Genomic DNA, 72089 nt, shown 5'->3' on the forward strand with positions numbered 1-72089 from the left:
ATCCCAAACCTCGTCATTATATTCTGCCAAATGAATCTCTTGACTTGGTGGGCTTTAATTTGAACTGTCGGTTCTGCTTCTATCCACTTTGTGAAATAATCTATGCCCACTATTAAGAACTTCCTTCCCCCGTTGCTTTTGTAAATGGCCCCAGGATATCCATCCCCCACTGCGCAAACGGGATGGGGCAAAATATGGGCTGCAAATCATTGGCTGGCCTGTTGATGACGGGAGCAAATCTTTGACATTTATCACATTTTTTGACATAGCTCTGAGCATCCGCCAGCATGGTTGGCCAGTAGAACCCTGCCCTTAGCGCCTTTAACGCTAAAGCTTTTCCTCCGATGTGATTGCCGCAAACGCCCTCGTGTATTTCCTCCAGTATCTTTTTCGCTTCCCATGCCGTTGCGCATTTTAGTAGAGGCAGGCTAAATGACTTTCTGTATAGCTCGTCATTGTATATGATGTACCAGTTTGCCTGTCGTCTTAACTTCTTCGCGGCGAAGGGATTGCTTGGGAGCGACCCATTCAGTTTGTACGCCACCAACTCACTGAACCATTCCCCCTGCTGATTTACCATGTTGACGGTCACAATCTCTTCTAAAATGCTCTTGTCTTTTTGCATGTCTATGGTGACCGTCCTTTCAACGTTGAATGAATTGGAGCTGGCTAGCTTAGAAAGAGCATCTGCTTTTGCGTTCTCTGCTCGCGGTATTGCCTGCACTTCAAAACGTCGAAGTTGAGCTATCAACTCCTTTGCTTTCTGCACATACTTCACCATGTTTACCCCTCTAACTTCAAAATCCCCTTTTAGCTGGCCGCTAACCAATTGGGAATCAGTCTTTAGTAGTACTTGCTGGGCGCCAGCCGCCAAGCACATTCTTCAGCCGCTATGGCTGCTTCATATCCGCTTCATTGTTTGATGCTGGGAAACCGAATCTGATAGCGTACTGGAAAGTGTTACCTTCCGGGCTTGTCATTACTATACCGGCTCCCGAGCCGCTATCAGCAGCGGATCCATCTACCTCCAACAGCCAACTTTCTTTCTGCTCTATTCTCTTCTTCTTCTATACGAGGCCTCCACCATGAAATCCGCCAAGGCCTGAGCTTTAATGGCGGTTCTGGGCTTGTATTGAATATCATACTCGGATAGCTCTACGGCCCATTTCAACAGACGACCGGAGCTATCCATCTTCTGGAGAGCTTTTTCCAGTGGTTGATTTGTGAGCACCTGGATGGGATGGCAATCGAAGTATGGCCTGAGTTTCCTGGCTGCTATGATGACCGCCAAGGCCATCTTTTCTACCAACTGGTAACGGCTTTCGGGCCGTTAAGGATATGGCTTATAAAGTATATGGGGCACTGTCGTTTCTCCTTCTCCACCAATAGTACGGCCGCGACCGTCTTTGGTAACGCTGAAACATATAACTGCAGTACGTCCCCTGTTTCCGGTCTTGTGATTGTAGGTAATTTTTTCAAGTGCTCTTTCACAGCCGCGAAAGCTTTGCTCTGGTTTTCCCCCCACTCGAACTTTTTGTTTCCCCTTAACAAAGCGAAGAAAGGCAAGGCCTTGTCGGCTGACTTGGAGATAAATCGAGTAAGTGATGCTCTTCCTGTTAACCTCTGGATGTCTTTCACCCCCTTAGGTTCTGGCAAGGTCATGATTGCCTGAATCTTTTCCGGATTCGCATCTATTCCTCTTTTGCTGACAAGGAAACCAAGAAACTTCCCAGCCTTTACTCCGAACACACATTTTTTAGGATTAAGCTTCATCTGGTACCTTCTCAGCGTTCTAAATGTTTCAGCCAAATCCTCTAGGTGCTCGCGGTCAGATTTACTTTTGACAATGGAGTCGTCAACATAAGCTTCTATGTTTCTGCCTCTCTGATCCGCAAATACCTTATCGACCAACTTCTGGTAAGTGGCTCCGGCATTACGAAGCCCAAAAGGCATCGCCTTGTAGTTGTAAACTCCACAATCTGTTATAAATGCCGTCTTCTTTCTATCTGCTTCAAGTAGACTGATTTGATGATATCCTGAGAATGCATCCATAAAGCTGAGCAGAGCATGGCCGCTAGTAGAATCTACTAGCTGGTCTATCCTAGGCAAAGGATAGCAGTCTTTTGGGCAGGCCCTATTGAGATCCGTGAAGTCCACACACATTCTCCCATTGGCCGTTGCTTTCTTTACCATAACGACGTTAGCCAACCATTCTGGGTAGTCACATGGCTCGATAAACCCTGCCGCTAACAATTTATCTACCTCCTCTTTTATGGCTTTATTCTTGTCTGCCGAAAAATTTCTTTTCTTCTGCTTGACTGGGCGGACGGCACCATCCACATTTAAGCGATGGACAATTACAGAGGGATCTATCCCTGGCATCTCATCAGCGGAGAACGCGAAGACGTCTGCATTCTCTCTTAAGAGTGCTACCAAATTGACCCTCACCTCCGGATCTATATCCGTCCCTACAGCCACCGTCCTCGCCGGATCCTCTGCTAGCATTTCTTGTTGAGTTTCCCCATCAGGCTTCGGCCTTGGCGTATCCTCTGGCCTGGCCTCTAACTCCTCCATTGATATTTCCATCATTTCCTCCTTATCTTTTTCTGACCCTTTCTCTCCTTGTTCATTCATCGCGGCCCTTCTTTGAGCCCTTCTTTGCTTTCTCCCGGGTGGATTTGCTTCTTCCACTGGCATCCTCCTAGCTGGCTTTGCTCAAGGTTGTCAAATAGCATGACTTTGCTGCCTCCTGGTTCCCCCTAGCTTAGCTGTCATCCCTTCATTAGTGACATACAGCATTGTCAGATGATAAGTGGAAACGACACCTTGGACATCATGTATCAGAGGGCGTCCCACTATGGCGTTGTAGGCCCGGGACGTCTACCACCAGAAATTCAGTCATGATATCCCGGACTTCATTGCCGTCTCCTATCCGGACCGGGAGGCTCACCAAACCCTCTGGAGTTACAGACGCCCCGGTGAATCCAATCACAGGATACGGACTGGCTTCAAGTATTCTCGTCCTATCATCAATTTTTCGAACGTTGAGAGATACAGGATGTTAGCTGAGCTTCCACCGTCTACCAGGATCCTATGGACCAAACAATTCGAAATTCTTAGAGTGACCACCAAGGGTCATCATGAGGGAAGACCACATGCTCTGCGTCTTTCAGCGTGAAAGTCATTGCCGGCATGGCTGGCGGATGCCTCCACTTCATGCTCTCATTGAAATTGACTTGGTGCCTGAATTCCTTCAGGCTGGCTTTGGCTCCATTCACACTACCTCCATGAATAGGCCCGCCACTGATGACGTGAATTTCACTTATCCTTGATTGAACGTTTTTGTTGACTGGTTTCACCAGATCTCCTTCTTTCGTCTGTGCTTTATATTGGCTGAAATAGCCCCTTCTCAACAAATCTTCTAGATTGTCTTTCAAGTGACGACAATCTTCCGTGACATGGCCGTGATCCCCATGGAAATCACACCATTTGCTTTTATCACGATTTTTGTGGAACATAGGTTTAGGACGCTGCCATTTGTCGCTATCCTTGTTCTTCAAAAAGATCTGACTTCTTGAGGTAGTCAGCTGGGTGTACGCGTCAAATCTGTCTCTGCGCTCACCTCCTTCCCGAACATTCCTCTCACGATCCCTACGATCGCGGTCATATCTTTCGCCATCCCTTTCTCGTTCATCTCCTCTTTTTACCATATGCGACTCTTGTCGTCTATCGTCTCGGGCGCGATCAGATTCACGGCCCTTATCTTTCTTTTGCTTGTCCTCTTTCTTCTCAGATTCACGGTTACCCACAGCTTTGTCAAACTCTTCCCCTCTGATATAATCATTTGCTTTACCCAGGACGGGACCCAGAGTGGTGTAAGATTTACGACCCAGATAATTTCGAAATGGTGACCCCTCCTTGAGGCCAGTCATCAAGGCTAGCACCGCTACATCTTGCTGTAAGCGTGGAATTGAAACGGCTTCAACATTAAAGCGACCGATATAGTCCCTTAAACTTTCATTTGCCCCCTGTTTGACAGACAATAATTCTCCCGTAGTACGCTCGCGGCGCCTATTACTGACAAAGTGAGTACTGAATGTGGACGACAACTGGGAGAAGCTAGAGATGCTACCTGGCTTTAAACTTTTGAACCAAGTCTGGGCTATGCCTGTCAATGTGGACGGGAAGACCTTGCACCATATGGCGTCTACATCAGTGTAAAGGAACATGTGACTTCGTAAGCAGCCACGTGGTCATCTGGATCCGAAGTGCCATCATACTTGGAGGTTGGCATCTTGATTCTCGTCATTGGATGGTTCAAAATATCCATAGTGAAGGGGGGAGCTTAGGCTTAATGAGTAGGTGACCCCCATCGAATAGTTACTAGCGCCTGAGGCACTGTACTCACGACGGGAGCCACCCTGGGCCTCTTCCTCTGAATGATACAATTCTTCTGTCTCCAGAATGTCTTCTTCATAGTCTGACTGATCGATCCTTTTTTCCATCTCTCGCCCGCTAGGGTTCAAAGATCGCATTTTCCGGAGGGGGTGCCGTCCGCGTTCCTACCGGCCGTGACCAGTGGTCGCTTACGTGCACCGCCAGCAGGTTGATTGGGTGTGCTTTGTTGGGGGTTGGCAGTCAACATTTGAATGAAAGAAGCCAGGGTTTGCAGCTGTTCAGGTGAGAATTGACTGAGCTGAGCTAAATTGAGAGGTACATTACTATTTGGTGTCTGTCCCTCGGGAGATTGGTAGTTGAATTGTGGGTTTCCTATCGCCCCTGATGACTGGCTGCGACGAGGTCTGGCCGACATCCTTATCCTTGGATCCTTGATTTGTGTTGTTTACGTCACCCATGAGTGCTTTCTTCGCTAAGGTTGGGAGGCCCCTCCTTCTAGCGCCAAATTGTTTCGGTTCGAAACGGTTAGCGTCCTCGCAAGAGTCCGCCAAGTCTTGAGAGCTCACGTCCTTGCTGGAAAGCTGCACAGGATGCAAACGTAAACTACCCTCGGGGTGGTTTTGAGGAAACCCCCTCCGACGCTCAAGTCAGATATTTGGACCAATAGGATGTAGAGAGAGAAATAAGAGAGAGAGAGATAAGCTATTTTTAGTGTGTAAGAGAATGTACCTGCAGAATAGTACTATTGGGGTATTTATAGAAGTACTATTCCTCTGACAGGACGTATGATCCTTTGACACGTGTAGGGCTATGACGCATTTGACAGGTGGGAAGATTCCCTCTATTTTGTCTTGTTAGGCGTCCGCCAACACTGCCGGTCCCAGGTGATGAACTGGCTCGAACGATCCCTTTAATGGTTTTATCATACTCGCGTCCATAAGTAAATTCGCGGTCACTAGTTAGAAGGCCGTTAATGAACTTGGGTTATACCCATACACTATAATTAGTTTCATATAGGACTTTGTCCTATATTTTTATCACTAGCAAATGAAATATATTCTTTTATATCAAGACAAAATTCTCAATCAAAGAAAGATACAAAGTTACAATGTTTTGGTGTAGAAGCAAACTCAAAGTAATGTACCTTATCCATCTCAAACGATGATACTTATCTGACTTGTTTCAAATAAATTTAAGACACATGTAATATAAATATTAGGGGAATGTAGCTCGTTAAGGGAGCAAGTTTTTCCAGCAAATTTTGAGAGAACAAATTTTTTTCATAACAAGTTTTTAGTGAATAATTAATTTCATATAGGTATTTGTCCTATATTTTTTATAAATGCTCCTTCAATCTCTAAAAAGTGACACAAAAGTAATCAACACATTATTCACTTCACTAACTTACTACTGCCACTATGCCTCATAGCTCCAATTCCTATTAAAGTTTCAGAATTATTGTGGCAATGCAAGATTGGCTACTAACATAGTAACATGTGAAAAAACTTTAATAAAGTTGTGTACTTAGTGCGAAGAGAAAAACCACATCATGGAAAAAACTGAAAGAAAAAAGAAAGTGTATGTAGATGGAAAAAAAATTGACATGTTATATTATTTTGTTGGGTAGAGCAGCCATAGAAGATTGTGTCCTTTATGGGGGAAATTTTTTAGTGAAAGACAAAGAAAGATCTTTGAAGCATTTCATCTGGAGGTAAGGAAAAAGTTGATAAACTGTCAATGAAGCTTCAAGCATAAAGGGACCACATCAACTTTACTAGTTACTACTACCCATTATAAACTCCTCAATATATACTACAATCCTTACACTAAGTTGTCTAAGGCCTAAAAACAACAATGAACTAATTACTCTCCTTTTCTTAACCTTCTTTCATCTTCATACTCAGCTTAATTCTACCTATTTCCTTAGCTTCCTCATCCATAGTTCTTAGCTTGTTTGTTCTCATGGCAACGACAATATTCTCACCCTACCGCGCCAACGATACCGGCCTAAACTATCCTAGAGATGCATCATTCTCTTCATACCTTGATACAACTGAGAGAGACTTTGTTAAAAGCCTAGCTGAATCTATCAATAGTCCGTCTTCGATTCGAGAAATTTCCACCCCGCGAAGAAGCATGGGGAGGAACATTTCTCGAGTTCAAAGAAGTGGTGGATCAGATGTTTTTGGGGCTGAGAGATACTTTAATGAGAAGATTGATGATAAAAAGGGTAGTAGTAATCTTGTTTCAAGTAAGGATGGAGTTAGTGGAAACAACAAACATAGGTGTAGAAGAGAGAAAAGAGATGATTTATTTGAAAGGAAATCATCAACTAGTAAAATTAGTACTAGTAGTAGTTTTAAGTCACCAACTCCTAGTCTTAAATCAGAAGGAAGTTTCAATAATAGCCAAATAGGGTTTTTACTACAAAAGAAAGGAAGTGTTGGGCATAAAATCTTCTCTGGTTTTCAATGTAAAGGTTCTTGTTTTAACAAGAAATCTGTTTATACTACCAACACACACCAAACAATACAATCTTCTCCAAAATCATACCAAGGGAATAATAATGTGAATAATAATGGATATAGGAAAAGTAGGCTTCCACATCATCAAGAACATTTTGCATTTCCTATCATAGATACCGCCTCTTTTCACCTAGATCATCCTAGGAAATCAATGGAGGTTTTTGGCCTTCATTCACTAGGAAAGCAAGAAATAATTTCACATAATAACCTCGAAAAGAAGCTTTCGATCCTAGCATGGGACGCGATCCCAAACACTCCAAGCTCACCATTCACAATCTCATTGAAAAAGAAAAGTAGTACTACTAGTAGTCCTACTATTATTGTAAGGACTGATCAAGATGAAGATGTATGTAGCGTTGCAAGCTCCGATCTTTTCGAGATCGAAAATCTTTCAGGAGCTCCTTGTAGTCAAGCATCAACTCCTTACTATGCACCAAGCGAGGCTAGCATCGAGTGGAGTGTGGTAACAGCAAGTGCAGCTGATAATTTTTCTGCCTTTTCTGATTATGATGATGAGAAAATTGCCATACCTCGACAACGAAGTAAGAACATAACCATGGAAAACAAAAAAGTGCAAAGAAGCTCTAATTCTGGTGGGATGTTCTTAGGTTGTACGAGTCACAAAGCTGTGGATGTTGTACAGAATTATAACCTACCATAAAAGATAGATCATGCAATTTTATTGTTTTATGCTTATTTCATAAAAATGGGTACATTTGTACTACGTTTTTGGGTGTGTATGGCATATTGGCAATGTTATGATTTAGTTTAATATCTTTTTTAGTGTATGATAAGATAATATTTTTGTTAATATTGAACTATGGCCATGAAATCATGTATTAGTCCTACCAAAGTAATCGAAGTATGATGTATAATTATACATTTCTAATATCTCTATGACAATCATGAACATGAGCTTTATTCTTTGCTTTCTTGTCAGCCAAAGTTACAGCATTTCATGGGACACAAAATGGGAATCCGGGTATTTTTTTTCCCTTGTTTTTAAACCTGTGGATGGACCTATTCTAGTTGCACATTTGCCTAACCATGTTGGTCCATTGAAAAAATTGTTTCTTGGCTTTTCTTTTTCGACTTCTTTTGCTTGTGTTGCATTTGTCTACTGTCTTTACTCATTTCTGCCAGGTTTTAGAAATGTTTACATATGGTTTGATTTACCTGAATTTTGTTGTAAACTAGCAATGTAGCAACGCTTAAATTGTGTTCATGACCGTATGGTTGAGGTCACTGAGAAAGAAGGGGTGGATGAGATTCGAACCCGTGACCTTTTTATCACGCTGGCTCTTGATATCATGTCAAAGGACCAACTCAACCAAAAGCTTAAGCTTATGGTTGAGGTTCCAGGAATAGATTTATACTCTATCAACAACTATGACCGTTCCACTTAAAATAATCTCGAACTGTTCTGTCAATTTTTAAGTATATATGCTTTCGGTTAATGTTCTTTTCATTGTACCAATATTATTCTGTTTTATCATACTAGTATGTTCTTTTACCAGTTCTTTTATAAATGAAGATCAATTACATACATTCTTTTATTTAGAATAGTATATTCTTTTACTTTGAAATGTATATGCTTTCGAGATCATAATAACCCACATCGTGCTCTCATAGTCCATGTGTAGCTAGAACCCCATATATCATTTACAAATGTAGTCGCAACTCATATAAAGACACGATTTTTAAGCAAATCCAGTCCTTAGAAGAAATTTAGTAATCAAGAAAATGGATAATATTTCCCAACATCCTATAGATAAGTATGATAGTATTTTAGACTATCAGCTCCGGAAAGAGACAATATTTCATGCTACACTCAAGCTCTTGACAGAACCAAATATAAACATGTATTTTATCATCTTAATTTTGAAATCATGGTTATTTTTGGTATTAGAACTCCTTCATCTATATAAACATGTATTTCATGATCTTGATTTTCACATCTTAATTCGGTTATGTATAGCAATTATCTAAAACATTACACTTTCTCCTCTTTAAATTTCAGTGGGGATAAATATTATCGAGTAAAAGTTGTAGAAGAGCCTTAATTACAAAGGAAGAGGGATGGGGGGCTACTATTAAAGTATACTAGTCATAATAGCTGCTAAAGAATGTCGCAAAAACGACCCACTACGCTACACCAGCCAGATATACTTAAAAATTCTTTATTTTTTCTATGTGATATCTACATCTTTTTATTCTTATGAAGTGGATTGGGTTCTTCTGGGTGTGCCTTGTCCCTTGCATTGAAAGCTATGATGGCAACTAAAATGTAGCATTTGTGGACTCTTCTCACTCATTGAAATCGGAACAGGCAGGTCCATACAAAACTCCTTAATTAGTTATACTTATTACAAAAACTAAAACACTGTTTTTTTAATCCATATGAGCCACGAATGCAGTTTAACGAAAACATAATAAGTGTATTTGTAAAATCTATTTAGGTTAAAGTTGTATTGCCTTCTCATCAATGAGTCAATCAATATATAGTTACAAGAAACCTATCTCCACAAGGAAACCTTTCTTAAATGACATATAGGAAACAATATATACTTATCAAGAGCCTAATACATAATATTCCCTAACACCCCCCTCAAGTTGGAGCATAGGAAGGATCAAGAATACTCAACTTGGACAAGAGAATCTCAAGTTGTGCCTTGTCAAGAGCCTTGGTGAAAATATTTGCAAGTTGTGCCTTTATGGAGACATAGGAAGGAGCTATAAGACCATCAATGATAGCATCACAAACAAAGTAACAATCAACCTCAATATGCTTTGTTCGTTCATGGCAAACTGGATTATTTGCAATATGCAATGCATGCTGGCTATGACAAAACAAAGGTATAACTTTCGGATGATTGACGTCTATGCTTAATAACAAAGCTTTCAACCATTAAAATTTACAAGTTACAGCAGCCATAGATATGTATTCTACCTCTGCAAAAAAAACGAGATATTATAGGTTGTTTTTATTTTTGTTTCCAAGAGACTAGAGGATTCCCAAGAACACTATCTAATCTGTCCAGGAACGCCTAGTGAAAGGACATGCAGCCCAATCTGAATCACACCATTTTTCTATAGGGAGAGTTCACCGTCAGAACGAAGAAGAATACCCTAATCGGGAGTGTGTGCCTTTTAAATAACGAAAAACACGAAGAGCAACATCCAAATATTCTTGTTGTGGGGCCTGCATAAACTGAGAGAGCACATGAACAAAATAGTTTAAGTCGGGGCGTGTGAAGGCCGGATAAATCAGTCGGTCAACAAGACAACAATAGGTAGCCGCATCCGGCAAAAGATCAACAGTAGCATGGGCCAAACGGTGATTTTGTTCAATTGGAAATGTGCTAGGCTTGGAGCCAAGTAAACCCCCTTTAGAGATGATGTCAAGAGTATACTTGCGCTGACAGAGAAACAAACTCATAGCACTCTTAACAACTTCAATATCCAAAAAATACTTCAGAGAACAAGATCTTTTATCTTGAAATAAGCACTCAAATATGACTTGAAGACATGTAAGGAGCAGAATCATTACCGGAAATTATAAGATCATTAACATACACAAAAACGTTTATCTGGACTTTTCCCTGGGTATAGGTGAAAAGAGAGTAATCAGAGTAAGATTGTAGACAACCATACTGTTTCAAGGCAGTGACTAGCTTGGGAAACCAACAATGAGGTGTTTGTTTAAGACCATACAAAGACTTTCGTAATCTGTAGACAAGATTGGGATTTGAACCCTCAAAGCTAGGTGGAAGCTTCATATAAACCTTCCTCAAGATCACCATGAAGGAATGTATTATAAGCATCTATCTAATGAAACTCCCAGTTTTTGGAAGCAACTATCGCAAGGAAAGCACGCATAGTAGTCATTTTAGCAACAGGAGCAAAAGCTTCATAATAATCAATATCTGCTTCCTGATGATTGCATAAAACAACCAACACTACAAAAAAAAGCTTATATAGCGACGGATTTTTGAAGACGGATATATATCCGTTTCTAATTTAGAGACGGAATATTGATAATCCGTCTCTAAATTTATTTAGAGACGGATTTTTTAAATCCGTCTCTAAATTAGAGACGGATTTTTAAATCCGTCTCTAATTTAGGGACGGATTTTAAAAATCCGTCCCTAAATTAGAGACGGATTTTAAAAATCCGTCTCGAAATAAATTTAGAGACGGATTTTGAAAATCCGTCTCTAACTTAGGGACGGATTATCAATATCCGTCCCTAAAGTTAGAGACGGATTTTTAAATCCGTCTCTAAAGTTAGAGACGGATTTAAAAATCCGTCTCTAAAGTTAGAGATGGATTTAAAAAATCCGTCTCTAAATTTACATATGAATATTTTATTGCACGTATTTAATTTAGAGACGGATTTTCAAAATCCGTCTCTAAATTTAGAGACGGATTCTAAAAATCCGTCTCTAAATTCAAATATGAATATTTTATTGCGCTTCTTTAATTTAGGGACGGATTTTAAAAATCCGTCTCTAAGTTAGAGACGGATTTTAAGATCCGCTCTAATTTAGAGACGGATTTTAAAATCCGTCTCTAATTTAGGACGGATTTAAAATCCGTCTCTAAATTAGGACGGATTTTTGAATCCGTCTCTAATATTTCTTCTACATATTACCAAATATGTAGAAATATACAAGTTGTATTTGGTGTAGTTGGTTGGAGCTTCTTCTCGTTTCTTTGAGGTTACAAGTTCGATTCCTACGAACAGCGATTCTTGCGACTGTGGAGTCTTCTTATCCTTTCCCTTGTAGAGCTGAACCGGGTTTACTTAAGGGATATTCCTAAATGGTAATGAGATCAACTTGAACTAGGTAGGTAATAATAGGTGATTAAATATAATTCATGATAATATTAGGAACTTCGTGTTGTTAATTTCGTTTATATATTTTTTATATTTTCAGCGAACTTAGAGACGAATTTCCAAAATCCGTCTCTAAACTTTAGAGACGGATTTTTAAAATCCGTCTCTAACTCGAATTAGCGACAAGGGTTTTAGAGAGGGATAATGTCCGTCTCTAAATCCGTCTCTAAGCCCATATAGCGACGGATTTGACCTTTTTAGGGACGGATTTTGTCCGTCTCTAAATGGACTTTTTTTTGTAGTGCAAACGAGATTTGAAGCGTTCAACCTCGCCATTAGCAAGATACTTTATACGATAAACCCTTTGACTCCTCAAAGCACGCTTACCGGGAGGTAAAGCCTCCAAAGTCCAAGTATCATTATCCTCCAAAGCATTTATCTCATCCTGCATAGAGGCCTTCCACCTATTATCTCGCATAGCCTCCTTAAAGGACTTTGGTTTTGTATTAGTCACAACAGCAGCAAGAAACTTTCAATAATTCACAGAATAATTTGCACAATATATATAGTGAGATATTGGATAAGGAGTTCTTAAAGTAGCCGATGAGGAAGGAGAAGTGCGTAGATAAGGATGGACTGGCCACTTTAACATTGTTGGTTACAAAGTCTTAAAGTAACAGTGAGGGATATTTCTCCCTTAAAACACAACCCAAAGGGGCTGAATCCAAGTCTAAAAAGGTGTTGGGTGAGGAATTGGGCTACAATCCTAGAATAAAGAGGGGTAGATATAGTAGCAGGGATCGGATGTGAGCTGGAGTGTGGATTAAGGTCCAGTGGAGGGAAGAGGGGAATTAGGGCCTAAGAGGCCGGAGTTGTCTAGGAGTAAAGGTGGCATGTTTTGTGGACTGGGCGCAGGAGATAAAAGGAGGTGCTGGAGTGTGGATTAAGGTCCAGTGGAGGGAAGAGGGGAATTAGGGCCCAAGAGGCCGGAGTTATCTAGGAGTAATGGTGGCATGTTTTGTGGAGTAGGCGCAGGAGATAAAAGGAGGTGTTGGGCCTGAGAGGTAATTGAGTTGTGGGTAGAAGTGTTGGGCTTAGGAGAGTGAGGTAGAAAATTTTTTGTGGTGTAGCGGGCCCAGTAGGACAGGTAGTGTATTTGTGTAATTCCCCGTGATTTTATAAATTTTATAAATGCATTTTAAGGTATATTATATATGTTTTAATATTTGAATGATTTATTTCTGAAAAGGCTGACTATTTGAAAGTCAAAAAAATTATTTAATAATTTTAAGTAAATCAAATATTTCATCTAATCATACTTTGAAAATAATTTAAATAGCTCAAAACATCTTTGGGTTTAGTAAAAAGGATTTTAAATTGGGTTGGAAGAACCCAACTATGCAAAACACCACCATTAAAGCCCACCACAATTTTCTAAGCCCAAAAAAGAATAACTATATAAACTCAAAAGCCCAATCTTTTCCCCACTTTATTTTCTCTTTCTTCCTTCTCCCCCTTTTCTTTTTTGTGGCCATCCTATTCCTCTCTTTTCTTTCTTTTTCTTCGGCCTTCTCCTCTCGGCCGCCGCTGGATCACCGTCGGAAGCCAGCCGCCATAGCAGCTAGCAGTCTGACGCCGACTTTTCTCGCCCCTTGGCTGCCGGTTTTCTCGCTCTTCTTCTTGTGGTTATTTCTTACTCCTCTAGTTTTATCTAATGTTAAAGTTCATATAAAGGATTATTTTAATATTTTTATGATTAAAGTTTATAGTTCGATGATTTAAATATAAATTTCAGATTATGTAATTTATATAATAAAGTAACTAAATTTCAAATTTATTCATTATGTTTAAATTAAGGTTTTAAGTATCAAAGCATAGATGTTTAGGGTTTTGTGAGTTTGAAATTATAGTAGTATATGAAGTAGTTTGTGAAATTGAGTACTCTTATGATTTTGATTATGTTTTTAAAGGGTTTTAAATACATTATAAGTTGTTGGAATTTTTAAATAGTATGCTTATGATGGAGTTTAAATTATCAAATTATGAGTTTTTAAGAGTTTTAGTGACTAGTATGGTAGTACTATACTAGGGAGTATTAATAATTGAATTTTTAATGATGGAAAAGGATTTTAAATATTTTTAAAGAGGGTTTAAAGTATTTTAATATTGTTGAAAAATTTATAGAGTATTGATTTGTATGGCTATGTTGATTATTGGTAGGCGGAAAATTCCCTTTAGGCGACTTTTAAGCTTGTTAAGATTGCCTCGAATTTGTCTATACAAGGTACGTACATAACCATGTTTGGGTTGGATTAGTATCATGTCCTAAGGATGGGATTTATGTCGTATTATGTATAGGAAACTATTTATAGTTCACATGTGATTAATATTCAATTGAAATTGCATGCTTTATGCGGCTGTGTGAAGCATGTTGATTATGATGATTATATTATGTTTGTATTGATGATTGATGCAAGCATATGAGATTATGAACTTTATTTTATTAATTCACATGAGAGATTAATAATTATGTTGGTATTGGATCATGTTGTTCCCTTTGAATTATTTTAATGACTTTATGAGAATCAAAGGCCTTATTTGGGAAGTTGATTATTCACCTATGAAAGATTGGTTGGTTGTTGACTTGGATCAACAAATAAATAACGGTGTTGGAATTTAATATTGGAATTATTCTTGAGTTTTTAAGTTGATGATCACCTTATCTAATCCTAGTCTAGCCTCCCTCTCTCTTTTTTTTCTCTCTCTAAAACTCTAACCTCCTCTAGCCCTTCTTCATCAGTAGGGGTGCCATGGATGTTTTCATCCATGGTAAGCCCCCTTCCCCTTTTATTTTCAATTTTAGTTCTTTTTCTTGTTTTATTGAATAAATCAGTATCTCTTTATAGGATTCTTTTAGTCTTTGTTGTGGATATTTCCTTCTCTCCTGTGGAAGTTGTGAGTATGGTTTTTTTAGGTATGATGAATTTTTCTCATTGGTTGAAGTTCGAGACTCAACGTGAAGGTATTGGAATCTCGGATGCGGTAAACATGGCTCGATCAAGAACGTTCTTCCCAAACTATGTCATAATGGTAGACTTCCTCATCAATAGCTGCTTGATTTAGCAAATACAAGGGGGTTTGCGTTGTATTGCTCGATCTGGCTCATTGTAGTTTCTTTGAAGACGAATTTGATTTAACCTTGTTTGATTGTATCTTGTTTTTCTTTAATATCTATTGTAGATGTCGTTTGGCCTTCAATTAATGAAATTTCTCCTTCAAAAAAAATTTAATCCTAAGATAAAAATGGAAGTTTATGTATCTTTGATAATTGTACCATTTGCCTTACTTCGTGAGTCATAACAAGTAATAATTAATTTATTAATCACTTAAAATGGAAAGTGAATAGCAATAGCTTTAGACTTATGCACGTCTGAAGTGTTGGACTAGTATGAGTTGGAATAAATGGTGGTAGCCCCATGGCTTTTATTGGGATCGGATTGATCACCGTGTCCTATTTTTATTTAAAAGGTTACTCGATATCGTAGGTCAGGGGGTACAGAGTCACACCCGTATTTCGTCTTCTAAATTGAAGACTGGTTTGGTTTGGACAACTCTTTCCATTGTCTATTCCATCTAAATTAATTAACTTATTATTTGTGGAGTCTAGTTCAGTAAAAGTAGTCTGCTATGTTTATTAACTTATTGTTTATTATTAGAATCATGTTAGGTTTTATATTCATTTACTATGTAGTACGTACTCAGTTTTGCTGATTATGTGTTTTGTGTGTATGTGTTGATTATGGCTATGCCTTATTGATTCTGTGATGATCCATTTGGTGAGCAGTCTTTCGGATAGAGCATTGTCCATTTTAGGTTTGAAGATGATGCATCATGGGTTTGGGAAGTCATAGAGAGCCTGTGTTGACTATATTATTATAGTTGACTTTTACATTTGTGGTTGACTTTTGACTTTGTGTTGGTTTGACTTTGGTTTGAATTTTGATCGGAGTTAACTTTTGGTTGACTAAGTTTTATTTTCAAAGGTATTTATTATTATTATTTTCTTTGAAAATTTCTGAATAAGTCGATACGTTATTAGGAAAATGAGATGGGCTTGGAGGAGTGTTGGGCTCATGAGAAGGGGAAGGCAGATCATTTGTGATGGTTGGCTCAGAAGGAGTGGGACCATCCATAAAGTCCTAAAGAGCAAAATCTTCATGAGTAAGGTCAATTGATGGAGGAAATAAAGTAATGGGATTAGTATTGACATCTTTAGGAGTAAGAAAAAGGAAGCCTTCCTCAAAAGATTTAGCATCAAGAGACACAAAAAAATTCTTTAGTGTCAAAATCATAAACTTTCTAACCTTTTTTGCCAAAGGGTACCCCACAAAAATACACTTCCTACTCCGACTAGCAAATTTATCACCCTTGGTTTTGTGATTATGAGCAAAGCAAAGACAACCAAAAATATGAATAGCTTGATCAGCAGGAGAAAATCCTTTAAGAACATCAAAGGGGATTGATTATCTAATAATGGTGTGGGAATAAGGTGAGCAGCAGTATGGACACCCCCCCCCCCCCCCAAGAAAAAATAGATAGGAAGATTGGCTTAAAAAAGGATGGCTTGACTATGCTTACATTCCACACGACTATTTTGTTGAGGAGTAGAAACACATGAAGTTTGGGAAATAATCCCCATGACACTAAAATAATCATGCAAGCAATTAAATTACGTCCCACTATCACTCTGAACTACTTTAATGGTGGTAGAAAATTAGCGAAACAAAATTCATGAACATTTGAAAGACTTCACTTTTATCAACCATCAAATAAATCCAAACAGCTAGAGTAATCATCAACCATAGTAAAAAAAATAACGAGCTACACAAGAGGAGATATGCCTATAAGAGCCCCACAAATCACATTGTATCTTTTCAAAAATTCTAGCAGCTTTATTATTACTAATAGGGAATTTGTCTCCTGGATGCTTTGCACGAAAATAAATCTCGCAATGACTATGTAAACTACCCTTATGACCACATAAGGGGGGAAGTAACTTCACCACTTTTTCTGAAGGATGACCTAACTGGCGATGCTACAATTCAAACTCTGAAATAACTCCATGCCACTACAACAAATAGCTTCAAGGAGGGCAATTAAAATAGCCCTCTTTGATACAAAATTGGCCTTCATAGGTTACGAGGGCAATTTTAAAATTGCCCTTCCGTTGCCCTTGTATTCCCGTTGTATTAGGTTTAAAGGGCAAATCTCATATTTTTGCCCTCTTTGATCCAATAATAAAAGGGCAAAAAATTTTGCCCTCTTTGATTCATCAACTAAGGCAAATAAAGTTGCCCTCTATGATCATCAGAAAGGGCAATACTTTTGCCCTCTTTGCTCAAAAACAAGGAAGACAAACACAATTGTCTTATTTGGTCTACAACAAACAAGGCAAAAATAAGATATTGCCCTGTTTGTACTTCATCAAGCGGGGCAAAGATTAGATATTGCCTTCTTTGTACTTTATCAAACAGGGCAAAAATAAGATATTGCCCTCTTTTTACTTTGTCAAGCCCTGCTAGTCATCCATTAACATGATAGAAGTTGGGAAAATTTGCAATTGCTAAAAGTGATGAACCATGATAATGAAGAGACATGTGATTGGCAGAGCTTGATATCTGGTAGTAGTGATTTATTCATTTTTGATTCACCTAATATAGCAACTTCAAAAGAGTTGGTGCAAAAATCAGAAGAAAAAGAAACAAATGTTTTTATATCTTTTTATCACGCTTTCCACATGATGCGGCATTTGCTATGCAAACTACACTTCATGATGGCTCCAGTAACTGTAATGAAGCATATGAAAGTATAGAAAATTCAACTCAACCCACAGAGGCTCCTGAATTGAAGCACATGGAGCAGCCGCCAGAGACTCTGGAAATTTCCTAACATGTATCAATGCCCAACATGAGTATATGAGCCTGCGTATCAATCCATTGGACTTCAAAAACCATCTGCAGATAAAATACTTGTCAGAAATAAAAATGTATTTAAAATTTGTTCATACTCTTGGCTTTGCACTACTCATTCTTTTTCTCCTGAATATTCAATCATTTGCTAAACCAAACAAAGAAGAAGAAGATCACTTTAAACTGTCATCTACCATAACTTTTAAATTCGTGTAACGTTTTAAATTCGTTGAACTTTGCTTCACCCTCTTCATCAAAACTAACATCTTTATGCCTTCGGTAATCCATCAAAAAATTCATGATGATAGTAAAAATGTGGACTATTTGAAATATAAAGATGATGATAGAACAGAACAGAACATGTCTACTGATCACAGAACATTACAGAACAAGTCATTTATATTAGTCATATTTTTGTTTATAAGAATCTGCAACTGTCAAAGAAACAACTGCAGCCTATTCTTCTAAAATTGCATAACATCCTCAGGAGACAATAGAGCACGAGAAAACTGGCCTCTAAGTGCTAACTCAAACTGAATTCACTATTTAACAAGTTTTAAACCACCAAAAATACATACATGCAAATATGCATTTATATCAGCAATCTGCAATTCACCAATTTATGACAGAAATTCTTTTATCAATCATACTTCCCTTCCCATGCATAACCCCTTTACTTCCCTGAAGCTGAAAACTTGATTTAATACGTCTAGGGAACTCAAAAAACCAACTGCACAGTGCACAGTAACTAAGTAGTTTTAAAATCATCTGTTCTAGGTGAGATATATATCCCATGGAGAAAAAAATCGTTGAATCCCACCAGTATAATGAAACAGGCTAGCAAAAATGGAAAAAGTAACCACTAATTGAGAGTTCGCATATACTTATTGAGATTTTCTCAAGGCATTTCACAAAACATGGTCATGAGCAAATTCATGTCAATAGTACTATATGAAAGTATGAAACCCGCAAAACACATAGTAGTTCCAACACTGCCAGAGTCCAGAGACTTTTCTTAAGCCACGTACTCTCCTAATCAAATATCTGCTAACTTTGCTAAACTGAAAAATCTTACTACATCAATTTCCACCAAAGCCAAGAATGATGCGTTAGTTGTTTACCAATTAGAATTCAATGAATCAAACCAACATGAATTGCAATGCTTCAAGTCAACTGTCATATCAGCTTCTCCAAAAAGATGATAAATTCATGCAACTTGAAGCAATATCCAACCAATAGTTTATAGTAGTATCCATAAACCTTGCTAAATTGCTAAATTCTTCTAATAATTTTGCCAATAAAGTAATAGCTTTAGGACATTTCATTTCTTATAGGAGGAAGGGAAGCCCAGATTCAATCAAGCATGCTAAAATTGACATATCATTTGCTCAATAGGACATGAATTATGCTGAAAGTGACATATCATTTGCTCAAATGATACTGGTTTCCTTTATTGAGTAAAACCTATGGTGATAATCAATATCAGTACACAAATGAGAGCCCAGAAAATAATGTATATGCTATGGAAAGTGCATTATTAGTGAGGCTTCAATCATTTTAGCAGCCACCCACCTCTTGTAGGAGGGTAAGTGCATTACTAGTCTATAGTTATTCGGCCTTCCTAATCTCAAAGTTTGGTATCATGAGTTGATCTGGTTATAAACTTATATAATTCATTTCATATATGGTTAACTTGACCTGATCAATTAATCGCATGGGTCATTTCAATTCAGGTCATTTTAGGCCAATTCAGTCGGATTTCTTTCTCGTGCATTCCTCCATTCTTAGTTGGAAACTTTTCCATTATCAGAGTATTCCGCCTGTATAATAGTACTGGAACAATTTTTTACAACTGCATTTTGGATCCTTTGTTTACAACTTTGCATACACCAGTTACACCACCAATAGATGAATTGACTGATCGACCCTATAAAAAGAACAACACCTCTATTTCTTTTAGGTAAGGAGGAAAAACGTTAGGAGATCCTCCTCACAAACAGAATGTAAACAAAATCTCTTAATATATGCCCAATCCTTTGTTTACCAAATGGAACTGTTATTGTTGGAGATAACATAACTAGTTAGTGTTAGTTAACAAGAGTTGCTTTAGTTTGTTATTAGTTTGGTTTAGTTTGTTAGATTATACTAATATGATAATTAGTATAAATAGGAGGTACTTGTAATACTTCTTTACTTTTCATCAAATAATAAAATGTAGTTCTCTATTCTCTCTCTTTCCTCCATCTTCCTCTCTACTGTATTCTTCAACCTCAAGCACATCAATGGCTTCCTCTTCTCTTCTTCCTGATTTTCTTCCTCCATAAACACGAATTCTAACATGGTATCAGAGCAAGATATCGATCCTTGCTCAATAATTCCGTAACTTTCAGTTCTAAATTTCATAAACATCAGCTTATTTCTCCTTTCATCAAAATTTCCTCAAAATTTTCATTTTCTTGCATTTCTCACAAATTGGTTGGACTCTTCTCAAATTCGAACCAATTTCTTCTTCTTTCTTCATTTTCCGGACGAAATTCACTCGAATTTCACAATGAAATTTCTGGATTCGAGTTGTTATTCTTGTGCTAAGATTTTCCCACTCAATTTTTCTTTTTTGATAATGGCTGAATTTTCTCAAACACATACACAATTTTTTGCGTGGGATTAAACCCAATTTCCTTGGTCATCTTCTTGGATTGTTGGAGTTTGTTTCAAGAAAGATTTTATGCATTTCTGCGTTTGCTTTGTGTTGCACGCAAGTTGTTCGATAAAATGCGTGAGAGAAGTATTGTTGTTTGGAATGCCAGATTTCTGGGTGTTTGACATTCGTGAATTCTGTTTACTTACTGGGTTGCTCGTCGTTAAAGTTGATTCATCACATTCTTGGGTTCTTGGTTCATTTTTTCTCTGATTCTTTGAGTTTGTCTTACTGGGTATGAATCTTGCCAATCTTGATGGTAAGTCTTTATTTCATTTGGAGTTTGGAGAGGCATTCTTGAATGTGGAATTTGTGTTGTAGTAATGATATTGTTGTTAATTGCCATTTGTTGTTATTAGAAACTTGGAAATTGGTTATGTGCTGGAGATTCAATAGTGGCAGTGGTGTTGTGTAAAAAAAAAAAAAAAAAAGAAGCTGATGTAATGCGAAATTAATGTTTGGTGGTAGAAGTGAACACTAGTTCAATTCCTTCTGTCCTTCTTCTAATATTTGTTTGCAAACTTAATCACATATCAATTCTTTCATATTTTCAATATCTGAAAAATGACCCCTCATTCTGCCAAATCTTTGTCCCCATTTTTTTCTCAAATCAAGCCACATACTTGGTCAAATTCCTACTCTTCTCATCTTTCAAAATCAAAATCAAAATCAAAATGTTTCTGTTTTTTTTTTTCATTGCCCTTAGAATCTTGTCTTTGCCCATTAGAGGCTTTTCTTGGACCTATAGAGGTCATTTTTGACCCATAGTGGTCATTGATGAAGATCCATAGAGATCATTTGATAGTCTTATGACTTTAACCTTCATTTTTCATGATCCTTAGAGATCAATTTTCTTCCCATAGAGGCATGTCTTGTGACCCATAGTTTGTCAATTTCGCCCATAGAGGCTTATGTTGTGCCCATAGAGGCCTTTGCTGTGATCCATTGTGATCATTTTCATAAACCCATAGAGGTTAGGTTTGATGCGACCCATTGTGGCTCATTCTTTGAAGACCCAAGTGGTCATTTTCTTTCTCATTTCTCATATTCCTACTCACCTTTGTGATCATTTTTTTTTGTTTGGTGTGTCGTGGTGTATTTGCTATATTGGTATCGTTGAGCTAGTTGTGGTACCTGGTGGTATATCTGAAGCCAATTTCCTCACATTTCGAAGCTCATATTGATGCAAGTTCACATTTCCTCTTCTTTGTTCAATGGTTATGGTTTCCCTGTTGTGAGTCTTGTTTTTTTGGTGGTGAGCTGTTGTGGAACTGCTGGTTTGCTATGATAACAGCACATATGTTTCTTCAGTACATTAAGTTTGCACCTTTGTATGTTCATCACAAGAAGACAGCAAGCACATTCATTTGCAACTATTGGGTTCCTACACTACTTGTTCATGGTTGGTTCCGATGGTGGTGTTGTTCAAATTGACTACAAGTGATGCAAAGCTAGACGTCTTCAATCCATGAGTTCAAACTGGAAATGTTTTTTCAACCATTTCCAGTTTGAGGGGGGATGTTGGAGATAATATAACTAGTTAGTATTAGTTAACAAGAGTTGCTTAGTTTGTTATTAGTTTGGTTTAGTTTGTTAGATTATACTAATATGATAATTAGTATAAATAGGAGGTACTTGTAATACTTCTTTACTTTTCATCAAATAATAAAATGTAGTTCTCTATTCTCTCTCTTTCCTTCATCTTCCTCTCTACTGTATTCTTCAACCTCAAGCACATCAATGGCTTCCTCTTCTCTTCTTCCTGATTTTCTTCCTCCATAAACACGAATTCTAACAGTTATGTATGAGTTGCAAAAGCAAGCAACTTAGCTCATATATCATTTTCAGTAGAGGAGAGAATTACTCCATAGAACTTACGGTGCAACCTCCACATCCCCAAGACTCAACTCAATGCAAAAGTACATATGTCATCTTCCTAGATTATAGTCTATATTAAATAAAAAACTAGGTCATCCTAATCAATTATATAATTTTATTTAAACATCATGATAAAATATGCAATTATTATTATCTTAATATCTTCTTCTACTATAATTGCATCAAACAACTCAGATATGAAGTAATTTCAAGAAAGTGAAATCAGATATGAAGAATTTAGATAAACTTATATAGTGCATGCACCAAGACTTGTCGAACCATGTCACCTCCATTGAAGTAGTAAAATCCATGTTTTCAACGTCCCGTCCCAATTAACTTTTTCGGTTGGTCCTGTATAGCACACACAGAAAAGGTAAAATTGAACAATGCAGTGCAAATCATTAGTAAGTTGTGAAACCGAAAGTAAATTGCAACTGAACCGAGGAACATACTGAACATTAGAAAGGGTAATAGTAGCGGAAAGACAAACATATCCCTTTTTACTGGCAGCTACCAAGTCACCATTAGGAAGCCCAACGAGACATGATGGAATATCAACCAAATCAAATAACCATGTGAGCATACTCATAATATAATGCGTATCACCCGTATCAATAATCGAAAAATTGAAAACAAACATACCATTTGACCTGTCATCCGGAGCGCGAGCATTCTCAAGAAGCTCGACAAGGGCCTTCCACTATTCGGCCTAGAACAAAGTAGAAGAGCTTGAGGAATAACCCGCAGTAGATGGGCTGGGTGTAGCCTAGACATAATTGGCATGAGGTGTACTGGGCTTGTTTGCACCATGCTAGGTATTCTGTCTTTAATTATATATAACATTTTTTTTGATAGTAAGGATGATATATAATTTTATCCACACCTCAATTCTGACGGTTTCTTGGTAGGACATTTTTTAGTCAGGGTATATTATAGACAAGAGGTTTAGTGGTTTCCAATCATATATAACATAAATTTCATACACTATTGACTACTATGTGTTTTTATTCTTCATATGCAATCTATTCGAGTTGTTTAGCTTAGAGATGACAATGGGTAGGATCTGGACAGGGTCCTCTAGGATTCAAATCCGTTTTTTAGGAAAGAATCTAGGTGCTACCTAGATCCATTGGGTAATAAGAAATAAGGATTCAGCTTCGTATGGATCCTACGGATTCGGGTCCTAAACGGATCCTTGTTTATTTTGTTCAAACTACCCTAATTTTCATAATAATTAAAGATTTTTAACAATAAAGTCATCTAATATCAACCAAAAATCACATTTAATTTCTGAAAAATAACCATTGCAACCATTTAATTATCAAACTGTAGATTAATCAACTATTTTTGAAAGATTAACAGTTATCAACCGATTTCTCGAACTCAATAATCCAGTAAATTGCACATTAATTAGAATAATAATTCGAAATTCAAGCAAAAATCTGTTATTACATGTAATAACTAATATTATAATATTAAATAATAATATTATAAAAACGGATAAACAGATCTGGATAATTATTTAGGATCCATAGATTCCTTTTTTCCAAAGAGGATCCAGATCTTACCCGGATTCATAGGGTCCAAAAATTGAGGATCCAGATCCATAAAAAATGAATCTGGATCCACGGATTAGGGTAGGGTCCATTACCCACTGCCATCTCTAGACTTCAGCTTATAGTTATTAGCTTATAGTGATTGGAAATGGGATCTTGTAGCAACTAGAGATAAGTTTAATGGTCCTCCTGTTTTCTTTTGTTGTTCTTGTATTCTTCATTGGGAAATTTTAATTTTTTGTTCCTATTTTGAATATGTTTGTACATATCCCCATTGATTTTATGTTGCAATACATGTGCTCACATTATTGAATAGTCATCATTTACTATTTTACCCCTTAAGCTTTTGTATTATTGGTTGCCTAACATAGATAGACTCAAAGTACTATAATCTTATTTTTAATTTATTTATTTTTATTTAAATAATGTAATCTTGTCCATTATTTATTTAAGTTGCATTAGTTTTTTCCACGATTCAAAAAACGAACAACAAAAGAAAACGGAGGGAGTAAAATTTTATAAGTTTAAGATTACCACATGTTGAGGTTTAAATGGGGGCTTATCGAAGAAAACCATTAAATTACAAGATTATATGCACGTAAATTTTTTTAACTCACTCCATTTCATACTAGTTCGAACACTCATCATGACACATAATTTTAGGAGATAAGTTGTTGAGTGATTATCAATTACGTCATGTAATTAATTTAATATATTGCACGTGATAGAAAGTTAGTAAATTATTTTTTTATAACATTAGAGCAGAAATGGGTAATCTTTAATTTAAAAAATTAATGTAGTGTGACAAAGTATTATTAGAGAAGTACCAAAATATAGTGAAACAGTTCTTAAAATTAAAAGAGTAGTCAGACTATTTTGAAAAAAGAAATATTCAAATTAATTTAGGACGAAGTATTTAATCATTTTAAAATTACAACAACGAGAACAAGAGCATACAATTCATGGGCTTATCTTACTTGAACACAAATACATCTTATGGGCTCAACCTATTTCACGTACTTTCAAAATGAGCCCAGCAATCAATAATGGGCCTCCTTTTTTCAGAAAAAAGCCTGCAATCAATAATGGGCCTTCTGATATTCCAACAATGAATCAATCCAATTTCAAAAAACTATGCCCCTAACTTTATTCTGACATGTAGCAAACCTACACATAATAATAATAATAATGATAACCAAAAAGTGTGAAAAACAATTCTACTCCCAAAACAAAATTAATTTTATAACGGCTAAAAAAAAGTTTTACAACAAAACCCCACTTTAATCCCTCTTAAAATGACAAAAACACCCTCAATTATACACGTGTCACATACCCATTAGCTAGGGTTCAAGCTAATCACCCCCTAAAATAAAGCAAGTTCCCAAAAACCCTAATACTACTTCTTCTACTCAACCTTTGTTGCCCCTTCACACACAAACACATTTTCTCTCTCCTCTCACAACACAACTCTGTGTTCTTTACTTTGGACTTTGGAGGGGGGCCTCCTCAAAACAAACAAACCGTTTTTTTTTAGGGTTTTAGGAAATCTAGTTTTTTTTGTTTCTAGGGTTTTTGGGAGGAGAGAGAAAGTGAGAACAGAGTTGAGAAAAAATGGTGGCTGATAAAGGTAAGAAATTGAAGACTGAGAAGAATGATGAGGAGAATGCTGAGCAGATCGATGGTGAACTTGTTTTCTCCATTGAAAAGCTTCAGGAAATCCAAGATGAGCTAGAAAAGGTTCAATCTTTTGTTGTTTTTGATTTGTTTATGACGGGTTTCTGAGAAAGTTTGTTCATAATGATGAGATTTTTTTGTGGGTTTTTGTGAATTTGATGTAATTATATTCTGTTTGTGTAAAGTTGTTGTTTTTTGTTAAGTCTGACCCAAAATTTTAGTGGGTTTTTGTTAAGGGAGTTAAAATTGGTTGTTTTAAGTGTGCATGTGGAATATTGTGAAGCTTATTAACATAATTTCGTAGAAATTGTGCGCAATTTATTCAGAAAAGTAATATTTTTTTTTGAGATTATTTGTGAACTATTTTTTTTTTCATCATTTGTTTTTTTTAAACAGAACAATTGTTTAATTGTGTGGGATAGCTTGAGAAATGTAAGATACTGTGGTTCCCATTTTTTGTGGATGTTGTGGAAGCTGATTGTGTTTATATATGGAGGGAAAAATTTGCTTCATAATGCAATAAAAATGCCTACCCATCTATGCAAAGAAATTAGTGATTCAGATTTTAACTAAAAGCGAGGGAGTTCCAGCTGAGTATTTGACCCTTTTGTTAAGGATTTTATCTGAATTGAAGGATAGATTCATATAATTGAAGTTTGTCATTTTCAATATGCGAGTTTCGGGTGACATGCCATAGTCATATTAATGTGCGAAGCTCAATGGATCATATCTAATTTATTAATGTTTTGTTAAGGACATGATTTGTTTTGAAAGTGTCATGCATTTAATTGAAACTGTTTGTGTTTAATATGCAAGTTCTGGGACTACACGATGATATCCCACAGAGTCTTTAATGTCTTAGGTTTAAGAGGTCAATGTAGTTATACTTTTTCTATCTTCTTTTTCTTGCATATTTCATATTTTTGAGATTGCCACAACTAATAGCATGGATTATTCTTGACTAAGGTGCTTGCTTCGGTATGTACCTAGGAAATAATCTCTATACTAGTGTGATCCTGCACCCGCCAATTGAGGATCCATACTTAGTTATGGTGATGGTACATTGTTCTAGTGGTGCTTGCAGCATTCATTACTTATGTCTATGATCTTGGAATGGTGAAGATTGCCCTTGTAATCTTTTAGTTGATATGTAACCAATGAGTATGTAATTTTGTCATGTTTTCGGATGCGAAGGCATTCAACTTAGTTAGCTTGAGATTATATGACTAAATTATGTTACTAAATTGGGAATAGTGAAAATTTAATTGATTGAATATGCATCTATTAAATTACAACAATCGGTAATGAGTATGACATTTCGACTTGGTGATGTATTAATGAGTATGCATATATCAGCTTTTTAACTCTTTTTTTTTTGTTTGGGGGGGGGGGATAAGTAAACACAATAAGGGAAGTCTTCTCATACATGAGCTATAGGCAAAGTCATATCAAACACCAACATATGTTTGAAAATTTTCACTTTTGATGTTGTTGGTTGAGCTGATTTATGCAATTACAACCTGTTAATTTAGAGGGTGCCTGTTTATGTTGTTCCAGGTCAATGAGAAAGCTAGTGATGAGGTTTTAGAGGTGGAGAAGAAGTATAACGAGATTCGCAAGCCAGTTTATGACAAGAGAAATGAAATCATATCGTCTATTCCAGACTTTTGGTTGACTGCTGTAAGTATATATGTTCTTGATTCCTGTCTAGACATTTGTTCGATTGAAGTTATATTAATAAGTTTTCCTGATTGATTCCATAAAAGCCCGTCTGAAATTGGCTTTATATTTTATTCTAATTATAACTTAATTTTTCTCGTGTTCGTGCAGTTTCTTAGTCATCCTGCTCTTAGTGAGCTTGTGACTGAAGAAGATCACAAGGTATATTTATCATTTTACTTTGTGCAAATTTCGATGTAACTGGATTCTTCAAATGCAAATAGGAGGTTGATTAATATAAAGCTACATATTACAACTTGTTTGATAGGCAGTTGTAAATGGTGGTTATGGTAATAATTTTGTATGTATTTTCGTAGGAAACTCTCTTGTCAATTTCCAATGTAACTATTCTCCTAAGTTTGTGTATCTTCATAAATATCCATTACCTTTGAGTTTTTATTGCCACCTCTCGATGCGGTAGTGAGTGGTAATAGATTTTTGTGAACCAAAGTACCAACTTAGAGATTGGCATTCATTACTATGGATTTTGTCATGAGATTTTCCTAGCCAAACTACATGCAATGTTTTCATACCTATTACTGTTTTTTTTTTTCAGGGGACCTATTACTGTTATTAACTGCGTGCTTTATCTCGTTCCAAAAGGCGCATTAAGGCTATGATTATACTATTTGACTTTGCTTATTGTTTATTGTGTAGGTTTTTAAGCACCTAACTTCTATCGAGGTGGAAGATTCTAAAGATGTGAAATCAGGATATTCCATTACCTTTGTAAGTCTTTGTATCATTTATTCGAAGTTGCGTCATTTGGACAATGTCCGGATTTCAGATAATATATACCAATCTTTTCTCATTATCGCAAACTGCTGTCTTTTGCATCCAGAATTTCAGCCCGAATCCTTATTTTGAAGATACACGGCTTACCAAGACATTCACATTTCTTGATGAAGGGACTACCAAAGTGACCGCAACTTCTATTAAGTGGAAGGAAGGCATGGTAAGTGGTCTTTCTCTCTCTCTTTTGAGGTTGCTTCATTGCTTGATGTGCTCTTATGGAATGTTTGACTTTGGCATCCGAATATGTACAGGGAATCCCGAATGGTGTAGATAATGAGAAGAAAGGGAACAAGAGAGCTCATATTGAGGAGAGGTAGATTTTCACCTAATGATCTATGGGTTCAATCTCAAACTAGACATTAGTTCTATATATCTTATGTTTTTTCCTTAAATTAGATTACTTGTGAAGTGTAATGGTCCCAAAAGTTAGCTTGTTTTGCATGTTAATTGCTGCTTGAGAAATTTTGAGTGGTAGACATGGTTTATGGAATTCAGCTTTTCATTTTGAGTGGTGGACATTGTTTGCAGGATTAAGCTCTTCAGTCTTGTCTATTTGTCGTAGTATATGGGTGAGTGTTCCAGATGGGGGAGAGGAAGGAGGTAAAGAGAGAGTGAGAAATAGGAAAAAGGTGGGGGGTATAAAAGATAGGAGAACTTTAGGTGAGTATGCAAAGCTCCATTTATCAGCATTTTCCCTCAAATCTGAATTCTCATCACGTAGTTTGCTCATGATTTCTCTATTATGATTCCTGCTGTTATTCTACTGAAGCTCTATACATGATTAACATGAACCTTCTATCGGAACTGTTTTACCTTTCATACATAGCACATGTATAATAAAGCTTATATCATGTTTAGACATCTATTCTTACTCTTTAAGGACTGTCAGATGTGTATGGGTTGATATTTCATTATTGGTACTTTGGCTACTGGCATTTTGCTAATCCATCTAGTAGTTGAAATTGTGCACCTTGGGTAAACATAGTGATCTAATCTTCCTTCCCATCTTTCACCTCTACCCTGGCAAAGCCTAGTGGATGCATGAGCTTTCAAGGCAAAGTGATCTCCATTCAATTCCCGAAACCAGCTATTCTTTACTAAGTAATCTGAGCTCGGGCTTGACTTGTCTTGATGAAAACCACCCCATCGATGAAATGACTTTGAACAAGATGGTATTCTTGTAACTACTTAAGGAGGAAAACTATTGCCTTGATTAGTGTCTTTCAATGGCATCAGCAAGGTTCTTGAATTGGCTCTATCAGTTGATCTTTTGATGGTTTGAGGCCTAGGCTTTTTGAGGCGCTTGAGTCTTTCTATACCCCTATCTGAACTAGATTATATTTCAATTCATAGGTCACATTTCCTGCTTCCACAGCTTATTTGGGAGTTCCTTTGGTTGCTTTACAGATAAGCTTAATGTTTTTTCGAGACTGATCACTAGATTTTAAACAGTACATGTTGTTTTCTATGTTAGCCATGAACCAAATGTTTTCATTTAAGCCCCAACGTTAAAAATTTTTGCTTCTTGTGAAGTGTGGTTTTGCTTATGAAGCAAGTGCATTGAAGTTTTCTTTGCCTTATCTATATCCTTGCAGCTTCTTCACCTGGTTCAGTGAAACTCAGCAAAGTGATGATGACATCCACGATGAGGTTAGTGGGGTTATTTTGGTGACTCTTTTGGGCAAGTTGCTGAGAGTTACAGGAATAGATCAATAGTTCCTACTCTCCTTAGAATTTGGCAATTTATGTTAAGGTAGATGATAAATTTGCAGGTCGCTGAAATCATCAAGGAGGACCTATGGCCTAACCCCCTCACCTACTTCAACAATGTAATTGTTCAATCACATTTCTATTTTTCTTACAGTTATTTTTGTTCGTGTATTCCGAGCTCATGTCTGATAATTTCCGTACATCACCTATATGATTGAGTTTTGTATTTGCTACAGGAGGCTGATGAAGAGGATTTTGAGGGAGATGATGACGACGAAGAGGTAAAATATTTGACTCCTATGTTCATTGTCAAATTACTCCTTTTGTTTATAGAAGCTATTTGGGTTAATTGTGGTTGAATATTCCTCCCTTTCTCTATTACTAGTCTTACATGCACGCAATGCGTGCGATCATGTGTGATAACAAATGAAGTAAAAATAAAATTAACTGGGTAAAAAACTGTTTTTATATTTTTCTTTCTCAAAAAACTAATGTTCAATTTAAATGTCTTACTTCCCCCCTTTTCCATTCAAATGAAACAGTTAGTTATCTTCTTTTCTTTTCTTCTTTTATTCCTTTTTTATTTTTATTTTTTGGTGTCCCCCATGTCTTGCCTTATATAATAGAGATGAAAATAAAATTCAGTTATCCAACCACACACTGAACTATTGTTTTGGAGAGCTCTTTGAGACTTCTATTGTCTTAGAAGCCTTTTCAAACACCCACTTTTGAAAGATGAACAATCTCTATCTCTATGGAATATAGATAAATCCTAGACCCACATATTCGGATAAGTTCCACCCTTACATGATTGATAACTCTTATTAATCCTTTACATGGTCTTCTTCGACTTTGGGGTGCATGATACTGCATATTGCGGAATATAAATCTTTGTTCATAGAGATATAAAGCCTCCTAACTTGACTAGCTATTGAGAGCACCCATCTTTTCTAGGATTTCGTTATGGGATCCAACCTGACGAAACAAATTTCCTTGTACCAAATGGGTTTTAAATTGCATGGCTTTAATGACAATAATGTCCCCAGAATTTCTAATAGATGCGCTCAACTATATCTTGAAGGTTAATTGTAGTCTTGGATAGTTGAGGTGGTACCTGTACCTCCAAACCTTGAGGTAGAAGGTTCGTTTCTCTTTCTGGGCGGGGAGGGAGGGGATTTTGTTGATGGACCTGTGCTCTAAAATTGAGAGAGGTCAACTTAGCCCATCCTGCGTGTACTGATCCTTATATGTTGAAGGTTGTTTCAATAACTGAACCAAGATAAACATAAACAAGTTTTTACACGTGTCTGATACAGTGCTGCTCGCTGGGTAACCCGTGCACTGCTGGGTTTGCCTGATCATCCGATGGTGCAAAGTCCAATTATGCACCTCTTGGCTCGTGCTACATTCTTTGGTCCACTGCTGGGCTTGCTCGATCATCCAATGGTGATGGCCGTTCACCATTTTTCTTGTGCTGCAATCTTAAGCCACTGCTGCGTTTGCTTGGTCGTGCATTGTACAATGTTTATGCACTGTATGGCTTGTGCATGTACATTGTATTGCTTCAATGTTTCAAATTTTGCCTTCATTTTTTCTTATCGTTCTTCCCTTTTGATTTCAATTAATTATACTATATTACTATGATTGCTGGGACAGCAATAATTAGAACAGCCAGTTCTACCAAACACCTTTCTTACATCTTGTTCATAATCTGTTGAGCTAATCCTTCCTGCTTTCTGTTACCTGATTCCGTTATCATCTCCATAATTTCTCCACTTGCTAGAAAACGTAAACAAGGCTGTGAAGTTGACTTCATTTTGAATTGTTACAGGGAAAGGAAGGCTCTGACGATGAGGATGATGAGCAGGATGATGATGACGAGGAAGAGGAGTAAAAATGTGGTGGTTAGGGTTGAATGAGCCTTCTCTCTTGCAGATGCTATTGCAATTTGATTTTGCTTTGCTTTTCGGATTACTATAGTTTTTTTTTACTTTTTTGTAAAGTGGGTCTTTAGTGGGGATGATACTAAATTAATAGGAAGAGAAGTGATGAATTATGGCTTTTGTTTGGGTGTTGGTTCGTGCTCAATTAACACAGTAACTACCTAGTTTGGGAATTTAGCTCTTTAGTCGTTATCTGGTGGTCTCTACTCTTAAAATATATATGCAAGGTTTTCCTGATAATTGTTCTGTGTTTGGTGTTTTCCATTTTTTTTTTTTCGTGTTGCAATTATTGTATAGGTAGTCTATGTGAACAGAGATTTGAAGAGATTCAGGGTAATAAGTGGCAAATAAACCTTGAGAGTAGAGGATTGTTCAGAAAACTTGAAGTTTGGCTTTTTGGTTGCAAGAAAAAACGAAATGTAAAATCTAATCTGGGATAGTAGGAGTTTTAGGGTGTTAGTTAGCGTGTGCTTGAACCATTGAGCTCAAATGAGGCTGTTAGAGCTCTAGGGTTTTAGTAAACGTCTCCCTAGTTTTTTCAGGTGTAGTTCTACTTTCTCACTCTTTTTTGAGTTTCCGACTTCCATTCTCACCCTCTCAGTTTTTTTTCAGCTTCCCCTGATCTCTCTCCCCCACCACCACCACTGCACATTGCATCATCTCCACCACCATTGTACGTACATCACATTTGAACCATTGCACGTACGTCTTGGACATAAAATGTACAAGTCATTGCCAAGATGCATTTTATACGTTTGGCCCATTTTTTTGAAACAAAAAAGAAAATATTTCAAGTTGTAGCTGAAGGCCATGTATCACTTTTCCAATTTAAGGATGACGAAATTGTGGCAACAAAAAAAACTATGTTATGCAAAGGATAGCAAGAGTGTAGAGAGAGCTTGGAGAGAAGATAAAGTGAGTGTGGCAAATCGTGCGAAGGGTGATGGCTGGAGATTTCAGGGAATGTTCAGCTGGACTTGCTGTACACTCAGGCTTTTACCAAAGAAAAACATGCAAACATAGGCTGTTTCTTAGTCTTCCAAGACAAATGAAGCAACAAGTAATTTGTCTATCTCAGTAGTAAAGCCTTGGCCGAGACTACCTTTTATGTAATGAAAGACATGGGAAGCTGCATCTCAATGATCAACGTCCCGGATGCTCAAATATTGCGGAATAACTTCTTTATCGGCCGATAATTTGCAGGTGATTGATAATGTTTAGCTATTCTTAGGAGCCCCTTACAACAACAACAACTAAGCCTTATTTCCAAGGTGATTGGGGTCGGCTAACATGAATCGTCAAGAGTGATAAAAGTTTTTTTTTTTTTTTTTAAAACAAGGTTTACACCAAAAAGTGTTTAGAAAAGGTTTTCAGCAAAAGGTTTTAATACCAACACAATTGAGAAAAGCAAATAAATGCAGTAATCAGACCCCTTCCTCCACATAGATACATATCCAACGTCATGCTCTCCTCAATCCCAAGTAACCTCATATCACTTTCAATTACCCTCAGCCAAGTCATCTTAGGATCTCCTTCCAAAACAAAAAATAAAATTGTGGATGAACATGAACTAAATAGTTGCATACACTATATTGTGCAACACGTACACTATATGTTTATGTGTTAGAAGGCAAAATGCCCACTGTACATATTATGGATTTATAACTCCTCGGTTGAGGAATGGTCGAACAAACAAACCTACTGCTCAACCGACAGCACTGCTTTGGGGCAACATATATAGGTCAGCTTTTTCAAATTGCAAGACAGTGGTTTTGCTGCCTAGTTGTATCAATGGGCTTGCAACCCATAATTCCCTCACTCAAATTATCTAAATTCTAAAGTATACTTCTTTTGTGAAAGAAACGTTAATACAATCAAGATCAAAACCTAAGTAGTCCAAAGTTGTTCATTAATCTGATCACCATATGATTGCCATAAACTGAACTGTTTGCAGTTGTGGACATCTTCATTAGCTGAATACAGACATCCTCATCTAGGTTTTCATGGAGAAATGCATTTTGTATATCCATCTAGTATGTTGTCAATTTTGAGTCGTAGCAAGGGAAAGGAAAGTTCGAATTATTAGCCAGAGCAGAAGCTAATACCGAATTCGTTCAAGTACATTATTGCGTTCTATAGTTCAAGTCATCAAGGGCATATAGTCCTCTTTCATGGCATAGAACCTGCCAACTTTAATTTTAATAGGTCCAAATTTTTAAATAAATGCATGCCCTTTAATATTAATGTGCAATTTTAATGATTTGAATTGAATTTCGTAGTTTTAATGTATTTGACATTATTTAATTTCAATCTTTTGATAAGCGAAGTCTTCAGTGACCTAGCAATTATCTCTCTTAGCATGGGAGCATTGGTTTCCCCTTCCCTAATGGGATTATCTCTTCGCCTATTCTGAAATAGGTAAAGATTACTAGGTCTGCCTATATACCTCAAAACAAAAACTTGATGACCATCATACTTCCTCTCTAATTTCAAAGAGTTTTTCTTATATTTTGAAACACATTGATATCTAGAAAGCTTAGATACTAAAATACAAAAAATTTCCCCTTAACCAAACAATTAGCAAAATCAAACAACCACTTAATAAAATTAACCATCATAGTTAAACAACTACATCAACCACACCTTTTCCCTCTCTCTTGACCATTCCCAACACCACCTTCACGACTAAACTAACTAGATATCACGCCTTTTCCACTAAGCTCTCCTTATACAATAATCAATAATGTAAGAATAAGATCAAATTTTGAAATAACAACGTAAGAAATGAAATTATAAACATAAAGAATCTGAGTCTTTTTCTTCATCTGCATTCCATGCTAATCGATTTTCTTCTTCTTTGTTATTTTCATTAAACCTGAATACTTCATTGATCCTTGAAGGAAATGTAATGGGGAGATGAAAAAATAAAGTACTGAGAATCAGTAGAGAGAAAAGAGATGAAATCTATAGAATGAATAAAAGAGGAAATATCAAAATTAGTTAACTCATTATTACAGAAGAGTATTTATACTTGAGTTAGTTAGAGAATTAACTAACTCCTAAAATATAGTAATAACCAACTAGGAAGAGTAAACTAGCTTATCACAACAGCTTATGACAACTTATTAGTAATATACTTTAATCCCCTCTGCGCATCAGTAGAAGTGATAAGTCCAAGCTTGGAACAAATATGTTGATGATGAGGTCCTGGCAAAGCTTTTGTGAATATATCTGCAAGCTGAAATATTAAGGAGTGACTCTCGAACATTCTTAAGTCGGAAAAAATACATTTGTGACATGATTCAAGATCTTTAATTAGTCAATTCAAGACATGTTGTTGCTCCTCTTCCTAAAGGTCTTGGTTTATCTACTGATCAAGGAGAAATTTTGGATAATCCAAAGACTTGTAGACAATTAGTTGGCAGATTGTTTTACTTAAACATCACCAGACCTGATCTTTCATATGCTACTCAACATTTGAGTTTTTAAGCTATCCAAGAAAGCCACATCTTCATGCTGCTATGTATGTTGTGAAATACCTCAAAAGTACTATTCACTTGGGCATCTTCTACTCAGCAAAAAGTCATCTTCAATTAGAAGCATATAGTGATGTGATAGGTTGTCGTACACCCGTCAAAAATAATTCCTGCAAAACCTTCTAACAATGTAGTAGGGTAAGTAGGGTCGAATCCACAGAGAGATGTTCGTTTTAATCTAACTTCTAATATATGGAGAAACTAAACAAGATCAGAAATATGTGAATTAAGGTTCTAAACTAATAAATAAAGAAAATCAAACTAAAAAGGATCTAGGGTATTGGTCCACCATGTTTATAACTATAATCTATCAAAATATCATCAATGGTTCAATCAATCAGATGTCTAGAGCACAGGTTAATCCTTGGTCAGGCATTAACGCTCTCAAATCAACATATGCTAGTACGGTCGCTCAACATAATCAGATTTGCTAATTGTAGGTAAGCCTCTAAAGAGTACTATCTCTCGATCTATGACTCAATATTAACAATATTTAATCAAACAATTGATCAGGTTGCAAGATTAACAATAAAACACTAATCAATTAGAGAAATCAATAACTAATCAAACCACGAATAAATATCAATCAATAATCATATCATATAAACATGGATTCCCAAACCCTAGAAATAAAAACTACTCTATCATGAAATAAATAAGAAATATAAATCTACAAGGAAAAGCATAATCAAAGAAATCAAAGAAAGAAACTAAAAGAAATCATGAATTAATGAAGAGATGAAAAATAGGGTTTACTACAAAAACTAGAGAGAAAAGAGGAGAGAAAACTAAAACCTAAGAATGAAAAAATAACGTGAAAGGGGAGGAGAGAGAAAAAGAATGAAAAACCTATCTAAATAATATTCTTTAACCTAATATACTAGGAAAGTAATTTACAAGATAAGGAAAGTCTTAAATAAATCATTAATAGGCGATTAGTCATCCGCGCGTATGCGTGGCAGATTTCAGCAGAAACAGTGCAATCTTCCGAAAGACATAACTCCTTGACTAGAAGTCTACTCGGGGCGTGCGACCTATTGTTGGAAAGATCTTCAAGTCTATTTTCAAATCTGCTGGAATTACTGATTTTAAGAAGCACATCAAAAGTTATGATCAGAAGAGTAGACATGACTCCTTTTTCACATTTCTTCTAATGATTTTCCGTTCGTTTTTGCTCAAACTCGTACTATGACATATCCATACGATCCTTATTCATTGTAACTCCTTTCCAAGTGCTCCTAATCCTCAAGTTAGTCTAATCATACACCAAATACGTCTTCAATGCCTGAAATTCATCAAAAACAAGAAAACATACCGAATAGGAGTAGAAGAGTATAACTTAAGAATATAATGCAATAATGAACCTAAATATGAAACTAAATGCTCTAAAATGCAACCTAAATGCACCTAAAAACTATATATAAATATGACTTATCAAACTCCCCCAAGCTAAACCATTGCTTGTCCTCAAGCAATAAGACATAGACATCGAAAAGTTAGACAACCTACAATATAGGACTATAACAAGGGCTAAACATCAATTGAAACACAGAGATATAATCACTACATAAACCAAGCATAAACAATCTCGAACAAAGCCGCATAGCATATCATGTATCGCAATCGACTCTCCAATCATACCACATACCATATCCCCCAAGCTGGATTTAACAAAACCTGACAGACCTCACTATAGTTATGTGCACTCAAATCTCTCATGTGTTTAAGGGTTAAAAATGACTCTCAACCTAAATCAGTCGACTCAGATGAAGCAAATACTCTTTAACTTTGACTTTTTGACTCACTTAATACTCAACAATACAATACATAATGATCAAGAGGACTTTTAAGGGTTGTAATGGGGCTGAGGTTAAAGGTATGGAAATAATTTGGGAATTGTGGGGAAAAACCAGAAGGGGGAGCATCATATAACTGAAAACATGACCAAGAAAGTCACAACTCCATGCAACAACCAACAATCTCCAAAAATAATCAACAACCTTTTTCACTTAAGAAATTCAATCACAATCCTCTTTATTTCACTTTATTCACAACTCTTTTTCACTTCTTTTTCATTTCAATTTTCACTTTTTTTTTTCTTTTTCACACTTTCAATTCAATTTCAAAGCTCATAAAACATACTTTTCCATTCTTCTAACCACAAATAGAGCACTTTAATTCAATACAAACCAAAACAAAACTAATACTTGCTCCCCCAAGCTAGGCTTGGGACAAGAATCCAATGAGGTCAAGGCTTGTAATGTAGGTATTAATCAAACAAAGTCAGAAAAGGCTCAGCGGGGCTAAAGGAAGGATAATATGAAAACAAGAATAACTCTGGAGCTAAGATCATCAAATGAAACGCCTCAATCATATCAAAATGTATGCACTATCAAATATCAAGGAGTACCAAGTCAAAGTCAAGATCAATGCAACAACGAGGAACTAATCACACATGAAAGAAAGAACTGACACAGATACGTCAGTTTATAGGCACAAAAGCTCACTTAGGTTAAGGTGTCTGCATAGTAATGTTAAATCGAGTCAGAGAGAGATCAATCAATCTTACCACAAACAATCAATTACGAAACAATCGTGCTATGAAGTATCATGAACAAGATGAGTGACACTTAACGAATGTAGTAAAATATCAACAAGGTTCTCAACAAATTTTAGCAGTAGTCCCATAGATGCAACTAAAATGATATGAAATCTAATATGAGATGCAAAATGCTAATGCAACTAAGAAAGCAGTACAATTTTTTTGGTTACACGTAAACTCCCACTCCTAATAAGCAGTACAAACCGTGCAACATCTTACAAAAGCAATGAAATCTACACTAGAAAGCAATAAAAGGATAGAATATTCCTCCCCCAAGCTAGAATATGCAGTGTCCTCACTGCGTAAACCAGTTCAGAAAAGGAACGAAAAGCAACCCCGGGATCACCAAATCACCAAAGTTGCCCACCAAAAGCCACAACACCACAAAACCACAAAAATCCAGAAAATCCGACAAACTAATAATTCAACGAATGTACAAGATTCTCAACAAGATGGCATCAAAACAAAAATCCAAGCAAAAATCTGAGATGAACATTAACAACAAGTATAGGTGAGAAAAGATGCGTACGACCCAATTGATTGGGAGAAGACTCAAATATTCTCAAAAATGATGTCGTAATGCTTCACGAAGGTGAACTTGAACCAATTTGGGGCCTCCTAAACAGAATCCTATAACAATCATTGAAAAAAAAAAATTTAGTGTTTTAGTCGGAAAAAGTAAGAAAAAAAAAATCAGATTAATACAAATTAAGAATAAAAGAAAAAGAAGAAAAAAATAAGAAAAAGGAGAAAGATGGAAAAGATAATAAGAAAGAAAAAATCAGAGGGGAAAGAAAACAACTTCATTTGTCGTGAAGAAGCGACGAAGGTACAGAGGAGGGGAGTGCGAGTGGTGGTGTGGTGGTTGGGCGGAGGCGCGGGTTTTGATGATGCCGGTGTGCCGGCGTGGGTTGATGAAGAGAATAGCAGGGGTGGGGTGGTTCGCAGGTGAAAGGAGTGCGGTGTGGTAGGTCGGCGATAAGTCCTATGGGATAATGGTGGTGGTGCGATGGTGAAGAAAGATGGCAGAGGTTGGGGGACGAAGAGATGGTTGAAGAAGAAGAGATACGAGGAGGGAACGAAGGAAAGGAAGCAAGCAAATTTTTTTTGAAAATTTCTCTCGCCCGGTCAGTCGAAAAATCCGCCCGGTCAAATTGAAAATCCGCCCGGTCAGGCAATTTGGCCCGGTCAACCGGGCAAGAAACAATTAGGCAAATTTTTGAAAATCGTCCACATGTGCTTGCGCGCCCGGTAGGGCTGATCTGCCCGGTCGATCGGGCAACCAGATACTGCGACACACTCTTTTTTTTTTTTTTTTTTTTTTTCTAAACTCGTGTCACCTACAAAAAAAAAAAATCAAAACACACTAAAGTCAGCAAAATCACTCAAAAAGGAAGAAACAAAGACAAAAATCGTAATAAAAAGTAAAGAAAAGAAGAGAGAAAATAAGTTAATGTTCGGGTTGCCTCCCGAGAAGCGCAAATTTAAGGTCTTGCATGACCGTTGAAGACTAGTAGATCACTCATAATAGTTCAATGCTCTAAGAAGTTTATCATATGTTCCTGCAGACATCTCAGAGCATATTATATAAGAGTGAAAAGGAAAAATGAAAAAAATTAGTACTAAAAAATTACTAAAACTACAAAAATAAAAATCAAAGGAAGAATTATATTTACAAGAAGGAGAAAAAGAAAAATCGTTAGTCTTTTTACATGACTCAAAAGAAACTAAATGTACATTATTTACGTTATCACGTGAGTCATTCAAAGGGGGAGAAAGAAGAAACGATGGAGGATATAATATAGGAGAAGAAGGAATAAGGCCAAATGGTTGTGAAAAGGGAACATGAGACTCAAAAATAGTATACGGTGTCGATAAAAACTCATAAATCACCTCACTCTCAACTTGACTTTCCTCCGAAGAGGAAATTTCAACCATGATTTCTTCCTCCTGCAAAACATCCATCACATTAGCGCTTCTCTCAATCTTAGCATCATCCAAATAGCTCTTATTAAAAATCCACCCCTCAGTATCATCATAAATAAATGGGTTGGGGTTAGAATTTTGAGCAGATTGACATTCAAATTGGAAAGAGGGGTCAAAATCATATATTGATGGTGGTGTCATGTAAGTTTGGGGTAAAAGAGCAAATGAAGACATCTCCCACTCATAAGTATCCCTAGCCAACCACACAATTAAATCCCAACAATAATCAGGTGATTGGAATAGAAATCCTCCATTACACATAGATTCTACCACCATCCTAGTTTCTTCATTTAACCTCTCATAAATCACTAGGCACATATCCCACAGTTCAATTCCATGATTATGACCAATAAAATCACCTAGCCTATGATAATACTTCCAAAACACTTCATTCTCATACTGAGGAAAAGAAAAAATTGTTCTAGAATTACTACCATGCGCATGGGGTTCACATAACATATGAGGTAATTCAAGGGAACTCATGTAAAAATTGGGAGAATTTTGGTATGATGCATCAAAACTGTAAACATGAGAATTCCATGAATTATTACTATGTTGCCTAGCAAAATAATTATCCCCATCATCAAAATAGCATGACTCCATGATACAAAAAAAATTATAAAAAAATAAAAATATTCACAAAAAGGAAAATAAATAAATATATATATATATAAACGGCGCCAAAATTTGATAGGTTGTCGTACACCCGTCAAAAATAATTCCTGCAAAACCTTCTAACAATGTAGTAGGGTAAGTAGGGTCGAATCCAGAGAGAGATGGTCGTTTTAATCTAACTTCTGATATATGGAGAAACTAAACAAGATCAGAAATATGTGAATTAAGGTTCTAAACTAATAAATAAAGAAAATCAAACTAAAAAGGATCTAGGGTATTGGTCCACCATGTTTATAACTATAATCTATCAAAATATCATCAATGGTTCAATCAATCAGATGTCTAGAGCACAGGTTAATCCTTGGTCAGGCATTAACGCTCTCAAATCAACATATGCTAGTACGGTCGCTCAACATAATCAGATTTGCTAATTGTAGGTAAGCCTCTGAAGAGTACTATCTCTCGATCTATGACTCAATATTAACAATATTTAATCAAACAATTGATCAGGTTGCAAGATTAACAATAAAACACTAATCAATTAGAGAAATCAATAACTAATCAAACCACGAATAAATATCAATCAATAATCATATCATATAAACATGGATTCCTAAACCCTAGAAATAAAAACTACTCTATCATGAAATAAATAACGAAATATAAATCTACAAGGAAAAGCATAATCAAAGAAATCAAAGAAAGAAACTAAAAGAAATCATGAATTAATGAAGGAGATGAAAAATAGGGTTTACTACAAAAAACTAGAGAGAAAAAGAGGAGAGAAAACTAAAACCTAAGAGAATGAAAAATAACGTGAAAGGGGAGGAGAGAGAAAAAGAATGAAAAACCTATCTAAATAATATTCTTTAACCTAATATCTAGGAAAGTAATTTACAAGATAAGGAAAGTCTTAAATAAATCATTAATAGGCGAATTAGTGATCCGCGCGTACGCGTGGCAGATTCTAGCAGAAACAGTGTAATCTTCCGGAAGGCATAATTCCTTGACTAGAAGTCTCCTCGGGGCGTGCCACCTATCGTTGGAAAGATCTTCAAGTCTAGTTTCTAAATCTGCTGGAATTACTCGATTTTAAGGAGCACATCAAAAGCTATGATCAGAAGAGTAGACATGACTCCTTTTTCACATTTCTTCTAATGATTTTCCGTTTCGTCTTTGCTCAAACTCGTACTATGACATATCCATACGATCCTTATTCATTGTAACTCCTTTCCAAGTGCTCCTAATCTTCAAGTTTAGCTAATCATACACCAAATACGTCTTCAATGCCTGAAATTCACCAAAAACAAGAAAACATACCGAATAGGAGTAGAAGAGTATAACTTAAGAATATAATGCAATAATGAACCTAAATATGAAACTAAATGCTCTAAAATGCAACCTAAATGCACCTAAAAACTATATATAAATATGACTTATCATGATGCAGATTGGAGTTGTTGTGTGTTTAGTTTTAAATCTTTAAGTGCCTATTGCATTTTTCTGGGTTCTCACCTTGTTTCATGAAAAACTAAAAAATAGAATATTGTAAGTCATTCGCAAGCCTAAATATAGTAGTATATATGTCAAGTACTGCATCAAAAATTATTTGGGTTAGAAGGTTTATTACAAGATTTGAAACAACTTGTTTCTTTGCTTATTAAATTAGATTGTCTGCCGAACATATTGCTTAGAATCCAGTGTTTCACGAGAGGAAAAACCATTTGAATAGAGACTGTCATTATGTAAGATAGCAAGTGGTTTCAGGTTTCATTCAAATAAGCCATGTTTCTAGTTCCCAAAACATACTTCAAGAAACTCATAGATTTGATAGTAAAAGTTGCATCTAGATGTCCTTTAATCACATCAATTTGAACTTGACTGGTATCGGTCAACACCATATCATCTGAATACACTAAGATGACAATAAATTCTCAATGAAGTTCTCTAGTGAAAACTGAAAAGAGAATAGTCTTGATGAGATTGAGTAAAACCAAGACTAACAAGAAACTTATAGCGTTCCTTGTTCCATTAATTTCCTAGATGCTTGTTTCAAGCTATATAGAGAATGTTTAAGCCTACACACCTCACCAGGCTTGGCTTCATCATAACCTAAAGGTGGCTTCATATACACCTCTTTCTCTAAATAACCCTGCAAGAAAGCATTACTTATACGTTTTTTCACCAAGTACCCCTGATTTTTTAGAAAATTCAACAGGTACCCCCTATATTTTCAAAATCCACCAGGTTACCACCCCGAGTTTTATTATAATACTTCAAATGCCCTTAATGACTAACTACGTTAACCGTCATTAGTCATTAAGCCTAATTTAAAAAAACCCTGATTAATCTATTAACCCTTAACCCCTAACTCTAATTCCCTAATCCTAACCTCACCACTTAACCCCGCCCCACTCTAAAGCCCTAACCACCTAACACCTACTACCTCCCCTTCCCCCACCCCTGTAGCCACACCCAGTGATGAAAGCACCACCAACCCAACCTAACCACCCAATAGTGGCAGCCCCCCAGCCCTCCCTCCTTCGATTTCCAATCAAAGCACTACCACAGAAATTCATCAAAATTGCGGCAGAAGAATAAAGAAGTGATGTCAAAGTTCCAATCGAAATGACTCGTCTCGGATGAAATCCATCAATCCTCCATCATAATAAACTAGGAAAAAGGAGGGACAGAGAGAGAATGGACCATTTGGGGACGACATTCGAGTGTTAGTTCTAGGAGGGGGAAATCTTCGGCATTGTTGATGTAGTTATTGCGGTCGCGACGCTGCTTGGTTGGGGGTGGGATGAGGGGCTACGATCGGTTTGGGTGAGGGAGGGGTGGGGCTGCAGAATTTTGTCAAAGGGAGTGGGGGGGGTGAGGAGGTAATGCAGATTTTGAAGGGGTGGGGGCTGTGGAATTTCTTCCAGAGGAGGTGTCGGTGGGGGCCGCAAGATATGGTGGGGGCTGCGGAATTTCGTCAAGGGGAGGTGGTGGGTGAGGGTTGCGTATTTCGTCAAGGGGAGGTGGTGGGTGGGGGCTGCGGAATTTGGTCAAGGGGAGGTGGTGGGTGGGGGCCGCAAGGATGGGGTGGGGGAGGTAGTGGATGGGGTGTGGAAAGGTGGTGGGAGTTGGGTGGTGGTGGGATTAGGGTTAGGGTTAAGGTTAGGAATTATGGGTTAGGAGGTTATGGTTTAGGGGGTTAGGGTCAAGGGTTAAGGATTATGGTTTAGATAGGTTAATTAGGATTTAATAAGGCTTAATGACTAACGATGATTAACGTCGTTGGTCATTAAGGGCATTTTGAGGTATTATCATAAAATTCAGGGGTACTTGGTGAATTTTGAAAACATGGAGGGTACTTGTGAATTTTTTGAAAACTTGAGCATACTTGGTGAAAAAACCGTTATTTATATCCAATTAGCATAATGGGCTAATTTTTAGTTGTAGCAAGAGAAATGACTAATCTTAAGGTGGCTATCTTAGCAACAGGAGAGAAAGTATGAGCGTAATCCTTTCCTGTAAGGTTGTAACTTGTTGATAACCAATAGTAACCAACCTTGCTTTATATCTATCCACACTACCACCAGGATTGTATTTGATTTTGAATACCCACTTAGAAGCAATTGCTTTCTTACCACTAGGCAAGGTAGTAAGGTACCATGTATTATTTGACTCAAGAGCTAATAGATTGCAGCAATAGGTCACTTAATGACCGCCACAATTCAATGTTTTTTCACTAGTGTAAACATTATATTGGCCATTTGTGTGTCCTCTTCCTTTGCAATAGTCACAATGAAGATTCCGCTTCTCTAATTTTTCTTTCTTACAATCATTCTTACCAAATGTAGAATTCCTTTAAGCAAGAAGAGCACGCACTAGCTTCATGAGACGAACACTGAACACTAGCAAAGATATCCTTTGCTTCTCAATTTGCCGTGCAAGATAAAATGCTCGATTAATTGAAGGAAGAGGATCTATAGACATCATAAGTTTCTATTCATCTTGAAAATTAGCAATTTCCTTCAAGAAATCGCAAGTGCACACCACAACTACAAATTGGAAAGTTTCTAAGATTCTGTAGTTCATCCCCGAAACACTTCATCTTGCTAAAATAAGCAACAATTGACAGATTCTCCTGTTTCATCTTCTCCAAAGCCTTTTCAACTGATAGATTTTCGGTTCATTAGATTGACCATATTTCTCACAAACTTCACTCCATACCTGAGTTACTTTCCACAAAAGTTAAATTATCTCCAAATTCAGGCTCCATTGAATTCGCAATCCAGCAAGTAACAAGCTAAGTTAATCGCATCTTAACCAACGATTAAATTTTTTATGAATAGAATTAGGTTTTTCAATAGATCCATCAAGAAATCCTAACCTATTTTTCGCAATCAAAGCTCGTTTAACATTTCTCTTCTAGCTAACAAAATTAGTTGTGTTCAAATTAATCGCAACTAATTTGTTAGTAATTTGATCAGAATTTGAAATGTAGAAGGGATCCTTATAGCTATTACTTACATTGTTGTCAAATGGTTGTGTAGAATTTGAATACGAACCTTCAACACTTACTTCCGACATTGTTAAAGAATAATAAAGGAACCTCAGGAAATTCGCGAGAAATTTGAGAGAGAAATTTCAGAAGATTGAAGAAGATATTCTTCAATTTCAATATCAATTCGCTAAAAAAGAATCAAGAATTTTCTCGAGATCAAACCTGCTCTAATACAATGAGAATCAGTAGAGAGAAAGTAGATCAAATCTCTAGGATGAACAGAAGAGTAAATATAAGAGTTAGTTAACTCATTATTTCATAAGAGTGTTTATACTTGAGTTAGTTAGAAAAGTAACTAACCTCTAAAACTTAATAACTAATAAGCTTCATTGCGCCTAACACAAGCTCATGCTGGATGAGAGTTCATATGTCAAGATTGGTAGGATTCCCTCCTAGCTAGATCAATTAGCAATAGGTGGAGTGACTCACGCACCCATGTATATGTTAGTCGTTCTATCTCGAATTCTTCAATGTGAGACAACTATTTTCTAACTCACATGTGGATTATACTCTTAACACTCTCCCTCAAATGTGAGCCATCTTTAATGTTGCTATTTAGATAGGTCATAACATCCTCGTTGGTCCCTTCTCTGAACTTCCAACATGAGGTCAACTTGACCCTTTCTAGGGGTCATCACAATTCTATTGGGCTTACTTTACCCAAATAGATCTTTAACATCTTTCATCTTGCGTTTCATGATGGGCCAACATCGTCCGCTTTGATACCATGATAAACTTCATTGGACCTAGCACAAGCCCATATCATATGAGAGTTTGACTACATACAAGATTGGTAGGATCTCATCCTAAAATCAATTGATGATAGGTGGAATAACTCACCAATCTATATGTTAGTCGTTCTCTTTTTAGTTTTTCAATGTGAGACAACTATTTTCTAACTCACATGTGGATTATATCTTAACAGTAATCAATTAGGAATAGTAAACTAGCTTATTACACAACAGCTTATGAGTAATATACTTCAAAGTATTGTTAAGATGTTATCCCTAATGAACGTTATCTTGAAAGAACATGCACATATTGTTGGTACTTATATTTGCGAGTTTTATTTATTTTTTCGACATCAAATAGTTGCAAATTTTCTAATACAAACAATTAGTTACGTACATACTAAATTTCAAAAAAAAAAAAAAAAGTTACGTACATACTATACTTGAATCACTTTAACTAAATTTTCAAAGATTTTTATTTCATAAGAAGCCATGATGGAACGTAAGGTGAATAAATAACTCGTATAATAAACTTACAATTAGAGATATAAGACTGACCATTTTTATTTCGAAAATGATACTGAAAACTCGATCTAATTTTTATGATTTACATAACTTTATTTTCAGTTTTATATTTCTTTGTTTTGCTTTCTTTGTTAATCAAATCGAGCATAGGTATTGACTGCTACTTCTTAGAATTATGCCCACTTAAACTTGTTTAAATCTACATCTTTGTGCTGAATAGGCTAGCTAGATCTTGACGCTCAACAACAATTTATAGGTTGCCTGGTAATGATATTTGCCATAAGTATATACCAACATTCCACCAAGATAAAATTAAAAATAACAATAATACAATTTAAAGAGCGTCACTTTCTGTGTCTCAATCTGGAATGAAGCGTTATTTCTTCAAAAAGAGAAACAAAAGATCTTCATTCTTTAGTCTCACTGGTGATAGTGCTAAAGGATTTGATTTGTAAAATTATACTTTGACAACTTTTCTTCATGTTCACTACTTTTTTGTCTTGTAACAACTCATATCTTGGATCTTTTAACTTTTATTATTACTTAATGTTATCTCTTGCCTGAGTCTAATCCTAATTGGAATACTAATCAAAAAGAGACTCGAACAATTTATCATTGTTTTTGTACATTTCTGACAATTGTCTATCAAGCGTTAATGTTTTGTCATGACCAACTATGATGAGAATTAAGTGTCTATATCAGTAGATTTCTTTTCTACTTTAGTGCTTCGTTCTCTAGTTATCCCATGGACACTATATATGATACTTCAAGTTACTCTTCTTTTGATCTTATATTGAGAATAATATGACTTGCCCACTTAGAAAGCTATAACTAGGTTTACAAAACTATATTTACATTTGAGTTCGTAATATACTTGCATCACTCTATATGTACACCCCTCGTGAAGAAATCACGTGCAAATTGAACTTACAAAACTCTATATGTACACCCCCTCGCGAAAAAATCACGTGCAAATTGAACTTAAAATCTCGCAACACTGAGTTGACAAATTAGGGTATGGACATATGTATTTTTTGGGGGCCTTTACTATGGACCCCGTGGTAAAATGAAGGGTCCTGCCAGACCGACATCTCTCAGAGGTTAACCCGCCTTGAATTTGCGGGCAGACACTTTGAGATTGGGGGATGATAAGAGGGAACCCTCTTCCAAAAATCCCACTATGGGGATCGAACCCCCAGCTTTGAGGTAAGAAGCAGGTTCTTTCCTTACTACTAGGCCAATCTTAGCTTGGTATGCATGCATGTAAAATGGATGTATGTATGTATGTATATGAAATAATTAGGTATAGACCTATAAATACCTAAAGTTATGAACTTACTCTAACACACTATATAGTATGTCCTTTTAAGCGCTTTAAAGTAGACTCAATTAGGGGTGAAGATCAGTTGATTGTATGGATTGTGGTCTCCTAATAAACATATTCATAATTAACTAGTGGAGTTTAAAGTGAACTCCAAACTCCACTCAATATCTTAATTTGTACTCCCTCCGTTTCATTTTAATCTACACACTTACACTTTTCACGCATGCCAATGTAAAATTTTGAGGACGTATATCTTTAGTTTTGTATTTATTTGTAAAAATTATAAAAAGTACATATTAATAAAATACATGTGATCATGAATCTAACAAGATCCCACATGACTATATTGTCATCCGCGTATAAATCACAAATGATGGTCAAAGTGAAATTTGTGAATAGTATAAAATGTCAAAGTGTGTAGATTAATATGAAACGGAGGGAGTAATAAGCAAACTTAGAATCGTGTATATTCTATTAAATTCATCTGTTTATGTCTTTGTTACTAACTCAATTTTACTCCATACATTTAGAAGTTCAACTATAAGTTGCTCGAAAAACCAAATGTATAAGGTTTCGAATCTTAGCTTAATCGTAATTTACAAACACTACGAACCTCTCGTATATTGTTTGTATTTGCCAAATGCATATTTGGAATCATTAATTGGCCCACATAAAAATACATGTTAGCAGGTTATTCATCTCAATGCTACTCCCAACTAATCACGTTTAAGTCTGCACTATATATCTTAATACATGAGCACTTTGAAAAAAAAAAGGTGCACTTTACGTGTGTAGTTAGTATTATCTAACTCTTTGGGGGTCACATACACCCTGAGACTTGAGAGCAGGAGCAAGACGTCCTCTCGCTTAATCAACTTATGCATTCACTTCACCGGCAAACCAATCTACAATTTTTCACTACTAAAGCAATCAAATCCGGCTCTCTCAACCACAAGGTCCATTCGTTGTTGATGTCATTTTCACTAATCGATCCATTTTCCTCAATTAACCTAGAAAAACCGCAATAAATATATAATTTTTAGTGTATAAAAAACATGTGATTGGAATGTTACATGATGGAATCATATTTACTCATATGATTATCTTTTTAATTGTAGGAACTTAGATGCATAATGCAGAAAATCAAGTATCAAATACTTGTACATCTATCCCAAGATCATTGCATAAATTAGTATGAATCAAACAATAGTATAGAATTATACCTTTGATGCGTATGTTCCTCTTGTCCACCAAACTTCTAGTGGAGATCACCTTAGAACGTCAAGCGCCGTTCCTCTAATGTTGGTCCACGAACAACACTTGGATCACCACGTATGCTAGTACGGAAGAGAGACAAACTCACTTGCTTTTGGTGGTGTATGAGGCCGAAATATGGGAGGAAAACTAGAGAGAAAAATCAGATTTTTCTCTTAAGAAGATGACACACAAAGATGATCAACTATGTAACTCCTAATACAAATTATAGGAGTATTACAAGTGAACTTCATGAGTTTTATTGGCTCATAATGTGATACATTATGAGCCTAATAAACTCATAAGTTACACATCTTTTCCATCCACCATAAAACCGTCCAACCCTTTTCACAAATGGGTTTGGATATTATCCAAGTGTTATTACTTGTGTGACCTCATAGGACCCAATAATACTAGTAGTTGGCCCTAATCATATTAGTCCAACAAACCACAATTAGCTTCTAGCAAAACGTTGTGACATCTAATATTATTGAATATATTATCTCCATAACTTATCCTAATATTATTTAGTTTATTACACTTGATCGAGGACAAAATCCTTCAATCTCCCACTTGTCTAAGAACAAGTGTGTAACCTTCAAACTCCTTAAGTCGCTTAATGTCTAACTTGATGATATGATAACATCATATGTTCATCATACCAATATTCAAGTCGTTCCTTGAAATCTGAGTTCGAACTGTCAAAACAAATGATTAACTTCTTAATCCATTTGAGCACGGCCATGCATTTTCAGTTCTCACTCTTCAAGAGGCCAAGACACCAATCCTAACTCTTAGGAGGACTTATCCAATCTTGTATGACCAAAGCTCCCACTAAATTCATAGCAGTTCCGATCGCTGCTTTTATGACCTCCTTTTACGGCACGGCGTTTTGCAGCGTCAAGAACATACTAATCCTTAAGTAAGAACAGTTTCATACTCATGTCAAAGGAATCCACTAAATATATTAATAAGAGTCTCATAAACCTTTTAGAGAACTCCCACTAGGTCTGCCCAGCGTGTATCAACTATACAAGCCTATGCAAATGACTAGACATCTCCATGTCCCTATAGCCCATGAAACTGCGCTATCAATCAACTTGCAATCTAGTCCATGAAATTGAATCATTTACGTTCAACTTAATGATTCGAACTAGGGACTAAGGTATATTATAACTCCTGTTCACTGGATAGAGTTCCATTTGTCAAATCACGTATTTGACAATTCTATCAAACGTTATAAAATACTTTGAACGTTTTATTTAATACTAAACCAAGATTAAATAAGAACAAAACTTTTATTGATAAACATAAACATAACATATCAAAGCGAGTAATTATAACTGTGAACTAATTAAAAGTAAATAGTACACAATTAAACCCACTCTCCTATATGCTTAAGCCCTATAGCCCTAGTATGACTCTCATGCTTGGGCTGTGGCAAAGGTTTAGTCAAAGGATCAGCGACATTGCTATCCGTATGAACCTTGCAAACTATTACATCCTTTCTCTCAACGATTTCTCGAATGAGATGAAACTTTCTAAGTACATGTTTACATCTTTGATGTGATCTTGGTTCCTTAGACTGAGCTATGGCACCATTGTTATCACAATGTAAAACAATACCATCTCCAACACTAGGCACTACTCCTAGCTCCAGAATGAACTTCTTCATCCAAACGGCTTCCTTTGCTGCATCTGCTGCAGCAATATTCAGCTTCTGTGTAGAATCAGCGACAGTGCTTTGCTTTGAACTTTTCCAGCTCACTGCCCCTCCATTTAGACAAAAGATGAAACCAGATTGGGATCGGAAATCATCTTTGTCAGTTTGGAACTTGCATCTGTGTAACCCTCAACAATTAACTTACTTTCACCTCCATACACTAAGAAATTATCCTTAGTCCTTCTCAAGTACTTTAGGATATTCTTAGCTGCACTCCAGTGTGCGTCACCTGGATTTGATTGGAATCTGCTACACATGCTCAAGGCATATGAAACATCTGGGCGAGTACAAATCATGGAGTACATAATGGACCCTATAGCTGACGCATAAGGAACATTACTCATTCGCTTAATCTCATCAGGCCCGAAGGACACTGAGTCTTGCTAAGCGACATCCATGTTGCATGGGTAGGAAGCCTCTCTTAGAGTTTTCCATGTTGAACTTAGTGACGATCTTATCTATATAAGTTCGTTGGCTAAGTCCGATCATCCTCTTAGACCTATCCCTATAGATCTTGATCCCCAAAATATACTCGCGTTTCCAAGGTCTTTCATAGAAAAACAACTTTTTAACCATTCCTTGACTGACTCAAGCATGGGAATGTTGTTTCCTATGAGAAGTATGTCATCTACATACAAGACCAAGAAGACTATGTTACTCCCACTTTCCTTCTTGTAAACACAAGACTCTTCTCCTTTTTAGAAAACCAAACTCTTTGATTGCTCATCAAAACGAAGATTCCAACTCCGTGATGCTTGCTTCAATCCATAAATGGATTTTTGAAGCTTACATACCCTCCTAGGATTTTCTGGATCCACAAAACCCTCCGGCTGTGTCATATACACATCCTCTTTCAAGAACCCATTCAAGAAAGCGGTTTTGACATCCATTTGCCAAATCTCGTAATCATAAAGGCGGCGATCGCTAGGAGTATCCGAACGGATTTAAGCATGGCTACCGGTGAAAAGGTTTCGTCATAGTCTATACCATGAACTTGCTTGAACCCTTTTGCAACCAACCTTGCTTTGTAAACCTGAATATTACCATCCTTGTCTGTTTTCACTTTGAAAACCCATTTGCAACCAATAGGTGTGATCCCATCGGGCAAATCTACCAAGTCCCATACTTGATTTTCAGACATGGATGCCATTTCGGACCTCATGGCTTCGAAGCCATTTTTCGGAGTCTTCACTCATCAAAGCTTGCTTGTAAGTAGTAGGTTCCTCAAATTCTAAAATCATTATCTCAGAATTTTCGGTTAACAAGAAATCAACAAACCTCTTGGTTGGTATTCTTGTTCTACTAGACTTACGAGGGGCTGCAACAGGAGAAATTTTCTTCTCAACAATTTGAGAATTTTCGCACGAATTAGATTCGAGTGGGACAGTAGGAGGTTCGTGTACGGGATGCACGTCCTCCAACACTTGGTCAGTTATGGGAGAAGATTCCTCCAAAGGAGGAACTACTTCAAGCCCAACATCTGGCTCTTGTGTCGTTGTCTCTAACATAGGATGAACTATGTCCATTTGTTGCTCTTCTCGAACTTCTTCGAGAAATACATTACTCCCACTTGCCTTTTTGGAAATAAAATCTTTTTCCAAAAAGACACCACGCGAGCAACAAACACTTTGCCCTCAGTGCGATTGTAGAAGTAATAGCCCTTGGTTTCCTTGGGATAACCCACAAAGAAACACTTATCTGATTTAGGGGCGAGTTTATCTGAAAGTAAACGCTTTACATAAACCTCACATCCCCAAATACGTAGAAAAGACAAGTTTGGAACTTTTCCACTCCATATCTCATATGGTGTCTTATCTACTGCCTTTGATGGAGTTCTATTAAGTGTGAAAGTAGCAGTTTCGAGAGCATATCCCCAGAAGGATATTGGAAGATCAGCAAAACTCATCATAGACCGAACCATATCAAGTAGAGTTCGTTCCTCCTTTCCGAAACACCATTCAACTGAGGTGTTCCAGGCGGAGTGAGTTGTGAAAGAATTCCACAACTCTTCAAGTGATCATTAAACTCTTGGCTCAAATATTCACCACCACGATCGGATCGCAGTGCTTTGATTGTTTTGCCAAGCTGGTTTTGGACTTCATTTGGAATTCTTTGAATTTTCAAATGATTCCGACTTATGCTTCATTAAATAGACATATCCATATCTACTTAAATCGTCCGTAAAAGTAATGAAGTATCCAAACCCTCCCCTAGCTTTTGTGCTCATTGGTCCACATACATCAGTATGTATTAGGCCCAATAGATCACTGGCCCTTCACCCTTTCCAGTAAAAGGTGACTTTGTCATTTTACCCATTAAACATGATTCACACACATCAAATGGCTCAAAGTCAAAAGATGTTAGAAGTCCATCTTTATGCAACTTCTGAATGCGTTTCGCGTTTATGTGTCCTAAACGACAATGCCATAAGTAAGTAGGATTAGTATCGCTTGATCTATGTTTTTTGCTGTCTATGTTAAGGACATCTTTGTCTAAGTCTAGGTAATATAGACCATTAGACCTCTTAGCAGTGGCATAAAACATTGAATTCAAATAAACAGAGAAACAACCTTTCTCAATTGTAAATGAAAACCCTTCATTATCCAAAACAGGAATAGAAATAATGTTTTTGGTAATAGCAGGAACGTAATAACAATTATTAAGCTCTAATATTAATCCAGAAGGCAAAGGTAGACTATAAGTCCCAACTGCAACGGCGGCAACTCTTGCACCATTTCCAACTCGCAGTTCCACCTCTCCTTTAGCCAAGGTTCTACTCCTTCTTAGTCCCTGCACATTCGAAGTAATGTGAGAAACACAACCGGTATCAAATACCCAAGAAGTAGAGGTTGCTAAATTAATGTCAATGACATAGATACCTGAAGAAGAAGCCCCGGACTTCTTATCCTTCAAGTACTTTGGGCAGTTACGCTTCCAATGACCTATTTGATCACAATAGAAGCACTTGGCATTTGCGGCCACCTTTGGCTTTGCCTTTGCCTGTGGCTTAATAGCAGTCTTAGTGGCAACTTGCTTGCCCTTATCTTGCTTTTTCTTGCCAGCCCATTCCTTCTTAAAACCCTTTTCCTTTTGAACCATAAGAACTTCCTTCTTAGGTGCAATAGTGATGTTTTGCTCGGCAGTCATGAGCATCCCATGAACTCAGCAAGGGTTTTCGACACCCGTTCATATTGAAATTCAATCGAAACGTATTGAACCCCTTATGAAGTGAGTGCAGAATGATGTCAGTAGCCAACTCTTGGCTATAAGGAAAGCCCAACCTCTCCATGGCTTCGAAATAACCAATCATTTCGAAGACATGAGTGGCGACCGGCTTGCCTTCAACTAACGAACACTCAAGAATAGCCTTGTGAGTTTCATACCTCTCTATCCGAGCTTGTTGTTGAAACATGGTTTTCAACTGTCGGATAATGCTATAGGCATCCAAGCTTGCAAACCTCTTTTGAAGGCTTGGTTCCATAGCCGCTAGCATAAGGCAAGTAACAATTACTGACCTTTCTGCAACGGCCTTATGGGCCTCTTTCTCAGCATCAGTAGAGGTAGTAGTTAAAACTGGGATCGGGGTTTCAAGAACATCCTCTCGACCTTCGGACCTAAGAACAATTCTTAGATTCCTTTCCCAATCAAGGAAGTTGTTCCCGTTCAATTTATCCTTCTCAAGGATTGAACGTAAGTTAAAAGGTGAATTATTGTTGTTACCAGACATGATATCTACATAGAAGATGCAAAAAGTATAAGTATGTTTATCATAATAGCTTTTAACAAATTTTAAACACTTTAAAATAAAAGCTATGCACTTGACCAATTTTAACGTGTCCCTTTTTTTTTTGAATCAAGTGGTTCTAAGATCCTATCAAACATGATTTATAAGTGGACTTTGGCCTCAACTTAAAACCAAGTTTAAAAGGTAAGTAAACTCCTTTACTAATTACAACATTTGTAACTCTTAGTTAATGGGTGTTTGCTAAGGTGATTACGCTCCCAGGTAAGGAAGTTACCCACAACGTTGGGGAGAGCCTTCCTAATCCTAGACAGAGCTTGTCACCCAAACACAAAACCCAAAAACTTTGCTACAAAATCCAAAACCGTTTTGATGATTTTGTTGGGCCAAACCAAACTAAACTTGCAAATTTCGGAAATTTACTCTACTTAGCCCAAGATTGAAAGATACTCTGCTTTGGCAGAACCTATTACTAACGATCAAGTTTTAGTAGGTGTTTATTTGGAATAGCAAAAACCCAATATTTTATTTAAGGGACCTAAGTAAATTATTATGTTGATTTAATTACTAGTGAACATTTAAATAATTAAATCACAAGCATAATAAACTTAGAAAGCATTTAAAAGCAATATTTAAATGCATAAAATAAAATGTGATCCTAGTATGGCCCCTAAACCTAAAGACTACTCTTTAAGGCTCCCTTGTTGAATCACCATGGATCTCCATCCTTGTGCTTCATAGGATAAGATTGAATCACCATTCTTCTTATTAATACTTGAATAAATATTTTTGGAATTATAAACTAAAATATTACAAAAATACCAACGATGCGTAGATCGTATTTAGATTACAAAAATACATTAACGATACGCAGATCGTATTTTCTATCCAAGTTTTGGGCCATACTAGTCACCGCATGCATTCATAATATCAAATATATAAAACATGCATTTTAATCAACTATTAAAATAAATTATCATGTTTTAACAACTTTAAAACATAATAACACCATGAAGATTTAATCACACATTAAATCCTATGGTTGGTACCTTAAGACAAAATTTAATCATATTAGAATTTCGTCTCACAAAGGCTTTAAAATATTAATCTAACAAATTTAATCATATTAAACTTAAAGAAAAATTAAAGCAATTGTAGGCACCACATATAATTTAATCATATTAAAAAAAAAACTTAACATGATGACTAACAACATAAATAGGCATGGAAGAATTAATCAACTATTAATACTAACAACCTAAAATGTAATTAACATCATAAAAATAATAATAAAATATAGTTACTAACTCCTTAGTAACCCCTTTAAAATTAACTAGTCAATTATCACATATAATTAACTAATAAAATTAAAGCTCATTATTTTAATTCAATTATGACTTAAATATAAAATTAATCACCATTAATTAATTTATTTGCAAATTGGAATATACTCAAAAAAAATTTTAAAAAAAGTAAAGCTGCCAAGGCAGCAGTGTACACTGCCACCCCAGCGCCGGCCACCACCACCGCAGCACCACACAGCAACGACCGACCGCGCGCAACAGGTCCGGTCACCACCGGCGGTGCTGGCGGCAACGACATTTCGCTGGCGGCAGCAGCAGCGTCAAGTCGCATGAAGCAACCCGCGCGCGACCACCACGCCGGCCACATTCTGGCGGCGCCTCTGCCACCACGCCGGGCGACTACCGGCGGTCCTTCCCCCTTCCCTTTCAATTATCAACAACCCTTGTGCATAATTGAATGGAAGTTACAACAAATTGATTTGGGGAAAAAAAATTAGGGTTCATATCAATTTTGTTTAACAAAAGCCCAAAAAGGATATAAACTAATACACAAAATCTGATATTTTGTGATGTGAGATTTCAATTTTGAGTATAATATATATTTATATATATACATAAAAATCCGATTTTTTATGTTTCCAATCAATTAATATCATAATATTAATCTTGCAAATAAACTCATATATAAAGCTCTCCCTTAATTGAATTAAAAAATGAAATAAAACATGCATCAACATGATCATTATTAATCTATGCAATAGGCTAACTGATACCACTGTAGGAACTTAGATGCATAATGCGGAAAATCAAGTATCAAATACTTGTACATCTATCCCAAGATCATTGCATAAATTAGTATGAATCAAACAATAGTATAGAATTATACCTTTGATGCGTATGTTCCTCTTGTCCACCAAACTTCTAGTGGAGATCACCTAGAACGTCAAGCGCCGTTCCTCTAATGTTGGTCCACGAACAACACTTGGATCACCACGTATGCTAGTACGGAAGAGAGACAAACTCACTTGCTTTTGGTGGTGTATGAGGGCCGAAATATGGGGAGGAAAACTAGAGAGAAAAATCAGATTTTTCTCTTAAGAAGATGACACACACAAAGATGATCAACTATGTAACTCCTAATACAAATATATAGGAGTGGTTACAAGTGAACTTCATGAGGTTTTATTGGCCTCATAATGTGATACATTATGAGCCTAATAAACTCATAAGTTACACATCTTTTCCATCCACCATAAAACCGTCCAACCCTTTTCACAAATGGGTTTGGATATTATCCAAGTGTTATTACTTGTGTGACCTCATAGGACCCAATAATACTAGTAGTTGGCCTCAATCATATTAGTCCAACAAACCACAATTAGCTTCTAGCAAAACGTTGTGATCATCTAATATTATTGAATATATTATCTCCATAACTTATCCTAATATTATTTAGTTTATTACACTTGATCGAGGACAAAATCCTTCATTAATCCCCTAGGCAACCAAAAAAATCTTGATGAACATGCTCTGCCAGTCTGCCTCTATGTGTGAAAAGCAACTTCCCAAATTAGCCAACGTTATAATTAGACAATTCTTAAAACCGCATGACCCATTTTCTTAATATTTCATTTTGATGGATGGATACTAACTGACTTTAATTGGTAATCAAGATTTGAAATCGAATCTTACATCAACTGCAATTAATCGCTCTCTATAAAAAAAAATATTTAACTTAGTGGACCATAAAAGTACCACCATCGGAAGTTGTGATAGTAATTATTTAATAATTGTATAGTACTCTTTAAGTTATGCATGGCCAGACCAGGCTTGGAAAGGGCCAATGAAAATTGTGTCATGTCAGAATCATGTCGAATTATTAAAAGAGGGGCTCTCACAGTCTCACTTGTCGTGTCGGTGGCCCTCCACAAGAATTTTATATCTTATCTTTGTTGATTGTAAATGAGTAGGTCGAGAGTTATTCCCCTGTTCAAGGCAAAATTGAATTATGGTGAACATGAAGCCCACCATCTTCGGGTCGGGCTAATAGCGAGCTCATGTCAAGCTGAGCTAAAGTCACTTAGTACCGGCTCGGGCTACCATGTGCCATCCCACCCATGAAATTTGCTTGTTGTAATAAACGACCTTCGAAGTTCAGCAAATATCGACCATGTTTATTAGTTGTTACAGTGGTAGACTGGTAGTAGTATCTCAGCTTAATCTTGGGTTATACTAAACTTTGTTTGATGCACACACACACATTCCAGAGAAGTAATATTATCTCGCAACATAATCATATATATATAATGGTGTACTAATATTATTTTTTTATAATAGTATATGGAGCAGTTAGGATTAGGAATAAGATGTATCTCGCCTATCCCACATTCTTTGGAATGCTACGTGGGGCACTTTGATTGGATATTTATCGCCTTGTTAGGATAAGATATTCTGACGTGGTGTTCATGGTGGAAGCACAGTTATTAGTTGGAAATAAAAGTCGAAGAAAATGACTTATGTGACATATGCCACTACTACAAGGACGCGTAAGCTTCTTCTTTTGAATTACGCTGTGTTCTATCTATCAAACACATTTTTGTTCCCTCAAAGTGTCATTTCCTTAGCTTTGGCTTGCTCTTTAGATGTTGCAATCTCTCACTCCCCTCTTTTATCTTTCCTGTTTCTAACTTTTTTATTTTTTTTACATCGATAAAACTTACAAGAAAGTAAACGACCGTAAAAACAAAGACTACAAATCGCTATGAGTTTGACAACACCAAACCGCTAGTTTGTGTGCCGCCGCAACTCGATTTTTAGAGACTCTAGTATGCTACAGGTAGTAAATTGCTTTCCGATATCGAGTATACGATTAATCGTCCAGCGGATATGTATAGGAGGTTGTGTTGTAGAGCATAATAGTCGGATCAACATCTTGCAGGCCGTGTAGATTTGGAGTTTCAACATTCAACGATATTAGTTTCTATGAAAATTAAGGATTTGTCATTTAAATCTATTGCGAACTATGGTTCATTTGGATATCCGATTCGATCAGATTTTAAATTTCGAACATCCGAAAATTTCGGATTGGGAAAAATGCAATTTAAATCTCATCTGAAAAAACCGGATATCCGAAAACTAAAACATTGAATTTTTCAATGGAAAAGTTTATAAAATAAATCCTAGATCGGATCATCGGATACCCAGTCTTGGAACGGATATTTTAGGCCGGGTATCCGAAAATTTTCAGAAAAATTCCTAATATCCGAAAATTGAAAATTTCCGATCCACATCCGAGCTGAAATTTTTCAATTGCAAATGCAAAAGGCTATAGTTTTAACAATCAATAGGATCAAGAAACCATTTGGTAACGCACCACAACTGTTGTAATACTAGTAGCTGAACTATCAAAATTAACCTTAACAAGAATCAAAGGTACAAAATGAATAATTAAAAGTTTAAGAATGAATTCACCATATTTACACATACTGTATAAATGTAATAGCTCAGCTAGAGCCTCCTCTCAAAACAAATTCTATTTGTTCATCATCATATTTTTAACATAAATTAAATCAATATACTTATATACACTATAGTATTTAGTACTGGAGCTAACTTAACTTGACCCAAACCGAACCCAACTCAACCCAATAATAGTGGGTTGAGTTGAAAATTCCAACTCGTTTAGTTAAATAAGTAATTGACCCTATTTAACCTATTTAATTAAATAGGTTAGGTCAGGTTGAAATTTTCAGCTGATTTCAACCACCTAACAAGTTCATTAAAATTTAGATCAATTTTATGATTTTCTGCATGTGTGATTTTTTTGTATGAGTAGATGAGTAGTTTATATTTAAGTATTACAGTATTAATTAACAATCCTTGTACGATTAGATATTTGAAGTTAGAAGTTGTTGTGTAAGCTTCTTGTTAGTTGTTAATTGATTGGAACAAGGGGTGAAAGTTATTCCGATAAAATCCAAAATTCAATTTAATCCCTTCCGAATTAGTAATTCAGATCGGATTTGAACTGTGTTCGGATTGAGGGTAATTGGATCCGAAAATCCAACATAACATAATAGTAATATGTCTTGTATTATGTATCTGGATTGGGCTTGAGTGCTTAATTGAGTTTTTTTATTAAAAAACCCTACTCCATAGCCCAATACACATAACACTTCAACCCTTCCCCTAAAACACAAACTGCACTTAATTCCTCATTTCCTAAATCTACTAGGTTGCTGTTGTGCTTAATTTATTTCATCGAAAAACTAGAGCTTTGAAAAAATCGAATTTTTGAATAGGATCCAATCTAGAGTATGGAAAATCTGATTGGATTGGATTGGATTCAAACCTTAATTGGTTTGGATTCGGATTGAAAAATTAAAATCCAAATCTTATTCGAATCGGATTGGATTATGCCCTAATCCAAACCGCACACCAAACTTTCACCCCTAATTAAAATCGTTTTAGTAGTTGAAAATTCAATAATATTGCTAAGCATGTTATTGGGCCATAATCAGGTCAAAGTGTTTTTATATAAAGTTGAATTGTATTGAAGATCCCAACCTATTAACCTTATTTGGCCAAGTTTAGGTTAAGAGATTTAACCCCTTTATCTTAATGGGTCAACCCAAAACCAACCGAAGTCGACCCATCACCTTTCCTATTTAGTACATCATCTTTTTTTCAAGATATATATCTTCCTACTTTTCGTCAATTTAAGTTCGTTTCTAAAAGATCTTCCTTCTCTTTTGTTCTTTTATCGTAAAGGTTTGTTCTATTTCCATATTACCTTACCCCTAGTTGATTTTTTTTTTATCCATATGAGCCACGAAGGCGAGGGGAGGGAGGATTCGAACCTGTGACCTATTGTTCACAACCCCTCAATCTTAGCCACTAGGCCAAGAAATCCTTGGTACCTTACCCCTAGTTGATGGATCCACATAATTCTACACTATCTCACAATTACTTTATGTCTTCCATATCAATAAACAAAAAGGACCTACTGGCTAATGTTGATAGGCAAAAGTAATACTAACACCCCAAATAGAACAAGGTGATGAGTGATGAGATAATTGAGATTGGTGCCTTAGTTGCATTTCAGAAAAAGTAGTGTAACTGGAAAGAGACGAAGACACTACTAGGCATCCCTAGAAATGAAAGTGACAATAAAAATGGAGCATGAGGATTGAGGACCACCCAAGAAAATTGAGGGGCGGGCAAAATTGGCGGGTCAGAAAGATGAGAAAATGCCAGCTCTAAATCCGACAAAATTGAAGGTGGATTAATTCTGTTCAATTTTCTTGGGGATTTCAGTGTTTGATGGTAAGCCGTCGCCTTCAAACATCTTCAAAGCTAGCCAGTAGTAAGAGACTAGAGAGAGCCACTCACTACTCACTACTCACTACTCACTAGTCACTTACTAACTTACTACTCTCTATCACGCACTGTGGTTTCTTAAAAGGTAGCAGTATGCCAGTAAGGACTTGTGGGTCCCACTTTCTTACTCTTCCTCTCCTTTTCCTTATCATCTTCTGGGTCCCACCTCCATTTACTGACCAATTAAGTCAAGAATTCCAACAGTCACGTGGGTTTCAGTCCTACTGTCAAGGAAACTCCCCTTCCGACCCGTCAATTTTTACTTGTATGCTATTTTGCTCATTGCTTATGGCTTATTGCTTGCACACGAGGAAGTGCACCCCTTGTCAAATTATTCTACTAGTGTATGTTTTCCAAATTTTCCAATCATTTCAATTTAGTTGCATTGCATTTTGTCACATATTTTCTCCGTTTCGTAATTCTACTATTTTAATGTCTGTTAATAAGTTGAACTACTGTTATTGAAAAAAAAAATTCTTTAAGAAATTTTCACCATAAGTGCTTGAAATTTGAGATAAATTATTGTTTTTCATATACATTTTTTTTTAATAATACACTGGTCATACACTTTTGAGATTCGAAAATTCTTCACTAACTACCATATACTGACTTATGGATTGGATGTCAATCGTTAGGTTATGTTTTGATGTTCTTTGAGGCTTATGAGTTGTTTCCAATTCCTAATAAGATTTTATAAATTTGGAGGCAAATATGTCTTTGAATGTTAGTAGATGGTTCTTCTATGTACTAGTTATTTAGTATATTTGGTGAAAAAATGTGCTAAAAACACCTATATGCGGCAATTGGATTGTTTGGTAATAGGGGTCAATTGTACTTAATTTTGATTGAGTCATATTCCTAGTCTGTATTGATTTTTGGTTAAGTTATTCTCAAGTTAAATCAATATTGGGATGGGTAGGTTTAGGAGCCAACTCGGCGTCAACGGCTTCGTGTCACTCTGGAGTAATCCAATAAGCAGCCTTGCACATTCCACCACTTCCACGTTCATTTTCAAAGTTAGTTCAATATTAGGTTGGGTCCATATCATTCAGTTCAAGAGGTATGGGATTATATTCAGCTCTTTATTTTGGGGTCCAAACGAGGTATTAGTCGAGTTAATTACGTGAAACTAAGTCAAGTCGGATTTGTCAGGTTTTATTTTAACGATTACTAAGTGGTTGTGTTGGCACATGGGAATTTAATTCCCATGAAGTTCCATTTCTTAGAAAGTTATTTCCCTTATATAATTCGTATGAATTGATTTTAATATGTTTCGTTGACATCAAAAATTTGCGCTTCCCATGAATTAATGTCAGAATTTTGAATGATCAAGGGTGAATAAATTTCCATATTTTGTAGGAATTTCAATTTCCCAATGAACTTTCATTGTCTCTATTTTCCAAAGTTTTTGTCGACCAAACAACTACCCAAATAAGAAAAACATGAAAATCATGTTATATACATATTTCCTTTATACCAAACAACCACTAATTTTATATTTTTTTAATTTATAATTAAACTAAGTAATAAAATCATTGTTTTCAATTTATATACTCACTTAATTTCATCTCTATGGCACATAATTCCATTAAAAAAGGTTTTTATATTTTAATTGGAACATTTGATCGATAACAATTTCATGTGGGTCGACTTTTATTTCTTTCTTACTTTATCTCGGTCTCTTACTTTTACGCTCCTTCTCCTTATCATTTTCATTGACTTAAACGAACACACATATTCTAATTAATGGATAATACAACGACTATTTTTATCGAATAAGCCCAAGAAATAGCACAACGTACATTTATTTTTATTTTTTTCTCAACAGGCCCATAAACTATATATGCTTCCGATTGACATTTGGCAATAGTAGCCTTAGGAAACAGTCGAGAAATTAAGAGAAGGGAGGGGAAATTTGGGGCTGAGAGAAGTTACGATTTACACAAGTCATGACTCATGGTAAGAGTGAGAGTGAGAGATTATTCAGAAATTTCAGAGTTGAAAGTGATACTGCTCCCTTCTCCTTTCTTTGGTCTTCATAACGCTTAATTCTTATGGTCCCAAATCCCAATTTTAAGGGGGTCGGAGGCTAGCTGTTTAATTCTTTCACTAGTACACATATCCACCATTTCAAGTTTTCAACAGTACCTTTTTATTTAAAATTTATCTAAAAGAATACATTTCGTCTTATTTCTTTAGATCGCTTAAATATCTTTTTTCGTTCTATAGTATCTCTAAAACTTAAAAAAATAATGTTTGTTAGAACATTGACACATTACTACTTGTTAGTTATTAAGATCATTACAGGATACTAGTTTAAAGATTTTAAAGTCGTAGATTATAAGTTGTATAATGTGTTTAAATTAGTTGAATTTACTCTAATCATATTTATTTTGAAAAATGACCACAAAAAAACGTATAATTTGGTTGTATATCGGAAAGGAAAATTTCCTAAGAAGTTGTTTCTCCATGTAGTAATTCCTATGAAGTGCAAAATTGTGTTTGGTTAATCATGCGAAGTTAAACTTTCTATGGAGAATTGACTTATTTAGGAGTACACCATATATTATATGTAGTAAGTTTCACCATTTTGAAAGAAGTATAACTTTCTAAAAAGTGCAAATTTCTATATTTTTGTCCATAGGCGGCTAAGGCCATGTGCAGGATGAGCAACTGCACAGGCCCCCCGAAATATAAGGACCCAATTCTATTAGTTGTACGCCTAAAGAAAAAAATAAAAGAAAACCTAAATCTAATTACAAATTTAAAGAGATTAATTCTATTTGCTATTTTTCTTATTCTTTTCCTATTCTCCAAAAAAGCTCCATATATAACTCTTCCATTTCTTCCATTCACCAAAAAATTAATCTTTATAATTCATTTTAGCACAGGGCCTTTAATTTTATGAGACGGCCCTGTTTTTGTCAACCAAGTAACCTCCATTATCTAACTTTTTAAAAAAACCCTACTTCCCATGATCCTTTATGTAAAATAAACAATATCTGAAACTAAAAATATATAAACAATAACAAGCTAAGTAACACCTAAATTTCTAACCCTTTTCTATAATATAAAAAGACAGTTAATATGAAATAATGGAGTACTTTCAAGAAGCCTACCATATAAGATTGGAGTTTGTGGTACCACAGACAGACAAGTCGCACCATTCAATAGTTGTAATTTGTCGCTTCACATTTATAAGTGAAAGACTTGCAGTTAAAATCTTTTTCATTTTTTTAATTTGGAGGACTAGCTAATTGATTTGGTACGTACCAAATAAGACACAAACGATGATATACATCATAACATAGTGCGATCAAGATTTAACCTATTACACAAGAGAAAATAACGTATGCTGACAATAGTCATTGAGTTTGCCCAAATAAACATCTTATATCCCTAATATCACTATCAAACATTTAAGATTGGATAAATTTACGTTGATCAAATAGCATGTATCAAACTTCAAAAGTTTATGACATTTCAAACTAGCTAAAAGTAGTATTGAATTGACATCTCCACTTTTTTTTTTTTTTTCTAAGGGAATGACATCTCCACTTAGATAGGAGCCATGTATGAGTTCACACATAATCTGTTCAAATTTAATTTTTTTCTAGATATAGAAAATAGTTAAGCTTTCATTAATCAACTAGCAAGACAAACCCAAAGTACACTATTGATGTTGTAAAAGAATATAAATGGAAGGATTTTTTTTTTTACTTTTACCACCTTTTAAAATCCAAATTTTTAAAATTACCACCTTATAAGTTCACTTTTATTAAATAATCACCTTTTATAACATAAATCTTTTCAAAATCCTTCCAATTGATAGATTTCGTCAATGAAATCGTTCTTGAAGAAGGATTTAAACTTTATATACATTCCAGTAAATGAAGGTGGAGGTTAATGAAATCGTTCTTATTATTAAACCCTTTTGTAAAACAATTTTCTTGATGAAATTTGTAAATTGGTATGTATTTAAAAGGATTCAGGTCATATAATTATAAAAAAAAATGAGCATGTAAGGTAGTGATTTTAAACAATTAGTCTTATAAGGTGGTCAAAAGCTACAAAAATTCCATGATAAAATCTAATAATGAATATAAAATTCTATATGCCCTAAAACTAATGAAAGCATAATTAATGCAGCTAAATGCTCAAGAATTGCACCAAATATTGATATGATCCTTTCACAACTCCTGTAGATATGAGGTTTTTAAGTTAGACTAACAAGTTGATTACGCAAATAAAGTGAGTTTATGTACTAGTGTGAGTAGATAGAAGTTAGTGCAAATTAAAGGGACAAGTAAAAAAGCAGCACATCAAAATAATATAAACCTTAAACTCTTCAAAAACTTCCACCGTGCAATATATAACATAACATGTAAGCTGTAGCCCGGCCCCTTTTAGCCTCTCTAGAGTATGCATGATCATGATGATCGAAGTAGTTAACTAAACTATGATTCTAAAAACTACCATACATTAATTTGTTTTTCTCCTTTCTTTCTTTTTTTTACCTCATACTTTTCTTTTGGTACAAAAGTGCACTTATTGGATCCCATGGGATACCCATCTGTACTGCAAATAATTTAATTATTTCAATCCATTGTAGACACTAGTAAAAGTAAATAACCCCACCTCCAACTATTCAATAAAGTTGCTCTTGATTGATATATGCTCCCTCCCACATTATACATATATATATTAATCTAGTATTTAATGATTCTATTACATTACTATAATAAAGTTTATTATTTAATATAAAGAACCGTTACCATTGATTATAAGCCAAACAACATTTACAACTTAGATTTCAACTCACTCCTACACCAATCCTTATTACCATGTCATAATCTTGACTATGGTTTATCATCAATGACATATATAGCATCTTTCATAATAAATATCTACATAGTTAGTGAGAAAGAATAATGAATTTGAATTGCTAGATATCTAATCTTTAGATTAATTAAAGAAAGATGTCTCTTAAGGAGGAGTTCAATTCACTCAAAGATCGGAGAATATACTCTATAAGAAGAAAAAAAATATCTATCTATACTAATATATGAAAGACATTCCTAAAGAAATTGTGACATGTAACGTTATCTCTTAGAGTATTTTCTTCATATACTCCACATACATTTAAAAAAATAAAAAATGCATGTTATAAGATTTGATCTCATGACTTCAAGTTACTATATTAATGTCTTCGTAAATAAAATAATGTTTCGTGTTATAATTTCAAAATAATTAAGATATTAATAAATAAAAATTATAATTAACCAGGACATAAACCGTGCCTAAAATCTAGTTAAAACATAAAATATAACAACTGAGACTTATGTACCATTAATAAGACTGATAAAAGACGTACAAAAATCGATAATGGAGGTGAGGATTTGAGAGAGTTGAGGAGGGAAATTTCTTTTATTTCCACTTATAATAAGATTGTTTAATTGTATAAGGGGTGAAGTTAATAAGCCAATGTTATTTGATATATTTTACTCATTCTATCCCAATTTAATCAGAACTAGTTTACTATGATTGGTATTTAAGTTAAAACTATTTTGAATTTTTGATTGACTAGAGATAAAGGGACATGTTAACATTAGAATGGAGTCCTTTAAGGAAATTAGATTCTATTGTTATAAGAGGTGTGGTTGAATGACTCTCATAAATTTGTCTTTAATAATCTTGAATTTTTGCAAAGAAATACTTCCTCTGTTTCTTTTTAAGTGACACATTTCTTGTTTTCACGTTTGCCAATGCATTATTTTAACCATTAATATCTTCAATTATTAATAAGTAAAAATTATAAAAAGTTGATATTAAAAAAATTCACATTCAGACGAATCTAACAAGATCCCACATGACTATGTTTTTTCTAAAATGTAAATCACCAAAGCTAATTAAAGTTTAAACTATGAATAATAAACACTATGCAAGCAAATGTGTCACTTAAAAAGAAACGGATGAAGTATATTTTAATAAAAATGTGGTTATGTCATGAACATAATATTCTTTAATAATTTATAGCTTGCTCTACTATTTGACTTGTCAATCTCGCAATTCAAAAACAAATGTATATCATTAACTATTCCAAATTTCTAACATCTCATACGCCCCTCTCCAAAAATTAGAACATCACGTCTAACATGTTTTTGATATATGTATGAAAGGTTTAGTACTTTTATTAATTTCGAAGATATTCAAAAGACTAATATAATGAAAAAAAGAGTAGAAGACACATAAGAATCTATACTAATATATTAAAAGGCGTGCACAAACAAAAAACGGTGCCACGTGGCGCTCTCCCTAAGGGAGTTTTACTCCATGTAATCCACAATAATAAAAAAGATTAGAAATTGCATAGTATAAGATTTGATCTCGAGACCTGAATAACATATACTTAAGTCTTAACCACTAGACCAAATAACATTTAGTGTTATCATCTTAAATTATAATATTAATTAATGATTTTTTTTCTTACCGGAACGTAGCCCGGACATAATAACTAGTTTGTACCTAAAAGAAGATATTTAAGTAATTAATTTGTCATGATTATATTAAATTTGAAAAAGAACTCCTTTTCTTTTGCCAAAATTACTAGGGTTGAAGAGGTCATCAGCTTAAGGGGGCCAGCCGCCATGCATAAAAATTCGGTCCTACTAAGAATATCTGCAAACAAAGCATATGATATGATATAGTAGTAGCATGTAGCATATAGCATGTAGCATTTAGCTTCCCAATTTAAGGGCTTTCTCAGTTTCTCTCTCTCCCTAAAAATCTGTCCGGCGGGCTCTATGTGGGTTATAAATTGCAGGAATAATAATAAGTAAGTTGAAGTTGAAGTTGTATATAATCTAACAAATTAGGCCTTTTTTCTCTTAGATCAGCTAATACTTTGGTTGTATTAATAATTGTTGGTATGTGGGAATTAAATTTTGTTGGTAACAATAAAAAGTGGGATATTCTTCATTCTTAATTCCATCCCCATACAGCAAACATACTAGTGCATGTGAGAGTAAACAGTAGAGAGAACCTGGCAAAGTTTCAGATCAATTAATCACTTTTTCACTTGATCCAACAATTTCTTTAATTTGCTGTCATCTATATCACCACTCTACTACTTTAGTCTTTATTTGATGTGCACCTTTCTTTCTTTTATCAAATTTATTATTATACACATATAAGGATAAAACTTTATCTATCCAGTGGATCAACAACCTACTATTAATAGAAATGAATAAATAGTGGAATTCAACTCATCAGTTTTAAAAGTTTTTTAATGCTCTATTTTTAGTGGGTTAACTACCCACCAGGTAGATATAGCATTGCCCTACTTATAACCAATTTTGTCCTTTTTTTATTTGCACAAGGATAATTATCATATTAAATACTATGATGAACTCTACACATATTTTATTAATTTTTGCAATAGTAACTAGTTGTTTTTTTTAGTTTAATCCATACTTTAAACTATAATATATATATATATATATATATATATATATATATATATAATATATATATATATATATATATATAGAGGATATTTTATTAATTAAATTGCAATGCCATATCGATATAGCAAACTAACTTATTCCCATAATGCAGGAGAACTTATGGGAGTATAATTTAAACTTCCGCAAGTAAGTATATGGACAAGAAGATATATTTTATTAATCAGAGAATTTGTTCATCTGTTGACTAGATTAAAGCTTTATATATCGTTTCATCTGAATTTTACTCAAGTATAATATTCTTTTACTAAGCATACTGTTTTTACATACAAAACTTATTTCTTCTTTTTTTAGGAACTTATTTTCACTTAGGGTCTGTTCTCTTCGGCATAAAACAACTGAATCGAATTGAACTAAACTGAATTGAACTGAACTGAATTGAACTGAAGTGAACTGAAATGAATAGTGATATGTGAGAGTAAAAGTATTGTCAAGAGCTGAACTGATCTGAACTGAATTGAACTGAAAATAAGTTGGGGAAAACAGGCTCTTACTTTTAGTGATAACATGTTTTCTGCAAATTCTCTAAACCTAAATTTACTTACTAAAACTTATTTAAGCTAGTTAAAACCGATTTTTGCCAATTGAAATTAATCTAAATTTGATACGATCATTCGGATTCCAAACAGAGGAAAAGAAAGCGGGAGAGTAGCTTACAATACTATGCAATATAGACACAACCACATCTACCCAATAAGTATGTCAGCCGCTTCTAATAAATCATTAAAAATTATTGCTAAAATTGAGTTGAATTTCACCTTACATTAAATTATATTTGTACGTAGTACTGGATAAATTACCTATTGAATCAACCAAATTTTATCGATGAAATATCACCCAACCCATTAATGCCACACTTCAAAGTTAGTGTAAATACACACAAAAAAAAGACCTAACCACTCTCTCTTTCTTCTCAAAAAACAAATGACACAGGTGTAATTCATAGTCAAAGCATATTTTAGTATACCAAGGGTACAAAAAGAGAATCACGATTAGTCCTACTAGCAATCAAGTTAGTCATGTCCTTTTTACTTGATCAAACCAAAGGCCAAAAAATCATAACTTTTTCAGATTTGGAGAATTAAAACTATACTTAATAATATTACTCTGTTTTTACTAATAATAATCAAGTAGGGCAAAACAAAAACCTTCTATAAAAAATATGGCCCTTCAAAAAAAATCACCTGAGTGGAGGCCCAAACAGGCCCAGAAACCTGGATGTGGGGAAGAAGATAGATAATACGAAGGGTAAAATTGAAAATAAATAAAAAATATAGGAGAGAGAAAGAGAGAGGAATCCCAAGGTGTCCTACCCCAACAAAGGTGCAGAACAAAGGAGAAAGGGCCAAAGGTAGATTGAAATGATTACTTGAATGGAGTTTGGGCCCACTTTCTAATTTTAATTTTAATTTTTGATTTAAGAATTTTCTTGACTTGAAAAATGGGGCCCATTCTCTTCTCTTACCCGGCCACCATTGTCTTTATGGATTGAATGATAAAAAGAGCACCTCACGTGGATTCTGAACCAAAGGGCCTGTCCAACCACAATAAAAAGGATACCAGATACCTCCCTCATTACACCCTTAAAATCATTTTTACAATAAAAGCTTATTTTTTAAAAAAATTATCTTCTGTTTATTCTTATATTCATTTGATTTTTACATTTCAAAAATATAAATAATCATCATTACAATGTAATTTTTCAATTTTATAAGCTTCACCTAATTTATATTCCTTATTTTAGATAACTGGCTCTTGTCCTGAACGATACGCCCCGAATTATTTACCAACGTGCATTTGAAGTTTTCAAACATGAGTATTGTAGCGTAATTGTTGGTTAGTGCATTAGCATATCAAATGAAAGGTCATAAGTTCGAGTCTTAAAACACACATTTTTATTACTTAATGTCTCATTTGATTGTGTGGAGGAGGAGAGATAGATATTTCATCCAATATGAAAAAAAAAAAACACCTCTATTTCACATTCTCATCTGAGAGCTTTGTCAAAAAAGCATTTCATTTATTTATAAACGGTAGAAGTGTAAATATTAACGACATTTTTTTTAAATTTATAGAAATCGTTTTGTGCTTTGAAGATTTTATATAAAATAATAAGGGTATTTTGAAAAGAAAAATCTTCATAAAAAATTAAAGTAGCACTAAAATATGTACATAGTGCATATATATATATATTTAAGTTAGTAGTTTGTTGAATTTTATAAGTCCATACCCAACAACAAATAAAGCATAATCCTTTCTAAAAAAATTTGCTTTTTAAAGCTCACCCTCCATAATTCCCACTCATTATCTTTGCTCCTTAAAGCTTCCTCCCTTCCTTATCTCATCTCTTTCTCTCTCTATCCCTATCTCTCTCATCCTTCTCCCTCCTACCTCACCTCCAATTCTCAGACAAAACCACTTGTAATACTTCTAAGAGAGAAATACAAGATATATAATCTATGAGATCCCCAATAAGTCCCACCAAAGCACAGGAAATTTAAACTATAAACCCCTTCTTCTCTTCTTCCTTGTCTAAAAAGGAATATAATCAAAACAAAAACAAAAACAAAAAAGAGTGTGTGAAGTTGGAGTACATACTTATCTTCATTTGTTTATACTATTTGTTTACTATAAGAAATTAAAATTATGGATGGAGATCATCATCATCATCAACAACAACAACAACAACATCACCATGACTTCCATAACCATCATCGACCCAATTTTCCTTTTCAATTGTTGGAAAAGAAAGAAGAAGAAGCATGTTCAAGCACAACACCATTTAACCCTTCTTTAGCTATTACTCCTTCAGGTCCCGGCCCGTCTACTTCTACCGGGCCTGTACAGCAGCAGCAGCAGCAGCCTCAAAGTGGTGAAGGTGAATTGTCTTCGGGGCCGAATTCTAAGAAGCCGGCCCCAAAGCGCACCTCCACCAAGGATCGCCACACTAAAGTAGACGGGCGTGGACGAAGGATCCGTATGCCAGCACTTTGTGCGGCAAGAGTGTTCCAACTTACTAGAGAATTAGGACATAAATCTGATGGAGAAACTATTGAGTGGCTTTTACAACAAGCTGAGCCTGCTGTTATTGCTGCTACTGGTACTGGTACAATTCCTGCCAATTTCACTTCACTTAATATTTCTCTACGAAGTTCAGGATCTTCTCTGTCTGTTCCTTCTCAACTTCGATCTTCTTCGTCTTATTTTAGTCCTAATTTTACTACTGCTGCTTCTGCTTCTCGCCGTAATTTCTTTGCTGGCATTGGTCTTTCGTCCGATACTTCTCCGTCGTCTGCGCTACTCAATTTTCAGACTGCTACGTTGAATTTAAACCCGGGGTTGCTACAAGCTAAGCAGGAATGCGCAACTACGACGAGTCATCATCACCAGCAGCAACATCAGCAGCACCACCACCACCATCACAATAATAATAATAACAGCAACAACAACGATACGAGCCCGAGTAGTAATAATAATAATAACAACAGTAGCAATAATAATCAGCTTGATCTGTCTGAGGCGGCAGATGAAGAAGGCGGAGGAGGGCGGAAGCGGAGACTTGAAGGGGAATATGGGGCGGCG

The 72089-nt window shown here is 35.6% G+C and overlaps 4 protein-coding genes across 5 annotated transcripts in view; 3 read left to right on the forward strand and 1 right to left on the reverse strand.

The window, feature by feature from the left end:
• Positions 1–3116: 3116 nt before the first annotated feature.
• On the reverse strand, positions 3117–4535 carry LOC104886396 (uncharacterized). Its single transcript, XM_057394794.1, has 2 exons — positions 4385–4535; positions 3117–4207 (listed from the first exon to the last, which is right to left on the reverse strand). The coding sequence occupies exons 1-2, from the start codon at positions 4533–4535 to the stop codon at positions 3117–3119; spliced, it is 1242 nt and encodes a 413-aa protein (XP_057250777.1).
• A 1290-nt stretch (positions 4536–5825) lies between these two features.
• Positions 5826–7849, forward strand: LOC104908314 (protein PHYTOCHROME KINASE SUBSTRATE 3). Its single transcript, XM_010697406.4, has one exon. The coding sequence runs from the start codon at positions 6361–6363 to the stop codon at positions 7582–7584; it is 1224 nt and encodes a 407-aa protein (XP_010695708.1). The 5' UTR covers positions 5826–6360; the 3' UTR covers positions 7585–7849.
• Positions 7850–25261: 17412 nt separating this feature from the next.
• On the forward strand, positions 25262–31945 carry LOC104908315 (NAP1-related protein 2). 2 transcript variants are annotated; one of them, XM_010697407.4, is made up of 10 exons: positions 25262–25601; positions 27096–27218; positions 27369–27419; positions 27915–27986; positions 28099–28212; positions 28304–28365; positions 29648–29702; positions 29810–29881; positions 29999–30043; positions 31594–31945. In XM_010697407.4, exons 1-10 carry the CDS (start codon positions 25476–25478, stop codon positions 31654–31656), a joined length of 783 nt encoding a protein of 260 aa, XP_010695709.1. In that variant the 5' UTR covers positions 25262–25475; the 3' UTR covers positions 31657–31945. The 2 variants fall into 2 exon arrangements, with proteins under 2 accessions (XP_010695709.1, XP_010695710.1); XM_010697408.4 differs by having other exon boundaries at positions 25264–25601; positions 29825–29881.
• A 38798-nt stretch (positions 31946–70743) lies between these two features.
• LOC104908316 (transcription factor TCP14) overlaps positions 70744–72089 on the forward strand; it is a 2271-nt gene continuing 925 nt past the window's right edge. Inside the window, exon 1 of the mRNA XM_010697409.3 lies at positions 70744–72089. This exon is cut by the window's right edge and continues 925 nt beyond it. Coding sequence (XP_010695711.2) covers positions 71154–72089 — 936 coding nt within the window. The 5' untranslated portion in view covers positions 70744–71153.

This window comes from Beta vulgaris, chromosome 5 (genome assembly GCF_026745355.1).
Source record: "Beta vulgaris subsp. vulgaris cultivar EL10 chromosome 5, EL10.2, whole genome shotgun sequence".
Classification (NCBI taxonomy): domain Eukaryota; kingdom Viridiplantae; phylum Streptophyta; class Magnoliopsida; order Caryophyllales; family Amaranthaceae; genus Beta; species Beta vulgaris.

Bases quoted from the DNA above. Each gene is read 5' to 3' on its own strand.
- LOC104886396 (XM_057394794.1), bottom strand. From the start codon at position 4,535: ATGCGATCTTTGAACCCTAGCGGGCGAGAGATGGAAAAAAGGATCGAT. The intron at 4,208-4,384 runs GTAACTATTCGA...ACACTGATGTAG, and splicing joins GTACAGTGCCTCAGGCGCTA to ACGCCATATGGTGCAAGGTC.
- LOC104908314 (XM_010697406.4), top strand. From the start codon at position 6,361: ATGGCAACGACAATATTCTCACCCTACCGCGCCAACGATACCGGCCTA.
- LOC104908315 (XM_010697407.4), top strand. From the start codon at position 25,476: ATGGTGGCTGATAAAGGTAAGAAATTGAAGACTGAGAAGAATGATGAG. The intron at 29,703-29,809 runs GTTAGTGGGGTT...ATGTTAAGGTAG, and splicing joins ATGATGACATCCACGATGAG to ATGATAAATTTGCAGGTCGC. The intron at 30,044-31,593 runs GTAAAATATTTG...GAATTGTTACAG, and splicing joins GAGATGATGACGACGAAGAG to GGAAAGGAAGGCTCTGACGA.